The sequence below is a fragment of the Entelurus aequoreus genome, unplaced genomic scaffold (assembly GCF_033978785.1).
Source record: "Entelurus aequoreus isolate RoL-2023_Sb unplaced genomic scaffold, RoL_Eaeq_v1.1 HiC_scaffold_37, whole genome shotgun sequence".
Classification (NCBI taxonomy): Eukaryota; Metazoa; Chordata; class Actinopteri; order Syngnathiformes; family Syngnathidae; genus Entelurus; species Entelurus aequoreus.
The window spans coordinates 388,282-460,370 of NW_026907969.1; the positions used below are offsets into that span (position 1 = coordinate 388,282).

Below are 72,089 nucleotides of genomic sequence, written 5' to 3' on the forward strand. Positions count from 1 at the left end.
TTTTAGGTTTTGTAGGGACTCCTGATGACGTTTTGAGACATCTCCTACAACTACAGCACCAGAATTGTACTGCTGAAGCAAGTCCGTTTTTTGGCATTTTTACGACAGGGTCCCTTACGACATTTTAGCAAAAAATGTTTTTCGTAAAAAATGCATTTTCTTACATTTTCTTACATTTACGGGTTTAGTCGGGACTCCTGATGACGTTTTGAGACATCTCCTACAACTACAGCACCAGAATTGTGCTGCTGAAGCAAGTCCGTTTTTTGGAATTTTTTTTTGTAAATTTTTTTTTTTACCAAAAAAAGCATTTTATGCCATTTTTAGGTTTTGTAGGGACTCCTGATGACGTTTGGAGACATCTCCTACAACTACAGCACCAGAATTGTACTGCTGAAGCAAGTCCGTTTTTTGGCATTTTTACGACAGGGTCCCCCCTTACGACATTTTAGCAAAAAATGTTTTTCTTAAAAAATGAATTTTCTTACATTTTCTTACATTTACGGGTTTAGTCGGGACTCCTGATGACGTTTTGAGACATCTCCTACAACTACAGCACCAGAATTGTGCTGCTGAAGCAAGTCCGTTTTTTGGAATTTTTACGACATGGTCCCCCCTTACGACATTTTAGCAAAAAATGTTTTTCTTAAAAAATGCATTTTCTTACATTTTCTTACATTTACGGGTTTAGTCGGGACTCCTGATGACGTTTTGAGACATCTCCTACAACTACAGCACCAGAATTGTGCTGCTGAAGCAAGTCCGTTTTTTGGAATTTTTTTTACGACATTTTGCAAAATATTTTTTTTTCCGTAAAATATGCATTTTCTTCTAATTTCTTCCATTTTCGGGTTTAGTTGGGACTCCTGATGACGTTTTGAGACATCTCCTACAACTACAGCACCAGAATTGTGCTGCTGAAGCAAGTCCGTTTTTTGGAATTTTTACGACAGGGTCCCCCCTTACGACATTTTAGCAAAAAAATGTTTTCTTAAAAAATGCATTTTCTTACATTTACGGGTTTAGTCGGGACTCCTGATGACGGTTTTGAGAACTCCTACAACTACAGCACCAGAATTGTGCTGCTGAAGCAAGTCTGTTTTTTGAATTTTTTTTTGTAAAAAAAAAGTTTTCCCAAAAAAAGCATTTTATGCCATTTTTAGGTTTTGTAGGGACTCCTGATGACGTTTTAAGACATCTCCTACAACTACAGCACCAGAATTGTGCTGCTGAAGCAAGTCAGTTTTTTGGAATTTTTACGACAGGGTCCCCCCTTACGACATTTTAGCAAAAAATGTTTTTCTTAAAAAATGCATTTTCTTACATTTTCTTACATTTACGGGTTTAGTCGGGACTCCTGATGACGTTTTGAGACATCTCCTACAACTACAGCACCAGAATTGTGCTACTGAAGCAAGTCTGTTTTTTGAATTTTTTTTTGTAAAAAAAAAGTTTTCCCAAAAAAGCATTTTATGCCATTTTTAGGTTTTGTAGGGACTCCTGATGACGTTTTGAGACATCTCCTACAACTACAGCACCAGAATTGTACTGCTGAAGCAAGTCCGTTTTTTGGCATTTTTACGACAGGGTCCCCCCTTACGACATTTTAGCAAAAAATGTTTTTCTTAAAAAATGCATTTTCTTACATTTTCTTACATTTACGGGTTTAGTCGGGACTCCTGATGACGTTTTGAGACATCTCCTACAACTACAGCACCAGAATTGTACTGCTGAAGCAAGTCCGTTTTTTGGCATTTTTACGACAGGGTCCCCCCTTACGACATTTTAGCAAAAAATGTTTTTCTTAAAAAATGCATTTTCTTACATTTTCTTACATTTACGGGTTTAGTCGGGACTCCTGATGACGTTTTGAGACATCTCCTACAACTACAGCACCAGAATTGTGCTGCTGAAGCAAGTCCGTTTTTTGGAATTTTTTTTTGTAAAAAAAAAGTTTTCCCAAAAAAAGCATTTTATGCCATTTTTAGGGACTCCTGATGACGTTTTGAGACATCTCCTACAACTACAGCACCAGAATTGTACTGCTGAAGCAAGTCCGTTTTTTGGCATTTTTACGACAGGGTCCCCCCTTACGACATTTTAGCAAAAAATGTTTTTCGTAAAAAATGCATTTTCTTACATTTTCTTATATTTACGGGTTTATCGGGACTCCTGATGACGTTTTGAGACATCTCCTACAACTACAGCACCAGAATTGTGCTGCTGAAGCAAGTCTGTTTTTTGAAATTTTTTTTGTAAAAAAAAAGTTTTCCCCAAAAAAGCATTTTATGCCATTTTTAGGTTTTGTAGGGACTCCTGATGACGTTTTGAGACATCTCCTACAACTACAGCACCAGAATGGTGCTGCTGAAGCAAGTCAGTTTTTTGGAATTTTTACGACAGGGTCCCCCCTTACGACATTTTAGCAAAAAATGTTTTTCGTAAAAAATGCATTTTCTTACATTTTCTTACATTTACGGGTTTAGTCGGGACTCCTGATGACGTTTTGAGACATCTCCTACAACTACAGCACCAGAATTGTGCTGCTGAAGCAAGTCTGATTTTTGAATTTTTTTTTGTAAAAAAAAAGTTTTCCCAAAAAAAGCATTTTATGCCATTTTTAGGTTTTGTAGGGACTCCTGATGACGATTTGAGACATCTCCTACAACTACAGCACCAGAATTGTACTGCTGAAGCAAGTCGGTTTTTTGGCATTTTTACGACATTTTAGCAAAAAATGTTTTTCGTAAAAAATGCATTTTCTTACATTTTCTTACATTTACGGGTTTAGTCGGGACTCCTGATGACGTTTTGAGACATCTCCTACAACTACAGCACCAGAATTGTGCTGCTGAAGCAAGTCCGTTTTTTGGAATTTTTTTTGTAAAAAAAAAGTTTTCCCAAAAAAAGCATTTTATGCCATTTTTAGGTTTTGTAGGGACTCCTGATGAAGTTTTGAGACATCTCCTACAACTACAGCACCAGAATTCTGCTGCTGAAGAAATTCCGTTTTTTGGAATTTTTACGACAGGGTCCCCCCTTACGACATTTTAGCAAAAAATGTTTTTCTTAAAAAATGCATTTTCTTACATTTACGGGTTTAGTCGGGACTCCTGATGACGTTTTGAGACATCTCCTACAACTACAGCACCAGAATTGTGCTGCTGAAGCAAGTCCGTTTTTTGGAATTTTTTTTACGACATTTTGCAAAATATTTTTTTTCCGTAAAATATGCATTTTCTTCTAATTTCTTCCATTTTCGGGTTTAGTCGGGACTCCTGATGACGTTTTGAGACATCTCCTACAACTACAGCACCAGAATATTGCTGCTGAAGCAAGTCCGTTTTTTGGAATTTTTTTTTGTAAAAACAAAAATTTACCAAAAAAAGCATTTTATGCCATTTTTAGGTTTTGTAGGGACTCCTGATGACGTTTTGAGACATCTCCTACAACTACAGCACCAGAATTGTACTGCTGAAGCAAGTCCGTTTTTTGGCATTTTTACGACAGGGTCCCTTACGACATTTTAGCAAAAAATGTTTTTCGTAAAAAATGCATTTTCTTACATTTTCTTACATTTACGGGTTTAGTCGGGACTCCTGATGACATTTTGAGACATCTCCTACAACTACAGCACCAGAATTGTGCTGCTGAAGCAAGTCCGTTTTTTGGAATTTTTACGACATGGTCCCCCCTTACGACATTTTAGCAAAAAATGTTTTTCTTAAAAAATGCATTTTCTTACATTTTCTTACATTTACGGGTTTAGTCGGGACTCCTGATGACGTTTTGAGACATCTCCTACAACTACAGCACCAGAATTGTGCTGCTGAAGCAAGTCCGTTTTTTGGAATTTTTTTTACGACATTTTGCAAAATATTTTTTTTCCGTAAAATATGCATTTTCTTCTAATTTCTTCCATTTTCGGGTTTAGTTGGGACTCCTGATGACGTTTTGAGACATCTCCTACAACTACAGCACCAGAATTGTGCTGCTGAAGCAAGTCCGTTTTTTGGAATTTTTACGACAGGGTCCCCCCTTACGACATTTTAGCAAAAAAATGTTTTCTTAAAAAATGCATTTTCTTACATTTACGGGTTTAGTCGGGACTCCTGATGACGTTTTGAGACATCTCCTACAACTACAGCACCAGAATTGTGCTGCTGAAGCAAGTCTGTTTTTTGAATTTTTTTTTGTAAAAAAAAAGTTTTCCCAAAAAAAGCATTTTATGCCATTTTTAGGTTTTGTAGGGACTCCTGATGACGTTTTAAGACATCTCCTACAACTACAGCACCAGAATTGTGCTGCTGAAGCAAGTCAGTTTTTTGGAATTTTTACGACAGGGTCCCCCCTTACGACATTTTAGCAAAAAATGTTTTTCTTAAAAAATGCATTTTCTTACATTTTCTTACATTTACGGGTTTAGTCGGGACTCCTGATGACGTTTTGAGACATCTCCTACAACTACAGCACCAGAATTGTGCTACTGAAGCAAGTCTGTTTTTTGAATTTTTTTTTGTAAAAAAAAAGTTTTCCCAAAAAAGCATTTTATGCCATTTTTAGGTTTTGTAGGGACTCCTGATGACGTTTTGAGACATCTCCTACAACTACAGCACCAGAATTGTACTGCTGAAGCAAGTCCGTTTTTTGGCATTTTTACGACAGGGTCCCCCCTTACGACATTTTAGCAAAAAATGTTTTTCTTAAAAAATGCATTTTCTTACATTTTCTTACATTTACGGGTTTAGTCGGGACTCCTGATGACGTTTTGAGACATCTCCTACAACTACAGCACCAGAATTGTACTGCTGAAGCAAGTCCGTTTTTTGGCATTTTTACGACAGGGTCCCCCCTTACGACATTTTAGCAAAAAATGTTTTTCTTAAAAAATGCATTTTCTTACATTTTCTTACATTTACGGGTTTAGTCGGGACTCCTGATGACGTTTTGAGACATCTCCTACAACTACAGCACCAGAATTGTGCTGCTGAAGCAAGTCCGTTTTTTGGAATTTTTTTTTGTAAAAAAAAAGTTTTCCCAAAAAAAGCATTTTATGCCATTTTTAGGGACTCCTGATGACGTTTTGAGACATCTCCTACAACTACAGCACCAGAATTGTACTGCTGAAGCAAGTCCGTTTTTTGGCATTTTTACGACAGGGTCCCCCCTTACGACATTTTAGCAAAAAATGTTTTTCGTAAAAAATGCATTTTCTTACATTTTCTTATATTTACGGGTTTATCGGGACTCCTGATGACGTTTTGAGACATCTCCTACAACTACAGCACCAGAATTGTGCTGCTGAAGCAAGTCTGTTTTTTGAAAATTTTTTTGTAAAAAAAAAGTTTTCCCCAAAAAAGCATTTTATGCCATTTTTAGGTTTTGTAGGGACTCCTGATGACGTTTTGAGACATCTCCTACAACTACAGCACCAGAATGGTGCTGCTGAAGCAAGTCAGTTTTTTGGAATTTTTACGACAGGGTCCCCCCTTACGACATTTTAGCAAAAAATGTTTTTCGTAAAAAATGCATTTTCTTACATTTTCTTACATTTACGGGTTTAGTCGGGACTCCTGATGACGTTTTGAGACATCTCCTACAACTACAGCACCAGAATTGTGCTGCTGAAGCAAGTCTGATTTTTGAATTTTTTTTTGTAAAAAAAAAGTTTTCCCAAAAAAAGCATTTTATGCCATTTTTAGGTTTTGTAGGGACTCCTGATGACGATTTGAGACATCTCCTACAACTACAGCACCAGAATTGTACTGCTGAAGCAAGTCGGTTTTTTGGCATTTTTACGACATTTTAGCAAAAAATGTTTTTCGTAAAAAATGCATTTTCTTACATTTTCTTACATTTACGGGTTTAGTCGGGACTCCTGATGACGTTTTGAGACATCTCCTACAACTACAGCACCAGAATTGTGCTGCTGAAGCAAGTCCGTTTTTTGGAATTTTTTTTGTAAAAAAAAAGTTTTCCCAAAAAAAGCATTTTATGCCATTTTTAGGTTTTGTAGGGACTCCTGATGAAGTTTTGAGACATCTCCTACAACTACAGCACCAGAATTCTGCTGCTGAAGAAATTCCGTTTTTTGGAATTTTTACGACAGGGTCCCCCCTTACGACATTTTAGCAAAAAATGTTTTTCTTAAAAAATGCATTTTCTTACATTTACGGGTTTAGTCGGGACTCCTGATGACGTTTTGAGACATCTCCTACAACTACAGCACCAGAATTGTGCTGCTGAAGCAAGTCCGTTTTTTGGAATTTTTTTTACGACATTTTGCAAAATATTTTTTTTCCGTAAAATATGCATTTTCTTCTAATTTCTTCCATTTTCGGGTTTAGTCGGGACTCCTGATGACGTTTTGAGACATCTCCTACAACTACAGCACCAGAATATTGCTGCTGAAGCAAGTCCGTTTTTTGGAATTTTTTTTTGTAAAAACAAAAATTTACCAAAAAAAGCATTTTATGCCATTTTTAGGTTTTGTAGGGACTCCTGATGACGTTTTGAGACATCTCCTACAACTACAGCACCAGAATTGTACTGCTGAAGCAAGTCCGTTTTTTGGCATTTTTACGACAGGGTCCCTTACGACATTTTAGCAAAAAATGTTTTTCGTAAAAAATGCATTTTCTTACATTTTCTTACATTTACGGGTTTAGTCGGGACTCCTGATGACATTTTGAGACATCTCCTACAACTACAGCACCAGAATTGTGCTGCTGAAGCAAGTCCGTTTTTTGGAATTTTTTTTTGTAAAAAAAAAATTTTACCAAAAAAAGCATTTTATGCCATTTTTAGGTTTTGTAGGGACTCCTGATGACGTTTTGAGACATCTCCTACAACTACAGCACCAGAATTGTACTGCTGAAGCAAGTCCGTTTTTTGGCATTTTTACGACAGGGTCCCTTACGACATTTTAGCAAAAAATGTTTTTCGTAAAAAATGCATTTTCTTACATTTTCTTACATTTACGGGTTTAGTCGGGACTCCTGATGACGTTTTGAGACATCTCCTACAACTACAGCACCAGAATTGTGCTGCTGAAGCAAGTCCGTTTTTTGGAATTTTTTTTTGTAAATTTTTTTTTTTACCAAAAAAAGCATTTTATGCCATTTTTAGGTTTTGTAGGGACTCCTGATGACGTTTGGAGACATCTCCTACAACTACAGCACCAGAATTGTACTGCTGAAGCAAGTCCGTTTTTTGGCATTTTTACGACAGGGTCCCCCCTTACGACATTTTAGCAAAAAATGTTTTTCGTAAAAAATGCATTTTCTTACATTTACGGGTTTAGTCGGGACTCCTGATGACGTTTTGAGACATCTCCTACAACTACAGCACCAGAATTGTGCTGCTGAAGCATGTCCGTTTTTTGGAAAAAAAATTTGTAAAAAAAAAGTTTTCCCAAAAAAAGCATTTTATGCCATTTTTAGGTTTTGTAGGGACTCCTGATGACGTTTTGAGACATCTCCTACAACTACAGCACCAGAATTGTACTGCTGAAGCAAGTCGGTTTTTTGGCATTTTTAAGACAGGGTCCCCCCTTACGACATTTTAGCAAAAAATGTTTTTCGTAAAAAATGCATTTTCTTACATTTACGGGTTTAGTCGGGACTCCTGATGACGTTTTGAGACATCTCCTACAACTACAGCACCAGAATTGTGCTGCTGAAGCAAGTCTGATTTTTGAAATTTTTTTTGTAAAAAAAAAGTTTTCCCAAAAAAAGCATTTTATGCCATTTTTAGGTTTTGTAGGGACTCCTGATGACGTTTTGAGACATCTCCTACAACTACAGCACCAGAATTGTACTGCTGAAGCAAGTCCGTTTTTTGGCATTTTTACGACAGGGTCCCGCCTTACGACATTTTAGCAAAAAATGTTTTTCGTAAAAAATGCATTTTCTTACATTTTCTTACATTTACGGGTTTAGTCGGGACTCCTGATGACGTTTTGAGACATCTCCTACAACTACAGCACCAGAATTGTGCTGCTGAAGCAAGTCTGTTTTTTGAATTTTTTTTTGTAAAAAAAAAGTTTTCCCAAAAAAAGCATTTTATGCCATTTTTAGGTTTTGTAGGGACTCCTGATGACGTTTTGAGACATCTCCTACAACTACAGCACCAGAATTGTACTGCTGAAGCAAGTCGGTTTTTTGGCATTTTTACGACATTTTAGCAAAAAATGTTTTTCGTGAAAAATGCATTTTCTTACATTTTCTTACATTTACGGGTTTAGTCGGGACTCCTGATGACGTTTTGAGACATCTCCTACAACTACAGCACCAGAATTGTGCTGCTGAAGCAAGTCTGTTTTTTGAATTTTTTTTTGTAAAAAAAAAGTTTTCCCAAAAAAAGCATTTTATGCCATTTTTAGGTTTTGTAGGGACTCCTGATGACGTTTTAAGACATCTCCTACAACTACAGCACCAGAATTGTGCTGCTGAAGCAAGTCAGTTTTTTGGAATTTTTACGACAGGGTCCCCCCTTACGACATTTTAGCAAAAAATATTTTTCGTAAAAAATGCATTTTCTTACATTTTCTTACATTTACGGGTTTAGTCGGGACTCCTGATGACATTTTGAGACATCTCCTACAACTACAGCACCAGAATTGTGCTGCTGAAGCAAGTCCGTTTTTTGGAATTTTTTTTTGTAAAAAAAAAATTTTACCAAAAAAAGCATTTTATGCCATTTTTAGGTTTTGTAGGGACTCCTGATGACGTTTTGAGACATCTCCTACAACTACAGCACCAGAATTGTACTGCTGAAGCAAGTCCGTTTTTTGGCATTTTTACGACAGGGTCCCTTACGACATTTTAGCAAAAAATGTTTTTCGTAAAAAATGCATTTTCTTACATTTTCTTACATTTACGGGTTTAGTCGGGACTCCTGATGACGTTTTGAGACATCTCCTACAACTACAGCACCAGAATTGTGCTGCTGAAGCAAGTCCGTTTTTTGGAATTTTTTTTTGTAAATTTTTTTTTTTACCAAAAAAAGCATTTTATGCCATTTTTAGGTTTTGTAGGGACTCCTGATGACGTTTGGAGACATCTCCTACAACTACAGCACCAGAATTGTACTGCTGAAGCAAGTCCGTTTTTTGGCATTTTTACGACAGGGTCCCCCCTTACGACATTTTAGCAAAAAATGTTTTTCGTAAAAAATGCATTTTCTTACATTTACGGGTTTAGTCGGGACTCCTGATGACGTTTTGAGACATCTCCTACAACTACAGCACCAGAATTGTGCTGCTGAAGCATGTCCGTTTTTTGGAAAAAAAATTTGTAAAAAAAAAGTTTTCCCAAAAAAAGCATTTTATGCCATTTTTAGGTTTTGTAGGGACTCCTGATGACGTTTTGAGACATCTCCTACAACTACAGCACCAGAATTGTACTGCTGAAGCAAGTCGGTTTTTTGGCATTTTTAAGACAGGGTCCCCCCTTACGACATTTTAGCAAAAAATGTTTTTCGTAAAAAATGCATTTTCTTACATTTACGGGTTTAGTCGGGACTCCTGATGACGTTTTGAGACATCTCCTACAACTACAGCACCAGAATTGTGCTGCTGAAGCAAGTCTGATTTTTGAAATTTTTTTTGTAAAAAAAAAGTTTTCCCAAAAAAAGCATTTTATGCCATTTTTAGGTTTTGTAGGGACTCCTGATGACGTTTTGAGACATCTCCTACAACTACAGCACCAGAATTGTACTGCTGAAGCAAGTCCGTTTTTTGGCATTTTTACGACAGGGTCCCGCCTTACGACATTTTAGCAAAAAATGTTTTTCGTAAAAAATGCATTTTCTTACATTTTCTTACATTTACGGGTTTAGTCGGGACTCCTGATGACGTTTTGAGACATCTCCTACAACTACAGCACCAGAATTGTGCTGTTGAAGCAAGTCTGTTTTTTGAATTTTTTTTTGTAAAAAAAAAGTTTTCCCAAAAAAAGCATTTTATGCCATTTTTAGGTTTTGTAGGGACTCCTGATGACGTTTTGAGACATCTCCTACAACTACAGCACCAGAATTGTACTGCTGAAGCAAGTCCGTTTTTTGGCATTTTTACGACAGGGTCCCCCCTTACGACATTTTAGCAAAAAATGTTTTTCTTAAAAAATGCATTTTCTTACATTTTCTTACATTTACGGGTTTAGTCGGGACTCCTGATGACGTTTTGAGACATCTCCTACAACTACAGCACCAGAATTGTACTGCTGAAGCAAGTCCGTTTTTTGGCATTTTTACGACAGGGTCCCCCCTTACGACATTTTAGCAAAAAATGTTTTTCTTAAAAAATGCATTTTCTTACATTTTCTTACATTTACGGGTTTAGTCGGGACTCCTGATGACGTTTTGAGACATCTCCTACAACTACAGCACCAGAATTGTGCTGCTGAAGCAAGTCCGTTTTTTGGAATTTTTTTTTGTAAAAAAAAAGTTTTCCCAAAAAAAGCATTTTATGCCATTTTTAGGGACTCCTGATGACGTTTTGAGACATCTCCTACAACTACAGCACCAGAATTGTACTGCTGAAGCAAGTCCGTTTTTTGGCATTTTTACGACAGGGTCCCCCCTTACGACATTTTAGCAAAAAATGTTTTTCGTAAAAAATGCATTTTCTTACATTTTCTTATATTTACGGGTTTATCGGGACTCCTGATGACGTTTTGAGACATCTCCTACAACTACAGCACCAGAATTGTGCTGCTGAAGCAAGTCTGTTTTTTGAAATTTTTTTTGTAAAAAAAAAGTTTTCCCCAAAAAAGCATTTTATGCCATTTTTAGGTTTTGTAGGGACTCCTGATGACGTTTTGAGACATCTCCTACAACTACAGCACCAGAATGGTGCTGCTGAAGCAAGTCAGTTTTTTGGAATTTTTACGACAGGGTCCCCCCTTACGACATTTTAGCAAAAAATGTTTTTCGTAAAAAATGCATTTTCTTACATTTTCTTACATTTACGGGTTTAGTCGGGACTCCTGATGACGTTTTGAGACATCTCCTACAACTACAGCACCAGAATTGTGCTGCTGAAGCAAGTCTGATTTTTGAATTTTTTTTTGTAAAAAAAAAGTTTTCCCAAAAAAAGCATTTTATGCCATTTTTAGGTTTTGTAGGGACTCCTGATGACGATTTGAGACATCTCCTACAACTACAGCACCAGAATTGTACTGCTGAAGCAAGTCGGTTTTTTGGCATTTTTACGACATTTTAGCAAAAAATGTTTTTCGTAAAAAATGCATTTTCTTACATTTTCTTACATTTACGGGTTTAGTCGGGACTCCTGATGACGTTTTGAGACATCTCCTACAACTACAGCACCAGAATTGTGCTGCTGAAGCAAGTCCGTTTTTTGGAATTTTTTTTGTAAAAAAAAAGTTTTCCCAAAAAAAGCATTTTATGCCATTTTTAGGTTTTGTAGGGACTCCTGATGAAGTTTTGAGACATCTCCTACAACTACAGCACCAGAATTCTGCTGCTGAAGAAATTCCGTTTTTTGGAATTTTTACGACAGGGTCCCCCCTTACGACATTTTAGCAAAAAATGTTTTTCTTAAAAAATGCATTTTCTTACATTTACGGGTTTAGTCGGGACTCCTGATGACGTTTTGAGACATCTCCTACAACTACAGCACCAGAATTGTGCTGCTGAAGCAAGTCCGTTTTTTGGAATTTTTTTTACGACATTTTGCAAAATATTTTTTTTCCGTAAAATATGCATTTTCTTCTAATTTCTTCCATTTTCGGGTTTAGTCGGGACTCCTGATGACGTTTTGAGACATCTCCTACAACTACAGCACCAGAATATTGCTGCTGAAGCAAGTCCGTTTTTTGGAATTTTTTTTTGTAAAAACAAAAATTTACCAAAAAAAGCATTTTATGCCATTTTTAGGTTTTGTAGGGACTCCTGATGACGTTTTGAGACATCTCCTACAACTACAGCACCAGAATTGTACTGCTGAAGCAAGTCCGTTTTTTGGCATTTTTACGACAGGGTCCCTTACGACATTTTAGCAAAAAATGTTTTTCGTAAAAAAATGCATTTTCTTACATTTTCTTACATTTACGGGTTTAGTCGGGACTCCTGATGACATTTTGAGACATCTCCTACAACTACAGCACCAGAATTGTGCTGCTGAAGCAAGTCCGTTTTTTGGAATTTTTTTTTGTAAAAAAAAAATTTTACCAAAAAAAGCATTTTATGCCATTTTTAGGTTTTGTAGGGACTCCTGATGACGTTTTGAGACATCTCCTACAACTACAGCACCAGAATTGTACTGCTGAAGCAAGTCCGTTTTTTGGCATTTTTACGACAGGGTCCCTTACGACATTTTAGCAAAAAATGTTTTTCGTAAAAAATGCATTTTCTTACATTTTCTTACATTTACGGGTTTAGTCGGGACTCCTGATGACGTTTTGAGACATCTCCTACAACTACAGCACCAGAATTGTGCTGCTGAAGCAAGTCCGTTTTTTGGAATTTTTTTTTGTAAATTTTTTTTTTTACCAAAAAAAGCATTTTATGCCATTTTTAGGTTTTGTAGGGACTCCTGATGACGTTTGGAGACATCTCCTACAACTACAGCACCAGAATTGTACTGCTGAAGCAAGTCCGTTTTTTGGCATTTTTACGACAGGGTCCCCCCTTACGACATTTTAGCAAAAAATGTTTTTCGTAAAAAATGCATTTTCTTACATTTACGGGTTTAGTCGGGACTCCTGATGACGTTTTGAGACATCTCCTACAACTACAGCACCAGAATTGTGCTGCTGAAGCATGTCCGTTTTTTGGAAAAAAAATTTGTAAAAAAAAAGTTTTCCCAAAAAAAGCATTTTATGCCATTTTTAGGTTTTGTAGGGACTCCTGATGACGTTTTGAGACATCTCCTACAACTACAGCACCAGAATTGTACTGCTGAAGCAAGTCGGTTTTTTGGCATTTTTAAGACAGGGTCCCCCCTTACGACATTTTAGCAAAAAATGTTTTTCGTAAAAAATGCATTTTCTTACATTTACGGGTTTAGTCGGGACTCCTGATGACGTTTTGAGACATCTCCTACAACTACAGCACCAGAATTGTGCTGCTGAAGCAAGTCTGATTTTTGAAATTTTTTTTGTAAAAAAAAAGTTTTCCCAAAAAAAGCATTTTATGCCATTTTTAGGTTTTGTAGGGACTCCTGATGACGTTTTGAGACATCTCCTACAACTACAGCACCAGAATTGTACTGCTGAAGCAAGTCCGTTTTTTGGCATTTTTACGACAGGGTCCCGCCTTACGACATTTTAGCAAAAAATGTTTTTCGTAAAAAATGCATTTTCTTACATTTTCTTACATTTACGGGTTTAGTCGGGACTCCTGATGACGTTTTGAGACATCTCCTACAACTACAGCACCAGAATTGTGCTGCTGAAGCAAGTCTGTTTTTTGAATTTTTTTTTGTAAAAAAAAAGTTTTCCCAAAAAAAGCATTTTATGCCATTTTTAGGTTTTGTAGGGACTCCTGATGACGTTTTGAGACATCTCCTACAACTACAGCACCAGAATTGTACTGCTGAAGCAAGTCGGTTTTTTGGCATTTTTACGACATTTTAGCAAAAAATGTTTTTCGTGAAAAATGCATTTTCTTACATTTTCTTACATTTACGGGTTTAGTCGGGACTCCTGATGACGTTTTGAGACATCTCCTACAACTACAGCACCAGAATTGTGCTGCTGAAGCAAGTCTGTTTTTTGAATTTTTTTTTGTAAAAAAAAAGTTTTCCCAAAAAAAGCATTTTATGCCATTTTTAGGTTTTGTAGGGACTCCTGATGACGTTTTAAGACATCTCCTACAACTACAGCACCAGAATTGTGCTGCTGAAGCAAGTCAGTTTTTTGGAATTTTTACGACAGGGTCCCCCCTTACGACATTTTAGCAAAAAATATTTTTCGTAAAAAATGCATTTTCTTACATTTTCTTACATTTACGGGTTTAGTCGGGACTCCTGATGACATTTTGAGACATCTCCTACAACTACAGCACCAGAATTGTGCTGCTGAAGCAAGTCCGTTTTTTGGAATTTTTTTTTGTAAAAAAAAATTTTTACCAAAAAAAGCATTTTATGCCATTTTTAGGTTTTGTAGGGACTCCTGATGACGTTTTGAGACATCTCCTACAACTACAGCACCAGAATTGTACTGCTGAAGCAAGTCCGTTTTTTGGCATTTTTACGACAGGGTCCCTTACGACATTTTAGCAAAAAATGTTTTTCGTAAAAAATGCATTTTCTTACATTTTCTTACATTTACGGGTTTAGTCGGGACTCCTGATGACGTTTTGAGACATCTCCTACAACTACAGCACCAGAATTGTGCTGCTGAAGCAAGTCCGTTTTTTGGAATTTTTTTTTGTAAATTTTTTTTTTTACCAAAAAAAGCATTTTATGCCATTTTTAGGTTTTGTAGGGACTCCTGATGACGTTTGGAGACATCTCCTACAACTACAGCACCAGAATTGTACTGCTGAAGCAAGTCCGTTTTTTGGCATTTTTACGACAGGGTCCCCCCTTACGACATTTTAGCAAAAAATGTTTTTCGTAAAAAATGCATTTTCTTACATTTACGGGTTTAGTCGGGACTCCTGATGACGTTTTGAGACATCTCCTACAACTACAGCACCAGAATTGTGCTGCTGAAGCATGTCCGTTTTTTGGAAAAAAAATTTGTAAAAAAAAAGTTTTCCCAAAAAAAGCATTTTATGCCATTTTTAGGTTTTGTAGGGACTCCTGATGACGTTTTGAGACATCTCCTACAACTACAGCACCAGAATTGTACTGCTGAAGCAAGTCGGTTTTTTGGCATTTTTAAGACAGGGTCCCCCCTTACGACATTTTAGCAAAAAATGTTTTTCGTAAAAAATGCATTTTCTTACATTTACGGGTTTAGTCGGGACTCCTGATGACGTTTTGAGACATCTCCTACAACTACAGCACCAGAATTGTGCTGCTGAAGCAAGTCTGATTTTTGAAATTTTTTTTGTAAAAAAAAAGTTTTCCCAAAAAAAGCATTTTATGCCATTTTTAGGTTTTGTAGGGACTCCTGATGACGTTTTGAGACATCTCCTACAACTACAGCACCAGAATTGTACTGCTGAAGCAAGTCCGTTTTTTGGCATTTTTACGACAGGGTCCCGCCTTACGACATTTTAGCAAAAAATGTTTTTCGTAAAAAATGCATTTTCTTACATTTTCTTACATTTACGGGTTTAGTCGGGACTCCTGATGACGTTTTGAGACATCTCCTACAACTACAGCACCAGAATTGTGCTGCTGAAGCAAGTCTGTTTTTTGAATTTTTTTTTGTAAAAAAAAAGTTTTCCCAAAAAAAGCATTTTATGCCATTTTTAGGTTTTGTAGGGACTCCTGATGACGTTTTGAGACATCTCCTACAACTACAGCACCAGAATTGTACTGCTGAAGCAAGTCGGTTTTTTGGCATTTTTACGACATTTTAGCAAAAAATGTTTTTCGTGAAAAATGCATTTTCTTACATTTTCTTACATTTACGGGTTTAGTCGGGACTCCTGATGACGTTTTGAGACATCTCCTACAACTACAGCACCAGAATTGTGCTGCTGAAGCAAGTCAGTTTTTTGGAATTTTTACGACAGGGTCCCCCCTTACGACATTTTAGCAAAAAATATTTTTCGTAAAAAATGCATTTTCTTACATTTTCTTACATTTACGGGTTTAGTCGGGACTCCTGATGACGTTTTGAGACATCTCCTACAACTACAGCACCAGAATTGTGCTGCTGAAGCAAGTCTGTTTTTTGAAATTTTTTTTATAAAAAAAAAGTTTTCCCAAAAAAAGCATTTTATGCCATTTTTAGGTTTTGTAGGGACTCCTGATGACGTTTTGAGACATCTCCTACAACTACAGCACCAGAATTGTACTGCTGAAGCAAGTCGGTTTTTTGGCATTTTTACGACAGGGTCCCCCTTTACGACGTTTTAGCAAAAAATGTTTTTCGTAAAAAATGCATTTTCTTACATTCACGGGTTTAGTCGGGACTCCTGATGACGTTTTGAGACATCTCCTACAACTACAGCACCAGAATTGTGCTGCTGAAGCAAGTCCGTTTTTTGGAATTTTTTTTTGTAAAAAAAAAGTTTTCCCAAAAAAAGCATTTTATGCCATTTTTAGGTTTTGTAGGGACTCCTAATGACATTTTGAGACATCTCCTACAACTACAGCACCAGAATTGTACTGCTGAAGCAAGTCGGTTTTTTGGCATTTTTACGACAGGGTCCCCCCTTACGACATTTTAGCAAAAAATGTTTTTCGTAAAAAATGCATTTTCTTACATTTACGGGTTTAGTCGGGACTCCTGATGACGTTTTGAGACATCTCCTACAACTACAGCACCAGAATTGTGCTGCTGAAGCAAGTCTGTTTTTTGAATTTTTTTTTGTAAAAAAAAAGTTTTCCCAAAAAAAGCATTTCATGCCATTTTTAGGTTTTGTAGGGACTCCTGATGACGTTTTGAGACATCTCCTACAACTACAGCACCAGAATTGTACTGCTGAAGCAAGTCGGTTTTTTGGCATTTTCACGACAGGGTCCCCCCTTACGACATTTTAGCAAAAAATGTTTTTCTTAAAAAATGCATTTTCTTACATTTTCTTACATTTACGGGTTTAGTCGGGACTCCTGATGACGTTTTGAGACATCTCCTACAACTACAGCACCAGAATTGTGCTGCTGAAGCAAGTCAGTTTTTTGAATTTTTTTTTGTAAAAAAAAAGTTTTCCCAAAAAAAGCATTTTATGCCATTTTTAGGTTTTGTAGGGACTCCTGATGACGTTTTGAGACATCTCCTACAACTACAGCACCAGAATTGTACTGCTGAAGCAAGTCGTTTTTTTGGCATTTTTACGACATTTTAGCAAAAAATGTTTTTCGTAAAAAATGCATTTTCTTACATTTTCTTACATTTACGGGTTTAGTCGGGACTCCTGATGACGTTTTGAGACATCTCCTACAACTACAGCACCAGAATTGTGCTGCTGAAGCAAGTCTGTTTTTTGAATTTTTTTTTGTAAAAAAAAAGTTTTCCCAAAAAAAGCATTTTATGCCATTTTTAGGTTTTGTAGGGACTCCTGATGACGTTTTAAGACATCTCCTACAACTACAGCACCAGAATTGTGCTGCTGAAGCAAGTCAGTTTTTTGGAATTTTTACGACAGGGTCCCCCCTTACGACACTTTAGCAAAATATGTTTTTCGTAAAAAATGCATTTTCTTACATTTTCTTACATTTACGGGTTTAGTCGGGACTCCTGATGACGTTTTGAGACATCTCCTACAACTACAGCACCAGAATTGTGCTGCTGAAGGAAGTCCGTTTTTTGGAAAAAATTTTTGTAAAAAAAAAGTTTTCCCAAAAAAAGCATTTTATGCCATTTTTAGGTTTTGGAGGGACTCCTGATGACGTTTTGAGACATCTCCTACAACTACAGCACCAGAATTGTACTGCTGAAGCAAGTCGGTTTTTTGGCATTTTTACGACAGGGTCCCCCCTTACGACATTTTAGCAAAAAATGTTTTTCGTAAAAAATGCATTTTCTTACATTTTCTTACATTTACGGGTTTAGTCGGGACTCCTGATGACGTTTTGAGACATCTCCTACAACTACAGCACCAGAATTGTGCTGCTGAAGCAAGTCCGTTTTTTGGAATTTTTACGACATTTTTAGCAAAAAATGTTTTTCTTAAAAAATGCATTTTCTTACATTTTCTTACATTTACGGGTTTAGTCGGGACTCCTGATGACGTTTTGAGACATCTCCTACAACTACAGCACCAGAATTGTGCTGCTGAAGCAAGTCTGTTTTTTGAATTTTTTTTGTAAAAAAAAAGTTTGCCCAAAAAAAGCATTTTATGCCATTTTCAGGTTTTGTAGGGACTCCTGATGACGTTTTGAGACATCTCCTACAACTACAGCACCAGAATTGTACTGCTGAAGCAAGTCCGTTTTTTGGCATTTTTACGACAGGGTCCCTTACGACATTTTAGCAAAAAATGTTTTTCGTAAAAAATGCATTTTCTTACATTTTCTTACATTTACGGGTTTAGTCGGGACTCCTGATGACGTTTTGAGACATCTCCTACAACTACAGCACCAGAATTGTGCTGCTGAAGCAAGTCCGTTTTTTGGAATTTTTTTTTGTAAATTTTTTTTTTTACCAAAAAAAGCATTTTATGCCATTTTTAGGTTTTGTAGGGACTCCTGATGACGTTTGGAGACATCTCCTACAACTACAGCACCAGAATTGTACTGCTGAAGCAAGTCCGTTTTTTGGCATTTTTACGACAGGGTCCCCCCTTACGACATTTTAGCAAAAAATGTTTTTCTTAAAAAATGAATTTTCTTACATTTTCTTACATTTACGGGTTTAGTCGGGACTCCTGATGACGTTTTGAGACATCTCCTACAACTACAGCACCAGAATTGTGCTGCTGAAGCAAGTCCGTTTTTTGGAATTTTTACGACAGGGTCCCCTTGCGACATTTTAGCAAAAAATGTTTTTCGTAAAAAATGCATTTTCTTACATTTTCTTACATTTACGGGTTTAGTCGGGACTCCTGATGACGTTTTGAGACATCTCCTACAACTACAGCACCAGAATTGTGCTGCTGAAGCAAGTCTGTTTTTTGAATTTTTTTTTGTAAAAAAAAAGTTTTCCCAAAAAAAGCATTTTATGCCATTTTTAGGTTTTGTAGGGACTCCTGATGACGTTTTGAGACATCTCCTACAACTACAGCACCAGAATTGTACTGCTGAAGCAAGTCGGTTTTTTGGCATTTTTACGACATTTTAGCAAAAAATGTTTTTCGTGAAAAATGCATTTTCTTACATTTTCTTACATTTACGGGTTTAGTCGGGACTCCTGATGACGTTTTGAGACATCTCCTACAACTACAGCACCAGAATTGTGCTGCTGAAGCAAGTCTGTTTTTTGAATTTTTTTTTGTAAAAAAAAAGTTTTCCCAAAAAAAGCATTTTATGCCATTTTTAGGTTTTGTAGGGACTCCTGATGACGTTTTAAGACATCTCCTACAACTACAGCACCAGAATTGTGCTGCTGAAGCAAGTCAGTTTTTTGGAATTTTTACGACAGGGTCCCCCCTTACGACATTTTAGCAAAAAATATTTTTCGTAAAAAATGCATTTTCTTACATTTTCTTACATTTACGGGTTTAGTCGGGACTCCTGATGACATTTTGAGACATCTCCTACAACTACAGCACCAGAATTGTGCTGCTGAAGCAAGTCCGTTTTTTGGAATTTTTTTTTGTAAAAAAAAATTTTTACCAAAAAAAGCATTTTATGCCATTTTTAGGTTTTGTAGGGACTCCTGATGACGTTTTGAGACATCTCCTACAACTACAGCACCAGAATTGTACTGCTGAAGCAAGTCCGTTTTTTGGCATTTTTACGACAGGGTCCCTTACGACATTTTAGCAAAAAATGTTTTTCGTAAAAAATGCATTTTCTTACATTTTCTTACATTTACGGGTTTAGTCGGGACTCCTGATGACGTTTTGAGACATCTCCTACAACTACAGCACCAGAATTGTGCTGCTGAAGCAAGTCCGTTTTTTGGAATTTTTTTTTGTAAATTTTTTTTTTTACCAAAAAAAGCATTTTATGCCATTTTTAGGTTTTGTAGGGACTCCTGATGACGTTTGGAGACATCTCCTACAACTACAGCACCAGAATTGTACTGCTGAAGCAAGTCCGTTTTTTGGCATTTTTACGACAGGGTCCCCCCTTACGACATTTTAGCAAAAAATGTTTTTCGTAAAAAATGCATTTTCTTACATTTACGGGTTTAGTCGGGACTCCTGATGACGTTTTGAGACATCTCCTACAACTACAGCACCAGAATTGTGCTGCTGAAGCATGTCCGTTTTTTGGAAAAAAAATTTGTAAAAAAAAAGTTTTCCCAAAAAAAGCATTTTATGCCATTTTTAGGTTTTGTAGGGACTCCTGATGACGTTTTGAGACATCTCCTACAACTACAGCACCAGAATTGTACTGCTGAAGCAAGTCGGTTTTTTGGCATTTTTAAGACAGGGTCCCCCCTTACGACATTTTAGCAAAAAATGTTTTTCGTAAAAAATGCATTTTCTTACATTTACGGGTTTAGTCGGGACTCCTGATGACGTTTTGAGACATCTCCTACAACTACAGCACCAGAATTGTGCTGCTGAAGCAAGTCTGATTTTTGAAATTTTTTTTGTAAAAAAAAAGTTTTCCCAAAAAAAGCATTTTATGCCATTTTTAGGTTTTGTAGGGACTCCTGATGACGTTTTGAGACATCTCCTACAACTACAGCACCAGAATTGTACTGCTGAAGCAAGTCCGTTTTTTGGCATTTTTACGACAGGGTCCCGCCTTACGACATTTTAGCAAAAAATGTTTTTCGTAAAAAATGCATTTTCTTACATTTTCTTACATTTACGGGTTTAGTCGGGACTCCTGATGACGTTTTGAGACATCTCCTACAACTACAGCACCAGAATTGTGCTGCTGAAGCAAGTCTGTTTTTTGAATTTTTTTTTGTAAAAAAAAAGTTTTCCCAAAAAAAGCATTTTATGCCATTTTTAGGTTTTGTAGGGACTCCTGATGACGTTTTGAGACATCTCCTACAACTACAGCACCAGAATTGTACTGCTGAAGCAAGTCGGTTTTTTGGCATTTTTACGACATTTTAGCAAAAAATGTTTTTCGTGAAAAATGCATTTTCTTACATTTTCTTACATTTACGGGTTTAGTCGGGACTCCTGATGACGTTTTGAGACATCTCCTACAACTACAGCACCAGAATTGTGCTGCTGAAGCAAGTCTGTTTTTTGAATTTTTTTTTGTAAAAAAAAAGTTTTCCCAAAAAAAGCATTTTATGCCATTTTTAGGTTTTGTAGGGACTCCTGATGACGTTTTAAGACATCTCCTACAACTACAGCACCAGAATTGTGCTGCTGAAGCAAGTCAGTTTTTTGGAATTTTTACGACAGGGTCCCCCCTTACGACATTTTAGCAAAAAATATTTTTCGTAAAAAATGCATTTTCTTACATTTTCTTACATTTACGGGTTTAGTCGGGACTCCTGATGACGTTTTGAGACATCTCCTACAACTACAGCACCAGAATTGTGCTGCTGAAGCAAGTCTGTTTTTTGAAATTTTTTTTATAAAAAAAAAGTTTTCCCAAAAAAAGCATTTTATGCCATTTTTAGGTTTTGTAGGGACTCCTGATGACGTTTTGAGACATCTCCTACAACTACAGCACCAGAATTGTACTGCTGAAGCAAGTCGGTTTTTTGGCATTTTTACGACAGGGTCCCCCTTTACGACGTTTTAGCAAAAAATGTTTTTCGTAAAAAATGCATTTTCTTACATTCACGGGTTTAGTCGGGACTCCTGATGACGTTTTGAGACATCTCCTACAACTACAGCACCAGAATTGTGCTGCTGAAGCAAGTCCGTTTTTTGGAATTTTTTTTTGTAAAAAAAAAGTTTTCCCAAAAAAAGCATTTTATGCCATTTTTAGGTTTTGTAGGGACTCCTAATGACATTTTGAGACATCTCCTACAACTACAGCACCAGAATTGTACTGCTGAAGCAAGTCGGTTTTTTGGCATTTTTACGACAGGGTCCCCCCTTACGACATTTTAGCAAAAAATGTTTTTCGTAAAAAATGCATTTTCTTACATTTACGGGTTTAGTCGGGACTCCTGATGACGTTTTGAGACATCTCCTACAACTACAGCACCAGAATTGTGCTGCTGAAGCAAGTCTGTTTTTTGAATTTTTTTTTGTAAAAAAAAAGTTTTCCCAAAAAAAGCATTTCATGCCATTTTTAGGTTTTGTAGGGACTCCTGATGACGTTTTGAGACATCTCCTACAACTACAGCACCAGAATTGTACTGCTGAAGCAAGTCCGTTTTTTGGCATTTTCACGACAGGGTCCCCCCTTACGACATTTTAGCAAAAAATGTTTTTCTTAAAAAATGCATTTTCTTACATTTTCTTACATTTACGGGTTTAGTCGGGACTCCTGATGACGTTTTGAGACATCTCCTACAACTACAGCACCAGAATTGTGCTGCTGAAGCAAGTCCGTTTTTTGGAATTTTTTTTTGTAAAAAAAAAGTTTTCCCAAAAAAAGCATTTTATGCCATTTTTAGGTTTTGTAGGGACTCCTGATGACGTTTTGAGACATCTCCTACAACTACAGCACCAGAATTGTACTGCTGAAGCAAGTCGGTTTTTTGGCATTTTTACGACAGGGTCCCCCCTTACGACATTTTAGCAAAAAATGTTTTTCGTAAAAAATGCATTTTCTTACATTTTCTTACATTTACGGGTTTAGTCGGGACTCCTGATGACGTTTTGAGACATCTCCTACAACTACAGCACCAGAATTGTGCTGCTGAAGCAAGTCAGTTTTTTGAATTTTTTTTTGTAAAAAAAAAGTTTTCCCAAAAAAAGCATTTTATGCCATTTTTAGGTTTTGTAGGGACTCCTGATGACGTTTTGAGACATCTCCTACAACTACAGCACCAGAATTGTACTGCTGAAGCAAGTCGTTTTTTTGGCATTTTTACGACATTTTAGCAAAAAATGTTTTTCGTAAAAAATGCATTTTCTTACATTTTCTTACATTTACGGGTTTAGTCGGGACTCCTGATGACGTTTTGAGACATCTCCTACAACTACAGCACCAGAATTGTGCTGCTGAAGCAAGTCTGTTTTTTGAATTTTTTTTTGTAAAAAAAAAGTTTTCCCAAAAAAAGCATTTTATGCCATTTTTAGGTTTTGTAGGGACTCCTGATGACGTTTTAAGACATCTCCTACAACTACAGCACCAGAATTGTGCTGCTGAAGCAAGTCAGTTTTTTGGAATTTTTACGACAGGGTCCCCCCTTACGACACTTTAGCAAAATATGTTTTTCGTAAAAAATGCATTTTCTTACATTTTCTTACATTTACGGGTTTAGTCGGGACTCCTGATGACGTTTTGAGACATCTCCTACAACTACAGCACCAGAATTGTGCTGCTGAAGGAAGTCCGTTTTTTGGAAAAAATTTTTGTAAAAAAAAAGTTTTCCCAAAAAAAGCATTTTATGCCATTTTTAGGTTTTGTAGGGACTCCTGATGACGTTTTGAGACATCTCCTACAACTACAGCACCAGAATTGTACTGCTGAAGCAAGTCGGTTTTTTGGCATTTTTACGACAGGGTCCCCCCTTACGACATTTTAGCAAAAAATGTTTTTCGTAAAAAATGCATTTTCTTACATTTTCTTACATTTACGGGTTTAGTCGGGACTCCTGATGACGTTTTGAGACATCTCCTACAACTACAGCACCAGAATTGTGCTGCTGAAGCAAGTCCGTTTTTTGGAATTTTTACGACATTTTTAGCAAAAAATGTTTTTCTTAAAAAATGCATTTTCTTACATTTTCTTACATTTACGGGTTTAGTCGGGACTCCTGATGACGTTTTGAGACATCTCCTACAACTACAGCACCAGAATTGTGCTGCTGAAGCAAGTCTGTTTTTTGAATTTTTTTTTGTAAAAAAAAAGTTTGCCCAAAAAAAGCATTTTATGCCATTTTCAGGTTTTGTAGGGACTCCTGATGACGTTTTGAGACATCTCCTACAACTACAGCACCAGAATTGTACTGCTGAAGCAAGTCCGTTTTTTGGCATTTTTACGACAGGGTCCCTTACGACATTTTAGCAAAAAATGTTTTTCGTAAAAAATGCATTTTCTTACATTTTCTTACATTTACGGGTTTAGTCGGGACTCCTGATGACGTTTTGAGACATCTCCTACAACTACAGCACCAGAATTGTGCTGCTGAAGCAAGTCCGTTTTTTGGAATTTTTTTTTGTAAATTTTTTTTTTTACCAAAAAAAGCATTTTATGCCATTTTTAGGTTTTGTAGGGACTCCTGATGACGTTTGGAGACATCTCCTACAACTACAGCACCAGAATTGTACTGCTGAAGCAAGTCCGTTTTTTGGCATTTTTACGACAGGGTCCCCCCTTACGACATTTTAGCAAAAAATGTTTTTCTTAAAAAATGCATTTTCTTACATTTTCTTACATTTACGGGTTTAGTCGGGACTCCTGATGACGTTTTGAGACATCTCCTACAACTACAGCACCAGAATTGTGCTGCTGAAGCAAGTCCGTTTTTTGGAATTTTTACGACAGGGTCCCCTTGCGACATTTTAGCAAAAAATGTTTTTCGTAAAAAATGCATTTTCTTACATTTTCTTACATTTACGGGTTTAGTCGGGACTCCTGATGACGTTTTGAGACATCTCCTACAACTACAGCACCAGAATTGTACTGCTGAAGCAAGTCCGTTTTTTGGCATTTTTACGACATGGTCCCCCCTTACGACATTTTAGCAAAAAATGTTTTTCTTAAAAAATGCATTTTCTTACATTTTCTTACATTTACGGGTTTAGTCGGGACTCCTGATGACGTTTTGAGACATCTCCTACAACTACAGCACCAGAATTGTGCTGCTGAAGCAAGTCCGTTTTTTGGAATTTTTTTTACGACATTTTGCAAAATATTTTTTTTCCGTAAAATATGCATTTTCTTCTAATTTCTTCCATTTTCGGGTTTAGTTGGGACTCCTGATGACGTTTTGAGACATCTCCTACAACTACAGCACCAGAATTGTGCTGCTGAAGCAAGTCCGTTTTTTTGAATTTTTACGACAGGGTCCCCCCTTACGACATTTTAGCAAAAAAATGTTTTCTTAAAAAATGCATTTTCTTACATTTACGGGTTTAGTCGGGACTCCTGATGACGTTTTGAGACATCTCCTACAACTACAGCACCAGAATTGTGCTGCTGAAGCAAGTCTGTTTTTTGAATTTTTTTTTGTAAAAAAAAAGTTTTCCCAAAAAAAGCATTTTATGCCATTTTTAGGTTTTGTAGGGACTCCTGATGACGTTTTAAGACATCTCCTACAACTACAGCACCAGAATTGTACTGCTGAAGCAAGTCAGTTTTTTGGAATTTTTACGACAGGGTCCCCCCTTACGACATTTTAGCAAAAAATGTTTTTCTTAAAAAATGCATTTTCTTACATTTTCTTACATTTACGGGTTTAGTCGGGACTCCTGATGACGTTTTGAGACATCTCCTACAACTACAGCACCAGAATTGTGCTGCTGAAGCAAGTCAGTTTTTTGGAATTTTTACGACAGGGTCCCCCCTTACGACATTTTAGCAAAAAATGTTTTTCTTAAAAAATGCATTTTCTTACATTTTCTTACATTTACGGGTTTAGTCGGGACTCCTGATGACGTTTTGAGACATCTCCTACAACTACAGCACCAGAATTGTGCTACTGAAGCAAGTCTGTTTTTTGAATTTTTTTTTGTAAAAAAAAAGTTTTCCCAAAAAAGCATTTTATGCCATTTTTAGGTTTTGTAGGGACTCCTGATGACGTTTTGAGACATCTCCTACAACTACAGCACCAGAATTGTACTGCTGAAGCAAGTCCGTTTTTTGGCATTTTTACGACAGGGTCCCCCCTTACGACATTTTAGCAAAAAATGTTTTTCTTAAAAAATGCATTTTCTTACATTTACGGGTTTAGTCGGGACTCCTGATGACGTTTTGAGACATCTCCTACAACTACAGCACCAGAATTGTGCTGCTGAAGCAAGTCTGTTTTTTGAAATTTTTTTTGTAAAAAAAAAGTTTTCCCAAAAAAAGCATTTTATGCCATTTTTAGGTTTTGTAGGGACTCCTGATGACGTTTTAAGACATCTCCTACAACTACAGCACCAGAATTGTGCTGCTGAAGCAAGTCAGTTTTTTGGAATTTTTACGACAGGGTCCCCCCTTACGACATTTTAGCAAAAAATGTTTTTCGTAAAAAATGCATTTTCTTACATTTACGGGTTTAGTCGGGACTCCTGATGACGTTTTGAGACATCTCCTACAACTACAGCACCAGAATTGTGCTGCTGAAGCAAGTCAGTTTTTTGAATTTTTTTTTGTAAAAAAAAAGTTTTCCCAAAAAAAGCATTTTATGCCATTTTTAGGTTTTGTAGGGACTCCTGATGACGTTTTGAGACATCTCCTACAACTACAGCACCAGAATTGTACTGCTGAAGCAAGTCGTTTTTTTGGCATTTTTACGACATTTTAGCAAAAAATGTTTTTCGTAAAAAATGCATTTTCTTACATTTTCTTACATTTACGGGTTTAGTCGGGACTCCTGATGACGTTTTGAGACATCTCCTACAACTACAGCACCAGAATTGTGCTGCTGAAGCAAGTCCGTTTTTTGGAATTTTTTTTTGTAAAAAAAAAGTTTTCCCAAAAAAAGCATTTTATGCCATTTTTAGGTTTTGTAGGGACTCCTGATGACGTTTTGAGACATTTCCTACAACTACAGCACCAGAATTGTACTGCTGAAGCAAGTCCGTTTTTTGGCATTTTTACGACAGGGTCCCCCCTTACGACATTTTAGCAAAAAATGTTTTTCTTAAAAAATGCATTTTCTTACATTTTCTTACATTTACGGGTTTAGTCGGGACTCCTGATGACGTTTTGAGACATCTCCTACAACTACAGCACCAGAATTGTGCTGCTGAAGCAAGTCAGTTTTTTGAATTTTTTTTTGTAAAAAAAAAGTTTTCCCAAAAAAAGCATTTTATGCCATTTTTAGGTTTTGTAGGGACTCCTGATGACGTTTTAAGACATCTCCTACAACTACAGCACCAGAATTGTACTGCTGAAGCAAGTCAGTTTTTTGGAATTTTTACGACAGGGTCCCCCCTTACGACATTTTAGCAAAAAATGTTTTTCTTAAAAAATGCATTTTCTTACATTTTCTTACATTTACGGGTTTAGTCGGGACTCCTGATGACGTTTTGAGACATCTCCTACAACTACAGCACCAGAATTGTGCTGCTGAAGCAAGTCAGTTTTTTGGAATTTTTACGACAGGGTCCCCCCTTACGACATTTTAGCAAAAAATGTTTTTCTTAAAAAATGCATTTTCTTACATTTTCTTACATTTACGGGTTTAGTCGGGACTCCTGATGACGTTTTGAGACATCTCCTACAACTACAGCACCAGAATTGTGCTACTGAAGCAAGTCTGTTTTTTGAATTTTTTTTTGTAAAAAAAAAGTTTTCCCAAAAAAGCATTTTATGCCATTTTTAGGTTTTGTAGGGACTCCTGATGACGTTTTGAGACATCTCCTACAACTACAGCACCAGAATTGTACTGCTGAAGCAAGTCCGTTTTTTGGCATTTTTACGACAGGGTCCCCCCTTACGACATTTTAGCAAAAAATGTTTTTCTTAAAAAATGCATTTTCTTACATTTTCTTACATTCACGGGTTTAGTCGGGACTCCTGATGACGTTTTGAGACATCTCCTACAACTACAGCACCAGAATTGTGCTGCTGAAGCAAGTCGTTTTTTTGGCATTTTTACGACATTTTAGCAAAAAATGTTTTTCGTAAAAAATGCATTTTCTTACATTTTCTTACATTTACGGGTTTAGTCGGGACTCCTGATGACGTTTTGAGACATCTCCTACAACTACAGCACCAGAATTGTGCTGCTGAAGCAAGTCCGTTTTTTGGAATTTTTTTTTGTAAAAAAAAAGTTTTCCCAAAAAAAGCATTTTATGCCATTTTTAGGTTTTGTAGGGACTCCTGATGACGTTTTGAGACATTTCCTACAACTACAGCACCAGAATTGTACTGCTGAAGCAAGTCCGTTTTTTGGCATTTTTACGACAGGGTCCCCCCTTACGACATTTTAGCAAAAAATGTTTTTCTTAAAAAATGCATTTTCTTACATTTTCTTACATTTACGGGTTTAGTCGGGACTCCTGATGACGTTTTGAGACATCTCCTACAACTACAGCACCAGAATTGTGCTGCTGAAGCAAGTCAGTTTTTTGAATTTTTTTTTGTAAAAAAAAAGTTTTCCCAAAAAAAGCATTTTATGCCATTTTTAGGTTTTGTAGGGACTCCTGATGACGTTTTAAGACATCTCCTACAACTACAGCACCAGAATTGTACTGCTGAAGCAAGTCAGTTTTTTGGAATTTTTACGACAGGGTCCCCCCTTACGACATTTTAGCAAAAAATGTTTTTCTTAAAAAATGCATTTTCTTACATTTTCTTACATTTACGGGTTTAGTCGGGACTCCTGATGACGTTTTGAGACATCTCCTACAACTACAGCACCAGAATTGTGCTGCTGAAGCAAGTCAGTTTTTTGGAATTTTTACGACAGGGTCCCCCCTTACGACATTTTAGCAAAAAATGTTTTTCTTAAAAAATGCATTTTCTTACATTTTCTTACATTTACGGGTTTAGTCGGGACTCCTGATGACGTTTTGAGACATCTCCTACAACTACAGCACCAGAATTGTGCTACTGAAGCAAGTCTGTTTTTTGAATTTTTTTTTGTAAAAAAAAAGTTTTCCCAAAAAAGCATTTTATGCCATTTTTAGGTTTTGTAGGGACTCCTGATGACGTTTTGAGACATCTCCTACAACTACAGCACCAGAATTGTACTGCTGAAGCAAGTCCGTTTTTTGGCATTTTTACGACAGGGTCCCCCCTTACGACATTTTAGCAAAAAATGTTTTTCTTAAAAAATGCATTTTCTTACATTTTCTTACATTCACGGGTTTAGTCGGGACTCCTGATGACGTTTTGAGACATCTCCTACAACTACAGCACCAGAATTGTGCTGCTGAAGCAAGTCTGTTTTTTGAAATTTTTTTTGTAAAAAAAAAGTTTTCCCAAAAAAAGCATTTTATGCCATTTTTAGGTTTTGTAGGGACTCCTGATGACGTTTTAAGACATCTCCTACAACTACAGCACCAGAATTGTGCTGCTGAAGCAAGTCAGTTTTTTGGAATTTTTACGACAGGGTCCCCCCTTACGACATTTTAGCAAAAAATGTTTTTCGTAAAAAATGCATTTTCTTACATTTACGGGTTTAGTCGGGACTCCTGATGACGTTTTGAGACATCTCCTACAACTACAGCACCAGAATTGTGCTGCTGAAGCATGTCCGTTTTTTGGAAAAAAATTTTGTAAAAAAAAAGTTTTCCCAAAAAAAGCATTTTATGCCATTTTTAGGTTTTGTAGGGACTCCTGATGACGTTTTGAGACATCTCCTACAACTACAGCACCAGAATTGTACTGCTGAAGCAAGTCGGTTTTTTGGCATTTTTACGACAGGGTCCCCCCTTACGACATTTTAGCAAAAAATGTTTTTCGTAAAAAATGCATTTTCTTACATTTTCTTACATTTACGGGTTTAGTCGGGACTCCTGATGACGTTTTGAGACATCTCCTACAACTACAGCACCAGAATTGTGCTGCTGAAGCAAGTCAGTTTTTTGAATTTTTTTTTGTAAAAAAAAAGTTTTCCCAAAAAAAGCATTTTATGCCATTTTTAGGTTTTGTAGGGACTCCTGATGACGTTTTGAGACATCTCCTACAACTACAGCACCAGAATTGTACTGCTGAAGCAAGTCGTTTTTTTGGCATTTTTACGACATTTTAGCAAAAAATGTTTTTCGTAAAAAATGCATTTTCTTACATTTTCTTACATTTACGGGTTTAGTCGGGACTCCTGATGACGTTTTGAGACATCTCCTACAACTACAGCACCAGAATTGTGCTGCTGAAGCAAGTCCGTTTTTTGGAATTTTTTTTTGTAAAAAAAAAGTTTTCCCAAAAAAAGCATTTTATGCCATTTTTAGGTTTTGTAGGGACTCCTGATGACGTTTTGAGACATTTCCTACAACTACAGCACCAGAATTGTACTGCTGAAGCAAGTCCGTTTTTTGGCATTTTTACGACAGGGTCCCCCCTTACGACATTTTAGCAAAAAATGTTTTTCTTAAAAAATGCATTTTCTTACATTTTCTTACATTTACGGGTTTAGTCGGGACTCCTGATGACGTTTTGAGACATCTCCTACAACTACAGCACCAGAATTGTGCTGCTGAAGCAAGTCTGTTTTTTGAATTTTTTTTTGTAAAAAAAAAGTTTTCCCAAAAAAAGCATTTTATGCCATTTTTAGGTTTTGTAGGGACTCCTGATGACGTTTTAAGACATCTCCTACAACTACAGCACCAGAATTGTGCTGCTGAAGCAAGTCAGTTTTTTGGAATTTTTACGACAGGGTCCCCCCTTACGACACTTTAGCAAAATATGTTTTTCGTAAAAAATGCATTTTCTTACATTTTCTTACATTTACGGGTTTAGTCGGGACTCCTGATGACGTTTTGAGACATCTCCTACAACTACAGCACCAGAATTGTGCTGCTGAAGGAAGTCCGTTTTTTGGAAAAAAATTTTGTAAAAAAAAAGTTTTCCCAAAAAAAGCATTTTATGCCATTTTTAGGTTTTGTAGGGACTCCTGATGACGTTTTGAGACATCTCCTACAACTACAGCACCAGAATTGTACTGCTGAAGCAAGTCGGTTTTTTGGCATTTTTACGACAGGGTCCCCCCTTACGACATTTTAGCAAAAAATGTTTTTCGTAAAAAATGCATTTTCTTACATTTTCTTACATTTACGGGTTTAGTCGGGACTCCTGATGACGTTTTGAGACATCTCCTACAACTACAGCACCAGAATTGTGCTGCTGAAGCAAGTCCGTTTTTTGGAATTTTTACGACATTTTTAGCAAAAAATGTTTTTCTTAAAAAATGCATTTTCTTACATTTTCTTACATTTACGGGTTTAGTCGGGACTCCTGATGACGTTTTGAGACATCTCCTACAACTACAGCACCAGAATTGTGCTGCTGAAGCAAGTCTGTTTTTTGAATTTTTTTTTGTAAAAAAAAAGTTTGCCCAAAAAAAGCATTTTATGCCATTTTCAGGTTTTGTAGGGACTCCTGATGACGTTTTGAGACATCTCCTACAACTACAGCACCAGAATTGTACTGCTGAAGCAAGTCCGTTTTTTGGCATTTTTACGACAGGGTCCCTTACGACATTTTAGCAAAAAATGTTTTTCGTAAAAAATGCATTTTCTTACATTTTCTTACATTTACGGGTTTAGTCGGGACTCCTGATGACGTTTTGAGACATCTCCTACAACTACAGCACCAGAATTGTGCTGCTGAAGCAAGTCCGTTTTTTGGAATTTTTTTTTGTAAATTTTTTTTTTTACCAAAAAAAAGCATTTTATGCCATTTTTAGGTTTTGTAGGGACTCCTGATGACGTTTGGAGACATCTCCTACAACTACAGCACCAGAATTGTACTGCTGAAGCAAGTCCGTTTTTTGGCATTTTTACGACAGGGTCCCCCCTTACGACATTTTAGCAAAAAATGTTTTTCTTAAAAAATGAATTTTCTTACATTTTCTTACATTTACGGGTTTAGTCGGGACTCCTGATGACGTTTTGAGACATCTCCTACAACTACAGCACCAGAATTGTGCTGCTGAAGCAAGTCCGTTTTTTGGAATTTTTACGACAGGGTCCCCTTGCGACATTTTAGCAAAAAATGTTTTTCGTAAAAAATGCATTTTCTTACATTTTCTTACATTTACGGGTTTAGTCGGGACTCCTGATGACGTTTTGAGACATCTCCTACAACTACAGCACCAGAATTGTACTGCTGAAGCAAGTCCGTTTTTTGGCATTTTTACGACATGGTCCCCCCTTACGACATTTTAGCAAAAAATGTTTTTCTTAAAAAATGCATTTTCTTACATTTTCTTACATTTACGGGTTTAGTCGGGACTCCTGATGACGTTTTGAGACATCTCCTACAACTACAGCACCAGAATTGTGCTGCTGAAGCAAGTCCGTTTTTTGGAATTTTTTTTACGACATTTTGCAAAATATTTTTTTTCCGTAAAATATGCATTTTCTTCTAATTTCTTCCATTTTCGGGTTTAGTTGGGACTCCTGATGACGTTTTGAGACATCTCCTACAACTACAGCACCAGAATTGTGCTGCTGAAGCAAGTCCGTTTTTTGGAATTTTTACGACAGGGTCCCCCCTTACGACATTTTAGCAAAAAAATGTTTTCTTAAAAAATGCATTTTCTTACATTTACGGGTTTAGTCGGGACTCCTGATGACGTTTTGAGACATCTCCTACAACTACAGCACCAGAATTGTGCTGCTGAAGCAAGTCTGTTTTTTGAATTTTTTTTTGTAAAAAAAAAGTTTTCCCAAAAAAAGCATTTTATGCCATTTTTAGGTTTTGTAGGGACTCCTGATGACGTTTTAAGACATCTCCTACAACTACAGCACCAGAATTGTGCTGCTGAAGCAAGTCAGTTTTTTGGAATTTTTACGACAGGGTCCCCCCTTACGACATTTTAGCAAAAAATGTTTTTCTTAAAAAATGCATTTTCTTACATTTTCTTACATTTACGGGTTTAGTCGGGACTCCTGATGACGTTTTGAGACATCTCCTACAACTACAGCACCAGAATTGTGCTACTGAAGCAAGTCTGTTTTTTGAATTTTTTTTTGTAAAAAAAAAGTTTTCCCAAAAAAAGCATTTTATGCCATTTTTAGGTTTTGTAGGGACTCCTGATGACGTTTTGAGACATCTCCTACAACTACAGCACCAGAATTGTACTGCTGAAGCAAGTCCGTTTTTTGGCATTTTTACGACAGGGTCCCCCCTTACGACATTTTAGCAAAAAATGTTTTTCTTAAAAAATGCATTTTCTTACATTTTCTTACATTTACGGGTTTAGTCGGGACTCCTGATGACGTTTTGAGACATCTCCTACAACTACAGCACCAGAATTGTGCTGCTGAAGCAAGTCCGTTTTTTGGCATTTTTACGACTGGGTCCCCCCTTACGACGTTTTAGCAAAAAATGTTTTTCGTAAAAAATGCATTTTCTTACATTTTCTTACATTTAGGGGTTTAGTCGGGACTCCTGATGACGTTTTGAGACATCTCCTACAACTACAGCACCAGAATTGTGCTGCTGAAGCAAGTCTGTTTTTTGAAATTTTTTTTGTAAAAAAAAAGTTTTCCCAAAAAAAGCATTTTATGCCATTTTTAGGTTTTGTAGGGACTCCTGATGACGTTTTAAGACATCTCCTACAACTACAGCACCAGAATTGTGCTGCTGAAGCAAGTCAGTTTTTTGGAATTTTTACGACAGGGTCCCCCCTTACGACATTTTAGCAAAAAATGTTTTTCGTAAAAAATGCATTTTCTTACATTTACGGGTTTAGTCGGGACTCCTGATGACGTTTTGAGACATCTCCTACAACTACAGCACCAGAATTGTGCTGCTGAAGCATGTCCGTTTTTTGGAAAAAATTTTTGTAAAAAAAAAGTTTTCCCAAAAAAAGCATTTTATGCCATTTTTAGGTTTTGTAGGGACTCCTGATGACGTTTTGAGACATCTCCTACAACTACAGCACCAGAATTGTACTGCTGAAGCAAGTCGGTTTTTTGGCATTTTTACGACAGGGTCCCCCCTTACGACATTTTAGCAAAAAATGTTTTTCGTAAAAAATGCATTTTCTTACATTTACGGGTTTAGTCGGGACTCCTGATGACGTTTTGAGACATCTCCTACAACTACAGCACCAGAATTGTGCTGCTGAAGCAAGTCTGATTTTTGAAATTTTTTTTGTAAAAAAAAAGTTTTCCCAAAAAAAGCATTTTATGCCATTTTTAGGTTTTGTAGGGACTCCTGATGACGTTTTGAGACATCTCCTACAACTACAGCACCAGAATTGTACTGCTGAAGCAAGTCCGTTTTTTGGCATTTTTACGACAGGGTCCCCCCTTACGACATTTTAGCAAAAAATGTTTTTCGTAAAAAATGCATTTTCTTACATTTTCTTACATTTACGGGTTTAGTCGGGACTCCTGATGACGTTTTAAGACATCTCCTACAACTACAGCACCAGAATTGTGCTGCTGAAGCAAGTCAGTTTTTTGGAATTTTTACGACAGGGTCCCCCCTTACGACGTTTTAGCAAAAAATATTTTTCGTAAAAAATGCATTTTCTTACATTTTCTTACATTTACGGGTTTAGTCGGGACTCCTGATGACGTTTTGAGACATCTCCTACAACTACAGCACCAGAATTGTGCTGCTGAAGCAAGTCTGTTTTTTGAAAAAATTTTTATAAAAAAAAAGTTTTCCCAAAAAAAGCATTTTATGCCATTTTTAGGTTTTGTAGGGACTCCTGATGACGTTTTGAGACATCTCCTACAACTACAGCACCAGAATTGTACTGCTGAAGCAAGTCGGTTTTTTGGCATTTTTACGACAGGGTCCCCCCTTACGACATTTTAGCAAAAAATGTTTTTCGTAAAAAATGCATTTTCTTACATTTACGGGTTTAGTCGGGACTCCTGATGACGTTTTGAGACATCTCCTACAACTACAGCACCAGAATTGTGCTGCTGAAGCAAGTCTGTTTTTTGAATTTTTTTTTGTAAAAAAAAAGTTTTCCCAAAAAAAGCATTTCATGCCATTTTTAGGTTTTGTAGGGACTCCTGATGACGTTTTGAGACATCTCCTACAACTACAGCACCAGAATTGTACTGCTGAAGCAAGTCAGTTTTTTGGCATTTTCACGACAGGGTCCCCCCTTACGACATTTTAGCAAAAAATGTTTTTCTTAAAAAATGCATTTTCTTACATTTTCTTACATTTACGGGTTTAGTCGGGACTCCTGATGACGTTTTGAGACATCTCCTACAACTACAGCACCAGAATTGTACTGCTGAAGCAAGTCAGTTTTTTGGAATTTTTACGACAGGGTCCCCCCTTACGACACTTTAGCAAAATATGTTTTTCGTAAAAAATGCATTTTCTTACATTTTCTTACATTTACGGGTTTAGTCGGGACTCCTGATGACGTTTTGAGACATCTCCTACAACTACAGCACCAGAATTGTGCTGCTGAAGCAAGTCCGTTTTTTGGAATTTTTTTTTGTAAAAAAAAAGTTTTCCCAAAAAAAGCATTTTATGCCATTTTTAGGTTTTGTAGGGACTCCTGATGACGTTTTGAGACATCTCCTACAACTACAGCACCAGAATTGTACTGCTGAAGCAAGTCGGTTTTTTGGCATTTTTACGACAGGGTCCCCCCTTACGACATTTTAGCAAAAAATGTTTTTCGTAAAAAATGCATTTTCTTACATTTTCTTACATTTACGGGTTTAGTCGGGACTCCTGATGACGTTTTGAGACATCTCCTACAACTACAGCACCAGAATTGTGCTGCTGAAGCAAGTCTGTTTTTTGAAATTTTTTTTGTAAAAAAAAAGTTTTCCCAAAAAAAGCATTTCATGCCATTTTTAGGTTTTGTAGGGACTCCTGATGACGTTTTAAGACATCTCCTACAACTACAGCACCAGAATTGTGCTGCTGAAGCAAGTCAGTTTTTTGGAATTTTTTTTTGTAAAAAAAAAGTTTTCCCAAAAAAAGCATTTCATGCCATTTTTAGGTTTTGTAGGGACTCCTGATGACGTTTTGAGACATCTCCTACAACTACAGCACCAGAATTGTACTGCTGAAGCAAGTCAGTTTTTTGGCATTTTTACGACAGGGTCCCCCCTTACGACATTTTAGCAAAAAATGTTTTTCGTAAAAAATGCATTTTCTTACATTTTCTTACATTTACAGGTTTAGTCGGGATTCCTGATGACGTTTTGAGACATCTCCTACAACTACAGCACCAGAATTGTGCTGCTGAAGCAAGTCCGTTTTTTGGAATTTTTTTTTGTAAAAAAAAAGTTTTCCCAAAAAAAGCATTTTATGCCATTTTTAGGTTTTGTAGGGACTCCTGATGATGTTTTGAGACATCTCCTACAACTACAGCACCAGAATTGTACTGCTGAAGCAAGTCCGTTTTTTGGCATTTTTACGACAGGGTCCCCCCTTACGACATTTTAGCAAAAAATGTTTTTCGTAAAAAATGCATTTTCTTACATTTACGGGTTTAGTCGGGACTCCTGATGACGTTTTGAGACATCTCCTACAACTACAGCACCAGAATTGTGCTGCTGAAGCAAGTCTGTTTTTTGAATTTTTTTTTGTAAAAAAAAAGTTTTCCCAAAAAAAGCATTTTATGCCATTTTTAGGTTTTGTAGGGACTCCTGATGATGTTTTGAGACATCTCCTACAACTACAGCACCAGAATTGTGCTGCTGAAGCAAGTCAGTTTTTTGGAATTTTTACGACAGGGTCCCCCCTTACGACATTTTAGCAAAAAATGTTTTTCTTAAAAAATGCATTTTCTTACATTTACGGGTTTAGTCGGGACTCCTGATGACGTTTTGAGACATCTCCTACAACTACAGCACCAGAATTGTGCTGCTGAAGCAAGTCCGTTTTTTGGAATTTTTTTTTGTAAAAAAAAAGTTTTCCCAAAAAAAGCATTTTATGCCATTTTTAGGTTTTGTAGGGACTCCTGATGACGTTTTGAGAACTTTCCTACAACTACAGCACCAGAATTGTACTGCTGAAGCAAGTCCGTTTTTTGGCATTTTTACGACAGGGTCCCCCCTTACGACATTTTAGCAAAAAATGTTTTTCTTAAAAAATGCATTTTCTTACATTTTCTTACATTTACGGGTTTAGTCGGGACTCCTGATGACGTTTTGAGACATCTCCTACAACTACAGCACCAGAATTGTGCTGCTGAAGCATGTCCGTTTTTTGGAAAAAAAATTTGTAAAAAAACAACTTTCCCAAAAAAAGCATTTTATGCCATTTTTAGGTTTTGTAGGGACTCCTGATGACGTTTTGAGACATCTCCTACAACTACAGCACCAGAATTGTACTGCTGAAGCAAGTCGGTTTTTTGGCATTTTTACGACAGGGTCCCCCCTTACGACATTTTAGCAAAAAATGTTTTTCGTAAAAAATGCATTTTCTTACATTTACGGGTTTAGTCGGGACTCCTGTTGACGTTTTGAGACATCTCCTACAACTACAGCACCAGAATTGTGCTGCTGAATAGTCAGGTCGGGTTAATACCGCCACGGGTAAGATGTACCCCCGTGCTACCTGCCGCATTCGGGCAGATGGGGCTCGTAAGCCTTGGATGGCAACCTGTCTAGGAGAAGGTCACTCTGAACTAAAACCGGGACTGCGAGGAGTTGCGCCCCACAGTTCGCTATTAGCATAGTAAAGCCAACCATGGAGTACAAAGTCATCCCAAATCCTATACTTCCAGCGGCGGGAGTCCGCAGGAACATCGCAGCGGATGGTGGTGCTGGTCCTCCTCCTGGAGGACACCATGACGACAGGACCTCAAACCCTGGGATTGTCCCAGGGAGGGTCCTGTCCGAACACAGCACCACGTCCAATGCACTCATGCGCTGTCGGAGACCATTTGTTATGGGAACCTTCAACGCATGCACAGCGAGAGAAGAAGCGAGATTGATAGAGCTTGCACACTGTGCAGAGGAACGGGGAGTGGAGATCCTGGGGGTCCAAGAACACAGGAGAGTGCACACTGATGACCCCATCCTGTACTGCAGAGTGGAGAGATGCACGTTCATTTCTGCATCTGCGTGGAGGAACGAGGCCCAGGCCGCAACAGGCGGTGTAGGGTTAATGCTGGGCCCACGGGCACGTAAGGCTCTCCGTCGGGTTTACCACCACACCGACAGGATTCTGAGCGCAGAGTTCTCGGGCAACCCAGTAACAACAGTCATAGTCGTGTACTCACCCACCAACGTGGCACCATCTGACGTGGTGGAGAAGTTCTTTGAGGACCTTGTAAGAGCGGTCCGTGGCGTCCCAGCGCACAACTTCCTGGCAATCCTTGGGGACTTCAATGCAAGGCTTGGACCAGAGGACGCACCCTTCCCTTACCACGACTCTACCAACCGCAACGGCACCTACCTCACTGCCTTCCTCATGGAACACGAGCTACTGGCGGCGAATACCATCTTCCGGAAGAGAACAGGAAAGAGGTGGACCTTCCGAGACCGAGCCTCAGGAACACTACGGCAGCTAGATTACATCCTAGTGAGGAAGAAATGGAGGAACTCCATCCTGAATGCTGAGCCATACAGCACTTTTAGTTCTGTGGGCTCAGACCACCGTGTGGTCTCAATGAGAGTTTGCCTGAGCCTCAGGGTCCCCAAACCAAGTCCCAAGATCCGGTATAACTGGAAAGCTTTCTCAAGTGACCCTGGCCTTCAAACCAGATACGCAGAGGAGATGAGGAGACGATTCCAGCAGCTGGACAGGGGAGCGGAGGCCAGTGGAGAATACAGGAGATTCGTCACTGCGAATGAGGAGGCGACCAGGCTGTACGTGCCCATGATGGAGAGAGTCAGTACCTCCAGACGATCCAAACACCCAGAGGTCGTAGCAGCACGAGGGATGGTGGAGGAAGCCCGCCTCAACTTTGAGCGGGAACCAACTGTGGAGAGGCGTGGCGAGCTGAATGAAGCCAAACAGTTTCTTTTCAAATGCTATGATACCATCAAAGGGGAAGAACTGATGGAGAGAGTGCGGAGGGTGCAGGCGGCGCAAGGTGAACAACAGTATGGGGAGGCCTGGAGGGTCATCAATGAGATGACGGGGCGGAAGAGGACCAAGGAGGGACAGGTGGAGGGACACAGCCCGGAGGAGAGGGTGACAACCTGGTCCAGTCACTTCAAAAGGCTGCTGGGAGAAACAGCAGACGCAGCTGAGGAAGAAGAAATACCATCAGTCCTCCCAAACCTGAACATCAACGATGGTCCCTTCACACTCGGAGAGCTCGCCAGGGCAAAAGCCACAGTAAGAGTGGGAAAAAGCGCTGGCCCGGACGGCATACCCCCAGAGGTCGTGAAGAACTGTGATCTTGATGACATCATTCTAGAGTTCTGCAACCTTGCTCTGCTGCACAATCGGCTGCCTGATATGTGGTCTCTATCAAACATCGTACCAGTGCCCAAATCCGGAGACCTCTCGAAGCCAGACAACTACCGAGGCATCAGCCTGACCTGTATCACTGCGAAAGTCTACAACCGCATGATCCTAAACAGGGTCCGGCATGCAATCGACCCTCACCTGAGAGTAAATCAGAACGGCTTTCGAGAAGGACGAACAACTACAGCCCAGATCTTGGCACTTAGGAGATTGATTGAGGAGGTGAGGAAGGACAACCTGACTGCAGTCCTATGCTTCATAGACTTCAAAAAGGCATTTGACTCGATACATCGAGGCACGATGGTGAAGATCTTGAAGGCATACAGTATTCCTCCGAACCTACTCCGAGCAATAGAGTCCATGTACGCAGGAACAAGGGCCAGGGTGGTGACCCCAGATGGCAACAGCGAGGAGTTTGACATCCTGGCTGGAGTTATACAAGGGGATACACTAGCCCCCTTCCTCTTCATCATAGTCCTTGATCATGCGCTCAGGAAGGCAATAAATGGGCGAGAGCAGGAACTTGGCTTCACGCTGACACCAAGGAAGTCGAGTCGACAACCGGCAGTGGTCCTGACAGACCTTGACTATGCGGATGACATCAGTCTGCTCTCCAACAACGTGGAACAAGCACAAGAACTCCTACACAGGGTAGAGCTAGAGTGCGCCAAGGTTGGCCTTAGGCTAAATGCCAAGAAAACTGAGGTCATGACCTACAATGTTCCACCAGAACATCAACCTCTGATAACAGCAGGAGGCACTGTGCTGAAAGAAGTTGAGGACTTCAAATACCTGGGCGGATGGGTCAACTCAACTGAGCAGGATTTAAAAGTGAGGAAGGCACTTGCATGGAGGGCCCTGAACGGCATGACCAGTGTATGGAGCTCCAACCTCCCCCGCCAAATCAAACTCAGCTTCTTCTACGCGACAGTTGAGTCCGTTCTCCTCTATGGCAGCGAATGCTGGACCCTGAAGCCAACCCTGGAGAGGTCTCTGGATGGTTGCTACACCAGGATGCTGCGTGCAGTGCATAACATCAACAAGAGTGCGCACGTAACCAACAGAGTCCTCTACAGGGGAATACCAAGGGTGAGCGAGAAGATTGCTGTAAGGAGAATGAGACTAGCAGGGCACTGCCAAAGGCATCAGGAGCTGCCAGCCAGCAAATTGGTACTGTGGGAACCAACACATGGGCATCGGTCAAGAGGACGTCCCACACTAACATACGTGGACATACTCAAGAAGGATGCAGGAGCTCAGAGTACCAAGGAACTGGCCAAATGTATGGAGAATCGGGATGACTGGAAGCAACGATGGAAGGCTCGTCTGAGGACGACCTAGAGAGAAGCAAGTCTGTTTTTTGAATTTTTTTTTGTAAAAAAAAAGTTTTCCCAAAAAAAGCATTTCATGCCATTTTTAGGTTTTGTAGGGACTCCTGATGACGTTTTGAGACATCTCCTACAACTAAAGCACCAGAATTGTACTGCTGAAGCAAGTCGGTTTTTTGGCATTTTTACGACAGGGTCCCCCCTTACGACGTTTTAGCAAAAAATGTTTTTCGTAAAAAATGCATTTTCTTACATTTTCTTACATTTAGGGGTTTAGTCGGGACTCCTGATGACGTTTTGAGACATCTCCTACAACTACAGCACCAGAATTGTGCTGCTGAAGCAAGTCTGATTTTTGAAAATTTTTTTGTAAAAAAAAAGTTTTCCCAAAAAAAGCATTTTATGCCATTTTTAGGTTTTGTAGGGACTCCTGATGACGTTTTGAGACATCTCCTACAACTACAGCACCAGAATTGTACTGCTGAAGCAAGTCCGTTTTTTGGCATTTTTACGACAGGGTGCCCCCTTACGACATTTTAGCAAAAAATGTTTTTCGTAAAAAATGCATTTTCTTACATTTTCTTACATTTACGGGTTTAGTCGGGACTCCTGATGACGTTTTGAGACATCTCCTACAACTACAGCACCAGAATTGTGCTGCTGAAGCATGTCCGTTTTTTGGAAAAAAAAATTGTAAAAAAAAAGTTTTCCCAAAAAAAGCATTTTATGCCATTTTTAGGTTTTGTAGGGACTCCTGATGACGTTTTGAGACATCTCCTACAACTACAGCACCAGAATTGTACTGCTGAAGCAAGTCGGTTTTTTGGCATTTTTACGACAGGGTCCCCCCCTTACGACATTTTATCAAAAAATGTTTTTCGTAAAAAATGCATTTTCTTACATTTTCTTACATTTAGGGGTTTAGTCGGGACTCCTGATGACGTTTTGAGACATCTCCTACAACTACAGCACCAGAATTGTGCTGCTGAAGCAAGTCTGATTTTTGAAATTTTTTTTGTAAAAAAAAAGTTTTCCCAAAAAAAGCATTTTATGCCATTTTTAGGTTTTGTAGGGACTCCTGATGACGTTTTGAGACATCTCCTACAACTACAGCACCAGAATTGTACTGCTGAAGCAAGTCCGTTTTTTGGCATTTTTACGACAGGGTGCCCCCTTACGACATTTTAGCAAAAAATGTTTTTCGTAAAAAATGCATTTTCTTACATTTTCTTACATTTACGGGTTTAGTCGGGACTCCTGATGACGTTTTGAGACATCTCCTACAACTACAGCACCAGAATTGTGCTGCTGAAGCATGTCCGTTTTTTGGAAAAAAAATTTGTAAAAAAAAAGTTTTCCCAAAAAAAGCATTTTATGCCATTTTTAGGTTTTGTAGGGACTCCTGATGACGTTTTGAGACATCTCCTACAACTACAGCACCAGAATTGTACTGCTGAAGCAAGTCGGTTTTTTGGCATTTTTACGACAGGGTCCCCCCTTACGACATTTTAGCAAAAATGTTTTTCTTAAAAAATGCATTTTCTTACATTTTCTTACATTTACGGGTTTAGTCGGGACTCCTGATGACGTTTTGAGACATCTCCTACAACTACAGCACCAGAATTGTGCTGCTGAAGCAAGTCTGTTTTTTGAATTTTTTTTTGTAAAAAAAAAGTTTTCCCAAAAAAAGCATTTTATGCCATTTTTAGGTTTTGTAGGGACTCCTGATGACGTTTTAAGACATCTCCTACAACTACAGCACCAGAATTGTGCTGCTGAAGCAAGTCAGTTTTTTGGAATTTTTACGACAGGGTCCCCCCTTACGACATTTTAGCAAAAAATGTTTTTCGTAAAAAATGCATTTTCTTACATTTTCTTACATTTACAGGTTTAGTCGGGACTCCTGATGACGTTTTGAGACATCTCCTACAACTACAGCACCAGAATTGTGCTGCTGAAGCAAGTCTGTTTTTTGAAATTTTTTTTGTAAAAAAAAAGTTTTCCCAAAAAAAGCATTTTATGCCATTTTTAGGTTTTGTAGGGACTCCTGATGACGTTTTGAGACATCTCCTACAACTACAGCACCAGAATTGTACTGCTGAAGCAAGTCCGTTTTTTGGCATTTTTACGACAGGGTCCCCCCTTACGACATTTTAGCAAAAAATGTTTTTCGTAAAAAATGCATTTTCTTACATTTTCTTACATTTACGGGTTTAGTCGGGACTCCTGATGACGTTTTGAGACATCTCCTACAACTACAGCACCAAAATTGTGCTGCTGAAGCATGTCCGTTTTTTGAATTTTTTTTTGTAAAAAAAAAGTTTTCCCAAAAAAAGCATTTTATGCCATTTTTAGGTTTTGTAGGGACTCCTGATGACGTTTTGAGACATCTGCTACAACTACAGCACCAGAATTGTGCTGCTGAAGCAAGTCAGTTTTTTGGAATTTTTACGACAGGGTCCCCCCTTACGACATTTTAGCAAAAAATGTTTTTCTTAAAAAATGCATTTTCTTACATTTACGGGTTTAGTCGGGACTCCTGATGACGTTTTGAGACATCTCCTACAACTACAGCACCAGAATTGTGCTGCTGAAGCAAGTCCGTTTTTTGGAAAAAATTTTTGTAAAAAAAAAGTTTTCCCAAAAAAAGCATTTTATGCCATTTTTAGGTTTTGTAGGGACTCCTGATGACGTTTTGAGACATTTCCTACAACTACAGCACCAGAATTGTACTGCTGAAGCAAGTCCGTTTTTTGGCATTTTTACGACAGGGTCCCCCCTTACGACATTTTAGCAAAAAATCTTTTTCGTAAAAAATGCATTTTCTTACATTTTCTTACATTTACGGGTTTAGTCGGGACTCCTGATGACGTTTTGAGACATCTCCTACAACTACAGCACCAGAATTGTGCTGCTGAAGCAAGTCCGTTTTTTGGAATTTTTTTTTGTAAAAAAAAAGTTTTCCCAAAAAAAGCATTTTATGCCATTTTTAGGTTTTGTAGGGACTCCTGATGACGTTTTGAGACATCTCCTACAACTACAGCACCAGAATTGTACTGCTGAAGCAAGTCCGTTTTTTGGCATTTTTACGACAGGGTCCCCCCTTACGACATTTTAGCAAAAAATCTTTTTCGTAAAAAATGCATTTTCTTACATTTTCTTACATTTACGGGTTTAGTCGGGACTCCTGATGACGTTTTGAGACATCTCCTACAACTACAGCACCAGAATTGTGCTGCTGAAGCAAGTCCGTTTTTTGGAATTTTTTTTTGTAAAAAAAAAGTTTTCCCAAAAAAAGCATTTTATGCCATTTTTAGGTTTTGTAGGGACTCCTGATGACGTTTTGAGACATCTCCTACAACTACAGCACCAGAATTGTACTGCTGAAGCAAGTCCGTTTTTTGGCATTTTTACGACATTTTAGCAAAAAATGTTTTTCTTAAAAAATGCATTTTCTTACATTTTCTTACATTTACGGGTTTAGTCGGGACTCCTTATGACGTTTTGAGACATCTCCTACAACTACAGCACCAGAATTGTGCTGCTGAAGCAAGTCTGTTTTTTGAATTTTTTTTTGTAAAAAAAAAGTTTTCCCAAAAAAAGCATTTTATGCCATTTTTAGGTTTTGTAGGGACTCCTAATGACATTTTAAGACATCTCCTACAACTACAGCACCAGAATTGTGCTGCTGAAGCAAGTCAGTTTTTTGGCATTTTTACAACAGGGTCCCCCCTTACGACATTTTAGCAAAAAATGTTTTTCTTAAAAAATGCATTTTCTTACATTTTCTTACATTTACGTGTTTAGTCGGGACTCCTGATGACGTTTTGAGACATCTCCTACAACTACAGCACCAGAATTGTGCTGCTGAAGCAAGTCCGTTTTTTGGAATTTTTACGACAGGGTCCCCTTGCGACATTTTAGCAAAAAATGTTTTTCGTAAAAAATGCATTTTCTTACATTTACGGGTTTAGTCGGAACTAAGCACCAGAATTGTACTGCTGAAGCAAGTCCGTTTTTTGGCATTTTTACGACTGGGTCCCCCCTTACGACATTTTAGCAAAAAATGTTTTTCTTAAAAAATGCATTTTCTTACATTTACGTGTTTAGTCGGGACTCCTGATGACGTTTTGAGACATCTCCTACAACTACAGCACCAGAATTGTGCTGCTGAAGCAAGTCTGTTTTTTGAAAAAATTTTTATAAAAAAAAAGTTTTCCCAAAAAAAGCATTTTATGCCATTTTTAGGTTTTGTAGGGACTCCTGATGACGTTTTGAGACATCTCCTACAACTACAGCACCAGAATTGTACTGCTGAAGCAAGTCGGTTTTTTGGCATTTTTACGACAGGGTCCCCCATTACGACATTTTAGCAAAAAATGTTTTTCTTAAAAAATGCATTTTCTTACATTTTCTTACATTTACGGGTTTAGTCGGGACTCCTGATGACGTTTTGAGACATCTCCTACAACTACAGCACCAGAATTGTGCTGCTGAAGCAAGTCTGTTTTTTGAATTTTTTTTTGTAAAATAAAAGTTTTCCCAAAAAAAGCATTTTATGCCATTTTTAGGTTTTGTAGGGACTCCTGATGACGTTTTGAGACATCTCCTACAACTACAGCACCAGAATTGTACTGCTGAAGCAAGTCCGTTTTTTGGCATTTTTACGACAGGGTCCCCCCTTACGACATTTTAGTAAAAAATGTTTTTCGTAAAAAATGCATTTTCTTACATTTTCTTACATTTACGGGTTTAGTCGGGACTCCTGATGACGTTTTGAGACATCTCCTACAACTACAGCACCAGAATTGTGCTGCTGAAGCAAGTCTGTTTTTTGAATTTTTTTTTGTAAAAAAAAAGTTTTCCCAAAAAAAGCATTTTATGCCATTTACGGGTTTAGTCGGGACTCCTGATGACGTTTTGAGACATCTCCTACAACTACAGCAGCAGAATTGTGCTGCTGAAGCAAGTCCGTTTTTTTGAATTTTTTTTACGACATTTTGCAAAATATTTTTTTTCCGTAAAATATGCATTTTCTTCTAATTTCTTCCATTTTCGGGTTTAGTCGGGACTCCTGATGACGTTTTGAGACATCTCCTACAACTACAGCACCAGAATTGTGCTGCTGAAGCAATTTCTTACATTTTCTTACATTTACGGGTTTAGTCGGGACTCCTGATGACGTTTTGAGACATCTCCTACAACTACAGCACCAGAATTGTGCTGCTGAAGCAAGTCCGTTTTTCACGGGACACATTTCCGGTGTGGTTGTTTCCGGATGAGGAGATGCTGCTCCATTATTGATTTGATTTGATTTCGTGTAGACCGCAATATGACTCAAGTAAACAACACCAACATTGTATATGCTCCCTTGAAAATATAGAACATTACACACGGCGCTCAAAAATCTATCAAAATGTTTTAGTAGGACTTTGGTCAGCTATGAAACTGCACCGCTTGATCGATTGTACTGTGCTTCAACATAGGAGTATTATTATGGTGTGTGTATAAGGTAAGACATATTTTCTGGTGTTTTGTTTCGCAATATTATGCAAAAGAAACTTTTCTTACCTTCTGGTACCTGAAAATTTGTGCAGGTCCGCCTTTGTAGTCCGTGCCGACACCGTAGTCGATAAGCTTCTTCTTTTTCTCCACCTTCTTGTTATGGGACATCCATCCTCTGCTGTTGCCATTTCTAATAAAAAGCAGTGTAAAGTTATTACTTATTTCAGTCAGTAAACTCGCCATGAAAGCCCTAAAACATACCGGTGTAGTGAGTTACCATTATTCACCCAAGGAACTTTAGTTACTAGAGTTCTGGTCGGACTGTTTTTCACGGGACACATTTCTGGTGTTGTTGTTTCTGGATGAGGAGATGCTGCTCCGTTATTGATTGAAGTAAAGTCTGAATGTCATTAAAACAGTTAGCTCCATCTTTTGACACTTCACAACAAAGATGACGGGGAGAAGACGCTGCCGAAGGTGAGCCACGTAAATAAGACCGCCCACAAAACGGCGCACCCGGAAGCGGCTTGAAGATGATGTGTAAAACATCATCTATGCAACATTTTGAGCAAAGAACCACCATTACATGTTATGTAGACCCCAAGGAAGTCTTTTACATTTAGAAAAAAATATATATATTATGACTCCTTTAATGCACCTTATAATCCGGTGCGCCTTATATATGAAAAAAAGATCAAAAATAGACCATTCATCGGCAGTGCTCCTTATAATCCGGTGTGCCCTATGGTCCGGAAAATACGGTAATGCTTTATATCAATATTTGTGAGGATGTTTACCAATTTATCTAGGCCAGAGGTGTCAAACTCATTTTAGATCGGGGGCCACATTGAGAAAAATCTACTCCCAAGTGGGCCGGACTGGTAAAATCACGGCACGATAACTTAAAAATAAAGACAACTTCAGATTGTTTTCTTTGTTTAAAAATAGAATTTCTCAAAAATAAACAAATCATGTTGTTTTTTTACACTTACATGTTGCAGTTAATAGTGTTCTACCTTTAATTGTCGTTATTTATACTTTCTGAATAAATGACGTGATAATGTTCATCAGTCAACTCATTGGTGTTCATTTTCAATCTAACAAGATAAAAAAAAAAAAAATCAAAATCAAATTACAGGATGTTATTTATGTAGTTTGCTAATTTTCTTCGACTGTTGCACTAACATCATGTGTTTTATTTTTTTTGTACATACTGTATGTAGCATCATCTACAAAGATACAAAGAATTGCCATTGCCACATCTAGTGGACACATTTAAAACAGCAGTTTCTTTCATAGAAAAATTTCAGCTCATTTGTATACTTAGCAAATTCATCCGGATAGAACCTGTTCACGGGCCTGATCCGTTTCATCTCAGCGATCGTATTTGTCACGTTTCATGTGTCAGGTAAAGCGCAATGAATGACTCCACTTCCTAGTGTAAGAGTGAGCTTTTATAAGTGTGCCATGACAGCAGACTCTCTAATCGGTGATTAAAACAGCTGAAAAAAAATCAAGTCTTCCAGAGATGGGCACAGTCTACACTACCTGCTGTCTGAGGCGAGTGCACAGCATCCTGCGTGACCAACAACACCCTGCTCCTCACCTGCGGCCCTCAGGTAGAAGGAACAGGTCTATACGTGCCAGGACAACTTGCCAACAGCTCGTCTGTATCCTCAGGCAGTGACCCTCTCTCACATCCCACCCATGAACTGCAACGTCTAATTATCACTTCTATTGATCTGCCCTTTATACTGTACACTGCATCCGGAAAGTATTCACAGCGCTTCATTTTTTGCCACATTTTGCTATGTTACAGCCTTATTCTAAAATGGTATCAATTCATTTTCGTCCTCAAAACTCTGCGTTTCTGGGTGTTGTTGATAAATGCAACAACACCCAGAAACGCCGCTGGCTTCGCTCGGCCTGAGCTCATCTAAGTTGGACTGATTGGTTGGAATCTGCGCTTTTGCATGATATACTAGTTACTACGGTAATCTTCTCAGAAAGCACGTAGTTTCAAAGTTGTATTTGTGTTGGTACTGCATCAAAAAGCGACATCAGCGTGTAAAGGATATCACCACATGGACTCAGGAACACTTCAGAAAACCACTGTCAGTAACTACAGTTGGTCGCTACATCTGTAAGTGCAAGTTAAAACTCTACAATGCAAAGCGAATGCCATTTATCAACAACACCCAGAAACGCCGCCGGCTTCGCTCGGCCCGAGCTCATCTAAGATGTACTGATGCAAACTGGAAAAGTGTTCTGTGGTCTGACAAGTCCACATTTCAAATTGTTTTTGGAAACTGTGGACGTCGTGTCCTCCGGTCCAAAGAGGAAAAGAACCATCCGGATTGTTCTAGGCGCAAAGTTGAAAACCCAGCGTCTGTAATTGTATGGAAAACTTGTTTTGTTTTGTTTTTAATGTATGTTTTTATTGTTTTGTTTTTTAATGTATTATATTCTGTTTTTATATGTTTAAATGGATCTTAAGGTCTGCAATAAAGATTGATGATATGGGGGTGTATTAGTGGGTAACTTACACGTTTGTGAAGGCACCATTAATGCTGAAAGGTACATACAGGTTTTGGAGCAACAAAAGTTGCCATCCAAGCGACGTCTTTTTCATGGCCGCCCCTGCTTATTTCAGTAAGATATCGCCGAGCCACATTCTGCACGTGTTACAACAGCGTGGCTTCGTAGTAAAAGAGTGCGGGTACTAGACTGGCCTGCCTGTAGTACGAACTGTGCTCTGTAAATAAACTCGCCTTGCCGACCGTTTTCTGTCGTGGACAACGACAATTTCAATAAACTACAAGTTAAAAAAAAGGCATGAACATTTCCCTCTTTTGGGTATTGAAAAAATGTATCGAACGGCGCCGCTCAAGTACCGATCCATACCAGACTGTGAATTTTGTGCATCGTTCGTGGCACCCTTTGTGTTTACGCGTTTCATGGGTCAGGATTGCACCACCTAACGCATTTTTGATACATGGTTACTATGCAGTGTGTGTGTTATTCACTATGACAATGACAATAAATGCATTGAACTGAATAAAAATCATGTTAGAGTAAATGAATACTTCTCTGATTTGAGGGCGAAGGCTTTTTCATGTGTCCTGCGATGAACTGGCGGCCAGTCTAGGGTGTAGGCCGGGGGTCAGCAACCCGCGTCTCTTTAGCACCGCCCTCGTGGCTCCCTGGACCTCTTTCAGAGATGTGTGAAAATGGAAAAAGATGAACATTTTTATTTGAATATATTTTCTGTAGGAGAACAAACATGACACAAACCTTCCTAATTGTTAGAAGTCCCACTGTTTATGTTAAACATGCTTCACTGATGAGAGGATTTAGCAAGCACTGTTTTGTCCTACTAATTTCAGCGATCCTTGAACTCATTGTTTACATGTACAACTTTCTCCGACGCTGCCACAGAAAGACGTGTTTTATGCCACTTCTTCTTTGTCTCATTTTGTCCACCAAACGTTCTACGCTGTGCGCGAATGCACAAAAGGTGAGCTTTGTTGAGGTTATTGACTTGTTGGAGTGCTAATCAGGCATATTTGGTCAGAGCATGACTGCAAGCTAATCAATGCTAACATGCTATTTAAGCTAGCTGTATGTACATATTGCATCATTATGACTCGTTTGTAGGAATATTTGAGCTCATTTAATTTCCTTTACTTATGTCCTCTGTGCATTTCATTTATATTTGCATGTCTCATGACACATTATCTGTACGTAATATTGGCTGCATTTCTGATAGTTGTTTGTGCGCCATGTTGTTCCAGACCACAGCAAACGTTACCCAGCTTCTAAAGATTGTAATAAATCCATTAGAAGAAGACAGCCTGCCTTTTCCTTTAACTTGGACACACACATTTATACCTTTGACCCTTATGAGCCAGTCATTTCCAGAAGTTATCTCATCATGTGAGAAGCCTCCATTTAAATAACATATTATTATTTGATCTTAATAGATTAAAAATGAACACCAATGAGTTGACTGATGAACATTATCACATCATTTAATCAGAAAGTATACATATCGACAAATAAAGGTAGAATACTATTAACCGCAACATGTAAGTGTAAAAAAAAAAACAACAACATTATGATTTGTACATTTTCAGAATGTGCTTGCTCTATTTTTAACAAAGAAAAAAACTAACAATCTGAAGTTGTCTTTATTTTTAAGTTATCGTGCCTTGATTTTACTAGTCCGGCCCACTTGGGAGTAGATTTTTGTCCATGTGGCCCCCGATCTAAAATGAGTTTGACACCTCTACATTAGAACTTACGAATAATGGATTGGTAGGTTCATCGTAGCCAGCCTTGTGTATTATTCTAATGACCCTTTTTTCAAGTTGAATTATTGAGCCTGTGTTTGTTCTATAAACATTTCCCCAAAGTTCAACACAGTATGTTAGATATGGAAAAATAAAAGAATAATATAACTACAGCTGCAGCTATCGAATATTTTAGTAATCGAGTATTCTATCGAATATCCCGATCGATTAATCGAATAAATCATAATTTTGTTTAATTATACACGTTAAGATGTGCCCTCAATTATTGTGGTTGGCCTAATCGTCTTATTTCCTAAACGCCTGTTTTCATTATTGAAGGCTGACACGCACAGCTAAAAATGTGTATGTGCTAATAAAAACAGGTGCGCTCACAGCCCTATGTGCTGTGACCGCATAAACAAAGTTCTTGTCTCTCGTGCGTTTTTGATGATTATCATACGGTGCCGTTTAAACGTTTTCTAAACTCGAGCGTACTTAAAAGAGCGGTGTCGTGCAGTGCAAGGGGGGGATGATCTGTGACGTAAACACGCTGTGCAACACCTAAACAGTCTGTGCGAAACGTGAGCTTTGACTACTGTTTAGTGAACTAGTAAAAAAAAATATGTACGACACCTCGAGGCAGCAACAATTCCTCGAATGTATTTTGTAATCGAATTACTCAAGGAATCATGTGCAGATATTTCTTATTCAGCATGTGTCTTACTTTATATAAAGAATAGCAATGGATTTGGATGTTTTTAGAATAGAATAGAATAGAATAGAAAGTACTTTATTGATCCCTCGGGGAAATTCAGCACCACAGTTCGCTCACAATAAAAATAAACACTAAGGTATTTTTTACATGTGAATAATATAAATACAGTCTATTATACAGCATTATTCACTTGTGAATAATATAAATACAGTCTATTATACACAGTGTTGGGTTAGTTACTGAAAACCAGTAACTAGTTACAGTTACTAGTTACTTTATTTCAAAAGCAACTCAGTTACTAACTCAGTTACTTACACCAAAAAGTAATGCGTTATTGTGAAAAGTAAGTATTTAGTTACTTGTTTTTTTCTTCTTCTTTTTTTAAAGCTACCATTAATGCCCTTTAAGCCTTCATTTAAGTACTGTTATTGCACTGGAGAATAATACAATCTGTTGATCAGCGCTAGGAATTTTCAAAATGGGGTCCCAGGGACCCCATCAAGTCATAAAAATGGGGTCCTACAGTAAATTTTTGGGGTCCCACTTTTTGGTAAGCGTTTTGACAACAAAAAAGATAAACGTATGCATTATCCTGTTATATCTCACATTATATATTGTGTTTTGGAAAAAGGTTGTCATAAACGTTACTTAATTCATAAAAAAAAATAATAAAGAAAGAAAACAAATTTGTATACATATGTAAATGTATTCAGTTATAAACATTCATTCACTTTCTTCTTTCCTTCATGGATCTAAACTTTACCGCTGCTGGTAGTTTTTTCTATGTTTTTATTGAATAAGTTGTAGGTGTATTTATTTCAGTATAAAAGTTTAAAAAGTGTTTTGCTTGGGTCATGAAATTATGATAATGGTGTGCCAGGGCATACAAACATTTTATATTTAACGCTTAAATCTCTGGAGTCTACATCAACTTCAGATCTATCCCTCATTTCAAAATGTTTTAGTTATGTTGTTTTTTTGTCTGTTTGTTTTCCGCCTTTTTTGTCAAACAAAACTATGTTTTTAATGGCAAACACACAAAATATGCAAAATCTTCCACCAAAAATATTTTTCAAAGTGGAATATTTGATGTGAAGTAATGGGAACCTTGGATAGGTCAATAATTCATAATAACATTGATTTTGATTCAATATTATGTTTTGAGCAATGACAGTTTGAAATAAATTGATTAATGTGGACCCCGATTTAAACAAGTTGAAAAACTTATTCGGGTGTTACCATTTAGTGGTCAATTGTACGGAATATGTACTGTACTGTGCAATCTATTAATAAAAGTCTCAATCAATCAATCCACTCCCTCGCTCTCTCTGTCCCTCCCTCACGAATGCTGCTGCGTGTGCACAATTAGTTTTGTTTTTAACCCCATCTTAACCCTGAACGTACATTGAAAATATACGCAACCCTGCCGGACATTTGAGGCAAAAGAAGACACATGGTCAGTCTAGAATATCTCCATGTTAAGAAACTCGGCTTCAGCTCCACCATGATGTCTTGTAAGTAAACACAGACACGCCCCCCCCACCCCCACCCCTCTCCACACCCACACACACACACCCACACACACCCACACACACACATACACACACACACACACACACACACACACACACACACACACACACACACACACACACACAGCGCCTCTTCTCTTGTCCCCGTTGTGACACAGGAAGAATTAAGTTAAGTTAAAGTTAAAGTACCAATGATTGTCACACACACACACACTAGGCGTGGTGAAATTTGTCCTCTTTATTTGACCCATCCCCTTGGGGAGCAGTGGGCAGCAGCGGCGCCGCGCCCGGGAATCATTCAGAAGGACGACACTGCAACTCTCCAATAAAACACACTCAGATCTTCTGTTTTTAGCCGATACTACATAAGAAATGACATAAAATAACGCAGTAACGCATCATGTAGTAACGGTAACTGAGTTACTGAATATAAAAAATAACGCGTTAGACTACTAGTTACTTTGTAACGCGTTAGTCCCAACACTGATTATACAGCATTATTCACATGTCAATAACATAAATACAGTCTATTATACAGCATAATTCACATTTGATTAATATAAATACATTTAAGCACAGTTAAGTATTGTTTTCCCTTTAACATCACAAATGAGTTTGACATTTGAAGTTAATTGCTGACATGAATGGACTTTTCCAGCATATTATGTGTGTATGACTTTCACCTGTGTAATAGAATGACTTCATGCAACTTTTCTCGGAGGACAATTGAACACTCACCTACCGAAAATGCAAACTTCGTCGCTGCTCGGTGACCTTTGTCTAGCGGCAGAATGTCTCTCTCGTCGTGTTGATCTAAATGAGAAGGAATGAATGACATTGGAACAAATAACAGCGCTGACATGATAGGAGGCGTGTTAGTTAGCAACCTGTTGTATTCTGATGACGTGCTAGCGTCACTTCCGCTGGGACGAGACCGGAGCGGTTAAAAAACGTGACTTTCATTTATAATAATTGAATGGTGTGTGTTCAAATAACCCTCCTCGGCCTTATAATTGTTACAAGTCGCGCTGTTGACATCTTTTCTTGGGAAATGGAGTCGACTCCAGGGGGTCTTTCCGCGGGCTCTGCCATTTTGAAATATGACGTCACGACGCGACGTCATCACCACCCGGAAGTGTGGATCTTCTTCTTCTTCTTTTGTTTTTATAGCAGGTTGGCAAGCAACCTTCTGGTGTGCATTACCGCCACCTACTGACATGGAGTGTGGACCACTTCTAGAGATCACCTTAGCACAGACCTGGGCAAATGAACGTCCGGGGGCCACATGCGGCCCCTTAAGCTTTTCAATCTGAATAATATGAATAACATCGTTAAAAGTTCAGTTAAAGTGCCAATGATTGTCACACACACACACACTAGGTGTGGCGAAATTATTCTCTGCATTTGAACCATCACCCTTGATCACCCCCAGGGAGGTGAGGGGAGCAGTGAGCAGCAGCGGTGGCCGCGCCCGGGAATCATTTTGGTGATTCAACCCCCAATTCCAACCCTTGATGCTGAGTGCCAAGCAGGGAGGTAATGGCTCCCATTTTTATATAATAAAATACATGAATAAATCTTATTCATACACTCTTAGTCATCCACTCTTATTCATACACTCTTATTCATACACTCTTATTCATCCACTCTTATTCATATACTCTTATTCATACACTCTTAGTCATCCACTCTTATTCATATACTCTTAGTCATCCACTCTTATTCATACACTCTTAGTCATCCACTCTTATTCATCCACTCTTAGTCATCCACTCTTATTCATACACTCTTATTCATACACTCTTATTCATACACTGTTATTCATACACTCTTATTCATATACTCTTATTCATACACTCTTATTCATACACTCTTATTCATACACTCTTAGTCATCCACTCTTAGTCATCCACTCTTATTCATACACTCTTATTCATGCATTCTTATTCATACACTGTTATTCATATAATCTTATTCATATACTCTTATTCATACACTCTTATTCATATACTCTTATTCATATACTCTTATTCATACACTGTTATTCATATACTCTTATTCATACATTCTTATTCATACACTCTTATTCATATACACTTATTCATATACTCTTATTCATACACTGTTATTCATACACTCTTATTCATACACTCTTAGTCATCCACTCTTATTCATACACTCTTATTCATACACTCTTATTCATACACTCTTATTCATACACTCTTATTCATATACTCTTATTCATACACTCTTAGTCATCCACTCTTATTCATACACTCTTAGTCATCCACTCTTTCCAACCACTGCGGAGGTCGAGGAAGGCAGTCAGAGTCCAGGGGGAAGATCGGCAGGTGAGGCGCACGGCTCACTGCGGAGACACGGATGTACTGTGGGAACAGGAGATGACAAGGACAAATAAGGACTAGACACGAGGGAGACAAAGCGAGCAAAAGAGAGAGACACAGGTGAGGAGCCAGAGACGTGAAGCTTACTGAATCAGGGCTTTGTTCCGGCGTGGAGTAGTCAGTGGAGTGAGCCTTTATGCTGCTGCTTCTCGTCAAGACCAGGTGCGTTGATTGATGATTGCCGCCGGCTGTGGAGGCGCGTGGCCGTGGTCTGCGTGGCGCGTGCGGGGGCGTGTCCTGCGGTGCTTGCAGCGTAGCTTCGAGGAGCTCCTGCCGAGGAGGGAGAAGCAGACTGCGCGAGCGCCGTAACAGTGCCCCCCCTCTTATGCGAGGCTCTCAACGAGCGCCGGAGAGCTCCAGGGTTGACCTGATAGAAGTCCTCCAGAAGGGTGGGGTCAGCAAGGTAGGAGGCCGACACCCAGGATCTATCCTCTGGACCATAACCCTCCCAATGTACCAAAAATACCAGGCCCCTACCTTGCCGACGGACCCCAAGGATCTCCTTGACGGTCCAAACTGGGTCACCGTTATCCAGAGGGGTAGGGTCAGGGGAAGAGAGTGGAGAACTGGAGACAGGCTTACTCTGGGATACATGGACCACCGGATGTCGCTTCACCGAGGGGGGTAGAGACAGACTAACAGATACTGTTGGATAAGCTCAGAGCAATCGGATTTAACAAAACCTCATGGAGCTGGATGCAATCCTACTTGGAGGGGAGGAAACAGGTGGTAGAGGTGAACGGCACCGTGTCCCCCCCCCCCTCTCAGTGAGCTGTGGAGTCCCCCAAGGCAGTATATTAGGGCCTTTACTGTTCCTGGTATACATAAACGACATGTCATCGGCATGCGACTGTGAATTGTTTTTGTTTGCGGATGACTCTGCCTTGCTGGTATCCGGCAAGGACAAGTCACAGGTGGAGAAAATCCTCAGTGCTGAACTCTGTAGAACTTGCACCTGGCTCGCTGACAACAAGCTATCCATACACTTGGGTAAAACGGAATCCATCCTGTTTGGGTCCCACATCAACCTTAAGAAAGAGAGATTTCTCTATAGAATCTCCTCTCTGGTCAACAAAAGCACCTTGAGGATTCTGGTGGGAACTCTCGTTCAACCCTTTAAACTATCATACAAAAGATTTATTCCTCTGACTAGATCTTTACTACCTTCAGAGTGACCTGACTGGGATTTGAACCCAGAACCCTTTGATTGGGCGCTAGGTGCTTTAACCATTCAGCTATCTGTGGTCTTCTTGAAAGGCGGTTTCTGTCCCCAATGACATATTTAGTTGAGAACCTGTCTCAGTAAACTATGATATAAAAGAGTATTTTCTCTGACTGGATCTTTCCTAGTCAGCAAACGATCTGACTGGGATTCGAACCCAGTCCCATTTGATTGGGTACTAGCTGCTTTGACCACTAAGCTATTCTTGGTCTTCTTGAAGCTAGATTTTGTGTTTTGTAACATGTATTTAAAAACAACAGAGTGCTCCTGTCACAGAAAGGATCTTTGACCTGCATTTTTCCACAGTACAGTGCTCCCGTCAAATAAGATCTTTGATTTGTGTTTTGTAACATGTATTTAAAAACAGCAGAGTGCTCCTGTCACAGAAATGATCTTTGACCTGCATTTTTCCACAGTACAGTGCTCCCGTCAAACAAGATCTTTGTTCTGTGACAGGAGCACTCCACTGTATTATCCTGAATCAGATGCACCTGTGTGAGGTCGTTAGCTGCATAAAGACACCTGTCCACCCCATACAATCAGTAAGAGCCAAACATTCAGCATGGCTAAGAGCAAAGAGCTGTCCAAAGACACCAGAGACAAAATTGTACAACTCCACAAGGATGGAAAGGGCTACGGAGAAATTGCCAAGCAGCTTGGAGAAAAAAGGTCCACTGTTGGAGCAATCATTAGAAAATGGAAGAAGCTAAACATGACGGTCAATGTCAATGGGAGTGGAGCCCCATGCAAGATATCACCTGGTGGGGTCTCAATGATGCTAAGAAAGGTGAGGAATCAGCCCAGGACTACACGGCAGGACTTGGTCAATGACCTGAAAAGAGCTGGGACCACTGTTTCCATGGTCACTGTTGGTAATAACGTCATGGTTTATTTAGTAGTTGTAGAGTGACCTGACTGGGATTGAACCCAGAACCCTTTGATTGGGAGGTAGCTGTTTAACCCTTCAGCTATCTCTTGTCTTCTAGAATAAAGTTTTAGGGCCCCAATGAAACATTTAATTGAGAACCTGTCTCAGTAAACTATGATATAAAACTGTAAGTGGGACTTGAACCCAGTACCCCTTGGTTAACAGTATTGATGTTACCCACTGAGCTACCTTGGGTTTCCTAAAGACCAGATTTAATGGTGAACCTGTGTCTGTAAACTATGATAGAGATGTGATAAAACACTGTCCACAAAACTTTCTCCCATGACTCCTCTGGATCATCCAAATGGTCATTGGCAAACTTAAGACGGGCCTTAACATGTTCTGGTTTAAGCAGGGGAACCTTCCGTGCCATGCATGATTTCAAACCATGACGTTATTACCAACAGTGACCATGGAAACAGTGGTCCCAGCTCTTTTCAGGTCATTGACCAAGTCCTGCCGTGTAGTCCTGGGCTGATTCCTCACCTTTCTTAGCATCATTGAGACCACCGGTCTTGATAATATTCCCTCCAGATTCCTCAGGGACTCTGCCTCCATCATTGCCCCGATCATCACGCACATAATAAACCTATCAATTACACAAGGCCAAGTACCAAAAGATTTTAAGATAGCAAGAGTAACTCCCCTCTTTAAAAAAGGAAGCAAATTGGAACCTGGCAACTACCGACCTGTTTCTATTCTCAGCTCCATTTCGAAAGTAATGGAGAAAATAGTTTATGAACAGGTCGATAGTTACCTTGCCACTAATAAACTCATGTACAAATTCCAATCCGGCTTCAGAACTAACCACTCCACTGACACATGCCTTCTCTATCTGACCGACCACATCAAACATGAGGTGGACGCGGGCAAATACTGCGGCATGGTCATGCTGGACCTTCAGAAGGCCTTTGACACCGTTAACCACGCTATACTGTTGGATAAGCTCAGAGCAATCGGATTTAACAAAACCTCTTGGAGCTGGATGCAGTCTTACTTGGAGGGGAGGGAGCAGGTGGTAGAGGTGAACGGCACCGTGTCCCCCCCCCCTCTCGGTGAACTGTGGAGTCCCCCAAGGCAGTATATTGGGACCTTTACTGTTCCTAATATACATAAACGACATGTCATCGGCATGTGACTGTGAATTGTTTTTGTTTGCGGATGACTCTGCCTTGCTGGTATCCGGCAAGGACAAGTCACAGGTGGAGAAAATCCTCAGTGCTGAGCTCTGTAGAATTTGCACCTGGCTCGCTGACAACAAGCTATCCATCCACTTGGGTAAAACAGAATCCATCCTGTTTGGGTCCCACATCAAACTTAAGAGAGTCAATCACTTCACCATAAAAGTAGGTGACAGTGTCATCACCAGGAAAGATGAGGTCACCTACCTAGGTTCCATTCTAGAGGCTAACCTTTCCTGTGATAAAATGGCAACCAAGGTAATCAAAAAGGTTAACCAACGAACGAGATTTCTCTACAGAATTTCCTCTCTGGTCAACAAAAGCACCTTGAGGATTCTGGCGGGAACTCTCGTTCAACCCTTTTTCGATTACGCATGCACCTCCTGGTACCCTAGCACCTCCAAAACCCTCAAATCTAAACTCCAAACATCTCAGAACAAGCTAGTCAGGTTACTTCTAGACCTCCACCCCAGATCCCACCTCACTCCTACCCACTTCTCTAAAGTGGGCTGGCTCAAGGTGGAGGACAGAGTTAAACAACTTGCACTGAGCCTAGTCTATAAAATCCGCTACACCTCCCTGATACCGAAGTACATGTCAAACTACTTCCTTAACGTAAATGACCGCCATAACCACAACACCAGGGGGTGCTCCACTAACCACGTTAAACCCAGATTCCGAACTAACAAAGGTCTTAACTCATTCTCTTTCTATGCCACATCAATGTGGAATGCGCTCCCAACAGGTATAAAAGAAAGGGCATCTCTATCCTCCTTCAAAACCGCTATAAAAGTTCACCTCCAGGCAGCTACAACCCTAAACTAACACCCTCCCCGGATTGCTAATAATCAAATGTAAACAATCAAATGCAGATTCTTTTTCTTATGCCTTCTGATCTCTCTCTCTCTCTCTCTCTCTCTCTCTCTCTCTCTCTATGTCCACTACTTGATGTCCATACCCCCCCCCCCACCCCACCCCCCCTCCACACTCCTGATTGTAAATAATGTAAATAATTCAATGTGATTATCTTGTGTGATGACTGTATTATGATGATAGTATATATGATAGTATATATCTGTATCATGAATCAATTTAAGTGGACCCCGACTTAAACAAGTTGAAAAACTTATTCGGGTGTTACCATTTAGTGGTCAATTGTACGGAATATGTACTTCACTGTGCAACCTACTAATAAAAATCTCAATCAATCAATCAATCAAAACCCCACCAGGTGATATCTTGCATGGGGCTCCACTCCCATTGACATTGACCGTCATGTTTAGCTTCTTCCATTTTCTAATGATTGCTCCAACAGTGGACCTTTTTTCACCAAGCTGCTTGGCAATTTCTCCGTAGCCCTTTCCATCCTTGTGGAGTTGTACAATTTTGTCTCTGGTGTCTTTGGACAGCTCTTTGCTCTTAGCCATGCTGAATGTTTGGCTCTTACTGATTGTATGGGGTGGACAGGTGTCTTTATGCAGCTAACGACCTCACACAGGTGCATCTGATTCAGGATTATACAGTGGAGTGCTCCTGTCACAGAACACTAATCAAAGATCTTGTTTGACGGGAGCACTGTACTGTGGAAAAATGCAGGTCAAAAATCCTTTCTAAGAGAGGAGAACTCTGTTGTTTTAAATACATGTTACAAAACACAAATCAAAGATCATTGATCTGACTGGGATTGAACCCATAACCCTATGATTGGGAGCTAGCTGTTTAACCATTCAGCTACCCTTAGTCTTTTTGGTACTAGATTTTGGGCCCCAATAACATATACAATTGAGAACCTTTAAACTATCACACAAAAGATTTATTCCTCTGACTAGATCTTTACTACCTTCAGAGTGACCTGACTGGGATTTGAGCCCAGAACCCTTTGATTGGGAGCTAGCTGCTTTAACCATTCAGCTATCTGTGGTATTCTTGAAAGGAGATTTCCGTCCCCAATGACATATTTAGTTGAGAACCTGTCTCAGTAAACTATGATATAAAAGAGTAATTTCTCTGACTGGATCTTTCCTAGTCACCAAACGATCCGACTGGGATTTGAACCCAGTCCCATTTGATTGGGTACTAGCTGCTTTGACCACTAAGCTATTCTTGGTCTTCTTGAAGCTAGATTTCGGGCCCCAATGACATATTTAATTGAGAACCTGTCTCACTAAATCACAATGATAGTGAAACAAAACACTAACTCCCTACTGGGATTTGAACCCAGTACCCCTTGCTTGGTGGCCGACAGTGTTAACCACTCAGCTGTCCCAGGTCTTGCAGAGCTAGATTCCAGGCCCTAATGACAAATATAATCGAGGACCCGTCTTAGTGAACTACGATGGAGGTGAACCAAAACTTTGGAGCTTTGTTAAGTTACTGATCAAGCAAATAGTCAATCATGACATTGCTGGTTTTACTGCTGTTGGGCAGCACACACACACAGAGTACTTACAAGCAGACACAGTGTGTAGACAGAAAAGGGAGAATGGACGCATTTTGGTGTAAAAAGTAAAGATAAAGGTGAAGTTATAACACTGAAACACCCTCAGGAAGAGCTGCTTTAAGACATGGCTAACTAGCTCGCAGCTAACACACATCCACAGTGTTTCAGCTACTTCTAAATCACTAATCCTGGCCTCCATGGCGACAAATAAAGTACGTTTTTTACAAGTAGCATTATCACTGGAGGATGAGGAATACCTAAACATGCTTCACTACACACCGTAGGAGGATACAATATCTCACCGCCGTCACAATGTAAACAAATGACATGGGTGGATCTACACCTGACATCTACTGTAATGACACCAAGTACAAGAGCGTATCTAGTCGATACTACTATGATTACATCGATATTTTTTATCGTCACAAAATCTTTTTTCCTTTTTTTTGTAAATGTATATTATGTTTATAAAGTCAGTAAATACGTCCCTGGACACATGAGGACTTTGAAAATGACCAATGTATGATCCTGTAACTACTTGGTATCAGATCGATACCTAAATGTGTGGTATCATCCAAAACTAATGTAAAGTATCAAAGAAGAGAAGAATAAGTGATTATTACATTTGAACAAAAGTGTAGATAGAAAATGTTGAAACGGAAAATAAGCAGATTTTAACAGCAAATGAACAAGTAGATTAATAATCAATTTTTGCAGTTTGTCCCTCATAATGTGTATAAAATAATAGGTAGATAAATGACAAAATGTTAATGCATACGTCAGCAGACTAAATAGGAGTCTTTGTTTGTTTACTTATTACTAAAAGACAAGTTGTCTAGTATGTTCACTATTTTATTTGAGGACTAAATGACAATAATAAACATATGTTTCATGTACACTAAGATGTTTTGTTCAAATAAAGCTAATAATGCAATTTTTTGTGGTACCCTTTTTTTAGAAAAGTATCAAAATACATTTTGGTACCGGTACTGTTACGTAAGACGAAGGGGGAAGGAGACGGTACGACAGCAGGAGGTCTAGCTCAACGGGTTTTATTTGAGCTTGATGATTACGTCGGGTGTGTATGCTACTATGTGTGTGGATGCAGGGCTATGTGTAGAAGTTAACCAAATATAAGTTACCAGAGGTTATTGTAAGTGTGTGTTGGTTGTGGCAGCAAAGAAGTCCAGAGGGGCGAAGCAAAAGAGGTTCGTGATCCGAGCGAGGTCCGTGGGGGCAGGAGAGAGGCGTCCAGAAGTCCAGGTCCGAGTGCGGGGGTCGAGGAAGGCAGTCAGAGTCCAGGGGGAAGATCGGCAGGTGAGGCGCACGGCTCACTGCGGAGACACGGAGGTACTGTGGGAGGAGATGCCATTTTTAGGTTTTGTAGGGACTCCTGATGACGTTTTGAGACATCTCCTACAACTACAGCACCAGAATTGTACTGCTGAAGCAAGTCCGTTTTTGGCATTTTTACGACAGGGTGCCCCCTTACGACATTTTAGCAAAAAATGTTTTTCGTAAAAAATGCATTTTCTTACATTTTCTTACATTTACGGGTTTAGTCGGGACTCCTGATGACGTTTTGAGACATCTCCTACAACTACAGCACCAGAATTGTGCTGCTGAAGCAAGTCCGTTTTTTGGCATTTTTACGACATTTTAGCAAAAAATGTTTTTCTTAAAAAATGCATTTTCTTACATTTTCTTACATTTACGGGTTTAGTCGGGACTCCTGATGACGTTTTGAGACATCTCCTACAACTACAGCACCAGAATTGTGCTGCTGAAGCAAGTCCGTTTTTTGGAATTTTTTTTTGTAAAAAAAAAGTTTTCCCAAAAAAAGCATTTTATGCCATTTTTAGGTTTTGTAGGGACTCCTGATGACGTTTTGAGACATCTCCTACAACTACAGCACCAGAATTGTACTGCTGAAGCAAGTCCGTTTTTTGGCATTTTTACGACAGGGTCCCCCCTTACGACATTTTAGCAAAAAATGTTTTTCTTAAAAAATGCATTTTCTTACATTTTCTTACATTTACGGGTTTAGTCGGGACTCCTGATGACGTTTTGAGACATCTCCTACAACTACAGCACCAGAATTGTGCTGCTAAAGCAAGTCCGTTTTTTTAAATTTTTTTTACGACATTTTGCAAAATATTTTTTTTCCGTAAAATATGCATTTTCTTCTAATTTCTTCCATTTTCGGGTTTAGTCGGGACTCCTGATGACGTTTTGAGACATCTCCTACAACTACAGCACCAGAATTGTGCTGCTGAAGCAAGTCCGTTTTTTGGAATTTTTACGACAGGGTCCCCCCTTACGACATTTTAGCAAAAAATGTTTTTCTTAAAAAATGCATTTTCTTACATTTTCTTACATTTACGGGTTTAGTCGGGACTCCTGATGACGTTTTGAGACATCTCCTACAACTACAGCACCAGAATTGTGCTGCTGAAGCAAGTCCGTTTTTTGAATTTTTTTTTGTAAAAAAAAAGTTTTCCCAAAAAAAGCATTTTATGCCATTTTTAGGTTTTGTAGGGACTCCTGATGACGTTTTGAGACATCTCCTACAACTACAGCACCAGAATTGTACTGCTGAAGCAAGTCCGTTTTTTGGCATTTTTACGACAGGGTCCCCCCTTACGACATTTTAGCAAAAAATGTTTTTCTTAAAAAATGCATTTTCTTACATTTTCTTACATTTACGGGTTTAGTCGGGACTCCTGATGACGTTTTGAGACATCTCCTACAACTACAGCACCAGAATTGTGCTGCTGAAGCAAGTCCGTTTTTTGGAATTTTTTTTTGTAAAAAAAAAGTTTTCCCAAAAAAAGCATTTTATGTCATTTTTAGGTTTTGTAGGGACTCCTGATGACGTTTTGAGACATCTCCTACAACTACAGCACCAGAATTGTACTGCTGAAGCAAGTCCGTTTTTTGGCATTTTTACGACAGGGTCCCCCCTTACGACATTTTAGCAAAAAATGTTTTTCTTAAAAAATGCATTTTCTTACATTTACGGGTTTAGTCGGGACTCCTGATGACGTTTTGAGACATCTCCTACAACTACAGCACCAGAATTGTGCTGCTGAAGCAAGTCTGTTTTTTGAATTTTTTTTTGTAAAAAAAAAGTTTGCCCAAAAAAAGCATTTTATGCCATTTTTAGGTTTCTTAGGGACTCCTGATGACGTTTTGAGACATCTCCTACAACTACAGCACCAGAATTGTACTGCTGAAGCAAGTCCGTTTTTTGGCATTTTTACGACAGGGTCCCCCCTTACGACATTTTAGCAAAAAATTTTTTTCTTAAAAAATGCATTTTCTTACATTTTCTTACATTTACGGGTTTAGTCGGGACTCCTGATGACGTTTTGAGACATCTCCTACAACTACAGCACCAGAATTGTGCTGCTGAAGCAAGTCCGTTTTTTGGAATTTTTACGACAGGGTCCCCCCTTACGACATTTTAGCAAAAAATGTTTTTCTAAAAAAATGCATTTTCTTACATTTACGGGTTTAGTCGGGACTCCTGATGACGTTTTGAGACATCTCCTACAACTACAGCACCAGAATTGTGCTGCTCAAACAAGTCCGTTTTTTGAATTTTTTTTTGTAAAAAAAAAGTTTTCCCAAAAAAAGCATTTTATGCCATTTTTAGGTTTTGTAGGGACTCCTGATGACGTTTTAAGACATCTCCTACAACTACAGCACCAGAATTGTGCTGCTGAAGCAAGTCCGTTTTTTGGCATTTTTACGACAGGGTCCCCCCTTACGACATTTTAGCAAAAAATGTTTTTCGTAAAAAATGCATTTTCTTACATTTTCTTACATTTACGGGTTTAGTCGGGACTCCTGATGACGTTTTGAGACATCTCCTACAACTACAGCACCAGAATTGTGCTGCTCAAACAAGTCCGTTTTTTGAATTTTTTTTTGTAAAAAAGAAGTTTTCCCAAAAAAAGCATTTTATGCAATTTTTAGGTTTTGTAGGGACTCCTGATGACGTTTTGAGACATCTCCTACAACTAAAGCACCAGAATTGTGCTGCTGAAGCAAGTCCGTTTTTTGGCATTTTTACGACAGGGTCCCCCCTTACGACATTTTAGCAAAAAATGTTTTTCTAAAAAAATGCATTTTCTTACATTTACGGGTTTAGTCGGGACTCCTGATGACGTTTTGAGACATCTCCTACAACTACAGCACCAGAATTGCGCTGCTGAAGCAAGTCCGTTTTTTGGCATTTTTACGACAGGGTCCCCCCTTACGACATTTTAGCAAAAATGTTTTTTCTTAAAAAATGCATTTTCTTACATTGTCTTACATTTACGGGTTTAGTCGGGACTCCTGATGACGTTTTGAGACATCTCCTACAACTACAGCACCAGAATTGTGCTGCTGAAGCAAGTCCGTTTTTTGGAATTTTTTTTTGTAAAAAAAAAGTTTTCCCAAAAAAAGCATTTTATGTCATTTTTAGGTTTTGTAGGGACTCCTGATGACGTTTTGAGACATCTCCTACAACTACAGCACCAGAATTGTACTGCTGAAGCAAGTCCGTTTTTTGGCATTTTTACGACAGGGTCCCCCCTTACGACATTTTAGCAAAAAATGTTTTTCTTAAAAAATGCATTTTCTTACATTTTCTTACATTTACGGGTTTAGTCGGGACTCCTGATGACGTTTTGAGACATCTCCTACAACTACAGCACCAGAATTGTGCTGCTGAAGCAAGTCTGTTTTTTGAATTTTTTTTTTGTAAAAAAAAAGTTTGCCCAAAAAAAGCATTTTATGCCATTTTTAGGTTTTGTAGGGACTCCTGATGACGTTTTGAGACATCTCCTACAACTACAGCACCAGAATTGTACTGCTGAAGCAAGTCCGTTTTTTGGCATTTTTACGACAGGGTCCCCCCTTACGACATTTTAGCAAAAAATGTTTTTCTAAAAAAATGCATTTTCTTACATTTACGGGTTTAGTCGGGACTCCTGATGACGTTTTGAGACATCTCCTACAACTACAGCACCAGAATTGCGCTGCTGAAGCAAGTCCGTTTTTTGGCATTTTTACGACAGGGTCCCCCCTTACGACATTTTAGCAAAAATGTTTTTTCTTAAAAAATGCATTTTCTTACATTGTCTTACATTTACGGGTTTAGTCGGGACTCCTGATGACGTTTTGAGACATCTCCTACAACTACAGCACCAGAATTGTGCTGCTGAAGCAAGTCCGTTTTTTGGAATTTTTACGACAGGGTCCCCCCTTACGACATTTTAGCAAAAAATGTTTTTCGTAAAAAATGCATTTTCTTACATTTTCTTACATTTACGGGTTTAGTCGGGACTCCTGATGACGTTTTGAGACATCTCCTATAACTACAGCACCAGAATTGTGCTGCTCAAACAAGTCCGTTTTTTGAATTTTTTTTTGTAAAAAAAAAGTTTTCCCAAAAAAAGCATTTTATGCCATTTTTAGGTTTTGTAGGGACTCCTGATGACGTTTTGAGACATCTCCTACAACTACAGCACCAGAATTGTGCTGCTGAAGAAAGTCCGTTTTTTGGCATTTTTACGACAGGGTCCCCCCTTACGACATTTTAGCAAAAAATGTTTTTCTTTAAAAATGCATTTTCTTACATTTTCTTACATTTACGGGTTTAGTCGGGACTCCTGATGACGTTTTGAGACATCTCCTACAACTACAGCACCAGAATTGTGCTGCTGAAGCAAGTCCGTTTTTTTGAATTTTTTTTTCGACATTTTGCAAAATATTTTTTTTCCGTAAAATATGCATTTTCTTCTAATTTCTTCCATTTTCGGGTTTAGTCGGGACTCCTGATGACGTTTTGAGACATCTCCTACAACTACAGCACCAGAATTGTGCTGCTGAAGCAAGTCCGTTTTTTGGCATTTTTACGACAGGGCCCCCCTTACATTTTAGCAAAAAAAATGTTTCTTAAAAAATCATTTTCTTACATTTTCTTACATTTACGGGTTTAGTCGGGACTCCTGATGACGTTTTGAGACATCTCCTACAACTACAGCACCAGAATTGTGCTGCTGAAGCAAGTCCGTTTTTTGGAATTTTTACGACAGAGTCCCCCCTTACGACATTTTAGCAAAAAATGTTTATCGTAAAAAATGCATTTTCTTACATTTTCTTACATTTACGGGTTTAGTCGGGACTCCTGATGACGTTTTGAGACATCTCCTACAACTACAGCACCAGAATTGTGCTGCTGAAGCAAGTCCGTCTTTTTGAATTTTTTTTACGACATTTTGCAAAATATTTTTTTTCCGTAAAATATGCATTTTCTTCTAATTTCTTCCATTTTCGGGTTTAGTCGGGACTCCTGATGACGTTTTGAGACATCTCCTACAACTACAGCACCAGAATTGTGCTGCTGAAGCAAGTCCGTTTTTTGGCATTTTTACGACAGGGTCCCCCCTTACGACATTTTAGCAAAAAATGTTTTTCTTAAAAAATGCATTTTCTTACATTTTCTTACATTTACGGGTTTAGTCGGGACTCCTGATGACGTTTTGAGACATCTCCTACAACTACAGCACCAGAATTGTGCTGCTGAAGCAAGTCCGTTTTTTGGCATTTTTACGACAGGGTCCCCCCTTACGACATTTTAGCAAAAAATGTTTTTCTTAAAAAATGCATTTTCTTACATTTTCTTACATTTACGGGTTTAGTCGGGACTCCTGATGACGTTTTGAGACATCTCCTACAACTACAGCACCAGAATTGTACTGCTGAAGCAAGTCCGTTTTTTGGCATTTTTACGACAGGGTCCCCCCTTACGACATTTTAGCAAAAAAATTTTTTCTTAAAAAATGCATTTTCTTACATTTACGGGTTTAGTCGGGACTCCTGATGACGTTTTGAGACATCTCCTACAACTACAGCACCAGAATTGTGCTGCTGAAGCAAGTCCGTTTTTTGGCATTTTTACGACAGGGTCCCCCCTTACGACATTTTAGCAAAAAATGTTTTTCGTAAAAAATGCATTTTCTTACATTTTCTTACATTTACGGGTTTAGTCGGGACTCCTGATGACGTTTTGAGACATCTCCTACAACTACAGCACCAGAATTGTGCTGCTGAAGCAAGTCTGTTTTTTGAATTTTTTTTTGTAAAAAAAAAGTTTTCCCAAAAAAAGCATTTTATGCCATTTTTAGGTTTTGTAGGGACTCCTGATGACGTTTTGAGACATCTCCTACAACTACAGCACCAGAATTGTACTGCTGAAGCAAGTCGGTTTTTTGGCATTTTTACGACATTTTAGCAAAAAATGTTTTCCGTAAAAAATGCATTTTCTTACATTTTCTTACATTTACGGGTTTAGTCGGGACTCCTGGTGACGTTTTGAGACATCTCCTTCAACTACAGCACCAGAATTGTGCTGCTGAAGCAAGTCTGTTTTTTGAATTTTTTTTTGTAAAAAAAAAGTTTTCCCAAAAAAAGCATTTTATGCCATTTTTAGGTTTTGTAGGGACTCCTGATGACGTTTTAAGACATCTCCTACAACTACAGCACCAGAATTGTGCTGCTGAAGCAAGTCCGTTTTTTGGCATTTTTACGACAGGGTCCCCCCTTACGACATTTTAGCAAAAAATCTTTTTCGTAAAAAATGCATTTTCTTACATTTACGGGTTTAGTCGGGACTCCTGATGACGTTTTGAGACATCTCCTACAACTACAGCACCAGAATTGTGCTGCTGAAGCAAGTCTGTTTTTTGAATTTTTTTTTGTAAAAAAAAAGTTTTCCCAAAAAAAGCATTTTATGCCATTTTTAGGTTTTGTAGGGACTCCTGATGACGTTTTGAGACATCTCCTACAACTACAGCACCAGAATTGTACTGCTGAAGCAAGTCCGTTTTTTGGCATTTTTACGACAGGGTCCCCCCCTTACGACATTTTAGCAAAAAATGTTTTTCTTAAAAAATGCATTTTCTTACATTTTCTTACATTTACGGGTTTAGTCGGGACTCCTGATGACGTTTTGAGACATCTCCTACAACTACAGCACCAGAATTGTGCTGCTGAAGCAAGTCTGTTTTTTGAATTTTTTTTTGTAAAAATTTTTTTTTCCCAAAAAAAGCATTTTATGCCATTTTTAGGTTTTGTAGGGACTCCTGATGACGTTTTGAGACATCTCCTACAACTACAGCACCAGAATTGTACTGCTGAAGCAAGTCGGTTTTTTGGCATTTTTACGACAGGGTCCCCCCTTACGATGTTTTAGCAAAAAATGTTTTTCGTAAAAAATGCATTTTCTTACATTTTCTTACATTTAGGGGTTTAGTCGGGACTCCTGATGACGTTTTGAGACATCTCCTACAACTACAGCACCAGAATTGTGCTGCTGAAGCAAGTCTGTTTTTTGAAAATTTTTTTGTAAAAAAAAAGTTTTCCCAAAAAAAGCATTTCATGCCATTTTTAGGTTTTGTAGGGACTCCTGATGACGTTTTGAGACATCTCCTACAACTACAGCACCAGAATTGTACTGCTGAAGCAAGTCCGTTTTTTGAATTTTTTTTTGTAAAAAAAAAGTTTTCCCAAAAAAAGCATTTTATGCCATTTTTAGGTTTTGTAGGGACTCCTGATGACGTTTTAAGACATCTCCTACAACTACAGCACCAGAATTGTGATGCTGAAGCAAGTCAGTTTTTTGGAATTTTTACGACAGGGTCCCCCCTTACGACATTTTAGCAGAAAATGTTTTTCGTAAAAAATGCATTTTCTTACATTTTCTTACATTTAAGGGTTTAGTCGGGACTCCTGATGACGTTTTGAGACATCTCCTACAACTACAGCACCAGAATTGTGCTGCTGAAGCAAGTCTGTTTTTTGAATTTTTTTTTGTAAAAAAAAAGTTTTCCCAAAAAAAGCATTTTATGCCATTTTTAGGTTTTGTAGGGACTCCTGATGACGTTTTGAGACATCTCCTACAACTACAGCACCAGAATTGTGCTGCTGAAGCAAGTCCGTTTTTTGGAAATTTTTTTTGTAAAAAAAAAGTTTTCCCAAAAAAAGCATTTTATGCCATTTTTAGGTTTTGTAGGGACTCCTGATGACGTTTTGAGACATCTCCTACAACTACAGCACCAGAATTGTGCTGCTGAAGAAAGTCCGTTTTTTGGCATTTTTACGACAGGGTACCCCCTTACGACATTTTAGCAAAAAATGTTTTTCTTTAAAAATGCATTTTCTTACATTTTCTTACATTTACGGGTTTAGTCGGGACTCCTGATGACGTTTTGAGACATCTCCTACAACTACAGCACCAGAATTGTGCTGCTGAAGCAAGTCCGTTTTTTTGAATTTTTTTTTCGACATTTTGCAAAATATTTTTTTTCCGTAAAATATGCATTTTCTTCTAATTTCTTCCATTTTCGGGTTTAGTCGGGACTCCTGATGACGTTTTGAGACATCTCCTACAACTACAGCACCAGAATTGTGCTGCTGAAGCAAGTCCGTTTTTTGGCATTTTTACGACAGAGTCCCCCCTTACGACATTTTAGCAAAAAATGTTTATCGTAAAAAATGCATTTTCTTACATTTTCTTACATTTACGGGTTTAGTCGGGACTCCTGATGACGTTTTGAGACATCTCCTACAACTACAGCACCAGAATTGTGCTGCTGAAGCAAGTCCGTCTTTTTGAATTTTTTTTACGACATTTTGCAAAATGTTTTTTTTCCGTAAAATATGCATTTTCTTCTAATTCCTTCCATTTTCGGGTTTAGTCGGGACTCCTGATGACGTTTTGAGACATCTCCTACAACTACAGCACCAGAATTGTGCTGCTGAAGCAAGTCCGTTTTTTGGCATTTTTACGACAGGGTCCCCCCTTACGACATTTTAGCAAAAAATGTTTTTCGTAAAAAATGCATTTTCTTACATTTTCTTACATTTACGGGTTTAGTCGGGACTCCTGATGACGTTTTGAGACATCTCCTACAACTACAGCACCAGAATTGTGCTGCTGAAGCAAGTCCGTTTTTTGGCATTTTTACGACAGGGTCCCCCCTTACGACATTTTAGCAAAAAATGTTTTTCTTAAAAAATGCATTTTCTTACATTTTCTTACATTTACGGGTTTAGTCGGGACTCCTGATGACGTTTTGAGACATCTCCTACAACTACAGCACCAGAATTGTACTGCTGAAGCAAGTCCGTTTTTTGGCATTTTTACGACAGGGTCCCCCCTTACGACATTTTAGCAAAAAATTTTTTTCTTAAAAAATGCATTTTCTTACATTTACGGGTTTAGTCGGGACTCCTGATGACGTTTTGAGACATCTCCTACAACTACAGCACCAGAATTGTGCTGCTGAAGCAAGTCGGTTTTTTTGCATTTTTACGACAGGGTCCCCCCTTACGACATTTTAGCAAAAAATGTTTTTCGTAAAAAATGCATTTTCTTACATTTTCTTACATTTACGGGTTTAGTCGGGACTCCTGATGACGTTTTGAGACATCTCCTACAACTACAGCACCAGAATTGTGCTGCTGAAGCAAGTCTGTTTTTTGAATTTTTTTTTGTAAAAAAAAAGTTTGCCCAAAAAAAGCATTTTATGCCATTTTTAGGTTTTGTAGGGACTCCTGATGACGTTTTGAGACATCTCCTACAACTACAGCACCAGAATTGTACTGCTGAAGCAAGTCCGTTTTTTGGCATTTTTACGACATTTTAGCAAAAGAATGTTTTCTTAAAAAATGCATTTTCTTACATTTACGGGTTTAGTCGGGACTCCTGATGACGTTTTGAGACATCTCCTACAACTACAGCACCAGAATTGTGCTGCTGAAGCAAGTCTGTTTTTTGAATTTTTTTTTGTAAAAAAAAAGTTTTCCCAAAAAAAGCATTTTATGCCATTTTTAGGTTTTGTAGGGACTCCTGATGACGTTTTGAGACATCTCCTACAACTACAGCACCAGAATTGTACTGCTGAAGCAAGTCGGTTTTTTGGCATTTTTACGACATTTTAGCAAAAAATGTTTTCCGTAAAAAATGCATTTTCTTACATTTTCTTACATTTACGGGTTTAGTCGGGACTCCTGGTGACGTTTTGAGACATCTCCTTCAACTACAGCACCAGAATTGTGCTGCTGAAGCAAGTCTGTTTTTTGAATTTTTTTTTGTAAAAAAAAAGTTTTCCCAAAAAAAGCATTTTATGCCATTTTTAGGTTTTGTAGGGACTCCTGATGACGTTTTAAGACATCTCCTACAACTACAGCACCAGAATTGTGCTGCTGAAGCAAGTCCGTTTTTGGCATTTTTACGACAGGGTCCCCCCTTACGACATTTTAGCAAAAAATCTTTTTCGTAAAAAATGCATTTTCTTACATTTACGGGTTTAGTCGGGACTCCTGATGACGTTTTGAGACATCTCCTACAACTACAGCACCAGAATTGTGCTGCTGAAGCAAGTCTGTTTTTTGAATTTTTTTTTGTAAAAAAAAAGTTTTCCCAAAAAAAGCATTTTATGCCATTTTTAGGTTTTGTAGGGACTCCTGATGACGTTTTGAGACATCTCCTACAACTACAGCACCAG

At 38.6% G+C, this 72,089-nt stretch overlaps 1 long non-coding RNA gene across 2 annotated transcripts; it reads right to left on the minus strand.

Moving 5' to 3' along the window:
* Nucleotides 1-45,855: 45,855 nt before the first annotated feature.
* Nucleotides 45,856-53,619, minus strand: LOC133645318 (uncharacterized). 2 transcript variants are annotated; one of them, XR_009824981.1, is made up of 4 exons: nt 53,237-53,619; nt 53,092-53,162; nt 48,897-49,021; nt 45,856-46,000 (listed from the first exon to the last, which is right to left on the minus strand). It is a non-coding gene; the product is annotated as an uncharacterized LOC133645318 (long non-coding RNA). The 2 variants fall into 2 exon arrangements; XR_009824980.1 differs by having other exon boundaries at nt 53,088-53,162.
* Between the last annotated feature and the right edge of the window lie 18,470 nt (nt 53,620-72,089).